This window comes from Salvia splendens, chromosome 10 (genome assembly GCF_004379255.2).
Source record: "Salvia splendens isolate huo1 chromosome 10, SspV2, whole genome shotgun sequence".
Lineage (NCBI taxonomy): Eukaryota > Viridiplantae > Streptophyta > Magnoliopsida > Lamiales > Lamiaceae > Salvia > Salvia splendens.
Window position 1 is genome coordinate 17674195 of NC_056041.1, and position 71144 is coordinate 17745338.

Here is a 71144-nt window from a genome sequence, read left to right on the forward strand (position 1 = left end):
GAAAATTTCTGCATGACATACTCAAATCTATAGAAACATAAACGAGATTATTTTTATAGTATATGATATGAAATAATCAAACCAAAACAATAATGAGCTAGCATTGCAGAAACAAAATAAAATATTTACAAAATTAACATAAGAACACCCATATATACAAATGAAATAGATGTTTATTAAGTTAAGGTGATAAAGTATGATCATAGCAAATAAAATATATTTGAAGAAAGAATAAAGTTGCAGAGAAAATAAAGAGTCAGAGAGAAAATGTGGTCATTTTGCCAAAAGTGGAGACAATTCTATTATTATAAAACATCTCAAAATGGAACTCTATTAACACGAAACGGAGGGACTGTATGAGTTTAAGGGTTTATTGTATCAATTGCAATTCTATGCAAATTTGGCAATGATATAGAATTAAGATGTCAATTGGGATAACTCGTTTGTTCTGGCCTTCTAAGGTCAATCCTATTTGTTATAGTTCGAAACAGTCTAGTTAATTTCTTTTTTCAAACTATAAATTTTAGATTAGCTATTTTTTCCGGTTTGTTCGGACAAACCCAATTTGCATAATAAACACTAAAAATTGATTTTGCTACTAATGTAAAGACATGTGGATTTCAACTTTTGACAACCAATTGATTATTTTTACTGAAATATTATATTAGGAAAAAAAAATTTAAAAATGTAAGATCTGTGATGATATTTGACTTAGTGGACCATATACTATTGGTGAAAAAAAGCAAATTGAATAGAGCATGTCTTATTATTTATGCTTACTCACTCTGGCATCTTTACCATTCTCTTTCAATGGATGTATGGTACATAATATTGTACAAGTACCGGACAAGATTCGAACTGTCTATTTAGGTGGCTACCTTTAATTTAAGACATTAAAATTATTAGAATGGATGGGTAGGTATATATTATGTTGCACAACTATATACAAATACATATACATTGTATTCATAATACAAACACTGTATAATACACACTCTTACTTGCATTGGCCAACAATTGCATGTTCGGCTAAATTTTGAGTTGATATTTTGTCTGCACTAGTTGTTATTTCAGAAAAAAGTTAAAGAAAGAAACGAATTGTATAACACGACAACAATTTATGAGATTGAATAATATTACGGTAAGTAATTCGATGAAAATATTTAAAATTCTATGGAATTTCAGCTGCAGGCCATTCTCGAGTTTGAAATTCCTTGAAAGTAATTTAAATTAGTTATTTCACAATTTTTTTTATACAGGTAGGTTTTAAAGTACGGACGTACTAGCTTTTAAATACAAAAGATAATAGAGAAAATAGAAAATATATATTGTTATTTAACTATATTTATCAGTTTTCTTTTGCGCTGCCCAACCAACTATATTGATTTTCTTTTAGCATCTGTGGCCTACATATAACCACGTTCAATTGCCATATAATTGTTTTTTCTGTCAACTTTTAATCATTTATATTAAAAGTAGATTTTCAAAGTCCATTATTGTAAGTTTTCATGTATCATCTATAGGGAGAGGTGCGAATAAAATCTACTTTAATTATTATTAGAAAGAGAATTAATTCTGTTCTGTGAGAAGTTTATATTTTCTTTAATTTCGTTTTGTTCACACTAAAGTTAAATATCATTATAAATATATATATTTTTTGTAGTTTTCATGATAAAAAAAATACTTTGTGCATTTACCTTACTTTCTATATATATATATATATATATATATATATATATATATATAGGTGTGATCAAATACAAACTCTCTAAAATACAAACTATGTCACCGGAGTGTACAAATTATGTCAACGGACTGTACAAATTCTGTCACCGGGGGTCGATGTCAACGGAGTGTACAAATTATGTCACCGGGGGGATGTACGGAGTGTACAAATTCTGTCGACGGGGGTGTCCAAATTCTGATTTTTCGATGTCAAAATGTTGACATTAGAAAAATCTCTTATATTAACCGTTGATTAATTGTATTAAGTGAGTATGATTAAAGTTTGTATAGTTTGTATTTTAGAGAGTTTGTATTTTATCACACCCCTATATATATATATATATATGTCTGTGTAATGCATTTTAAGATGAGTGTAGCAAGCTGATTGTACAACCATTTTATGTTTGGTCCATCGTCTAAGTGTTTACTAGGTAGAATAAAATGATCATTTAAATAATTGAATTCGTCCATCTCGAAAATTTTGAGTTTGAGTTACATAAAAAATGTGAAAATCAAAATTGACAACCAATTTCCATTTTCCCTATATATAGGCCATGGACCAATTCTTTAATTTTGGTGGGATGACATAAATTATTTATTTATTTATATTGAAAAAGGATGACATATAATTTACTACTTCCAACTCATCAGTTCCGTATGTAGGGTGAGTAAATTAAATAATTTTTTTGTATTTTGTGCGAGGTAAAATATGAAATATCAATGTCGAAAATCCCCCTAAAAATTCCGAAATACAAACAAGAAGAAAATACAGATTAAAAATAAAAAGAACGTGATTTTTTCTAAGTACTCATCGACACATGATATACCTACCCTCTCTGTCAGATTTTCCTCCAAAACATACTTACTATGAATGATCAATTACTAACTTTCTTAAGTTGTTAACAATGTTAACTCATCAATGTAGTGTATTAAAAATGTTAACACGATGATATTGAAATGTCATTATAAACTTAGTTAATATTTTAATACACTGTGTTGACATTGATATTTAAAATGTCAACACGAATTTGTGTTGACATTTTAATGTGATTATGTTGTTGACATTTTAATATGATCATATTAACATTTTTAATACACTAGATTGAAAAGTTAGCAAGTTAATAATTTAAGAAAAATTAGTATAATATTGAAGTATCCTACCAATACACTATGGTATAGTAAATAAATGTGTGAGTGAAAACATCAACGAGAAACTCAAGCCCAAAAAGAGGTCCAAATTGAAGCCCAAATCTATCTTCCTAAAATGAATTGACTTTTTGTTTTATGAATCAAACAACAGTCGGTAATGAAGCGTCTTAACCCTTATCAACGTGTTCGGTTGACAAGATTAAATCTCATGATTAAATATGAATCATGTTTGGTTTATAAGATTGAACCCTTCAACTTAATCCTAGATGGATAGTCTCATGATAATTAGTCATAGCCTCCCCCTCCAACTAAAATAATCCCACAACTTAATCCTAGATGGATAGTCTCATGATATTAGTCATGGCAACAGAACGCTACCAAGCAAATTAAAAAATAAATTACTATAATGACTTTAGTTCTAAATTTTTGTTGGCATGTATAATGTATATATCGAAAAGAGAAAGAGTTGGAGCTTTCAACTCTGATAAGAAACTTTATTATCAATAAAAAATTATTAATTTTAGTGTTATTACTTGGACCTCCATTATCTAAAATGAAAGTTCTTAGACTTATTTATTACAGATAATGTATTTAAATTATGTAGAATGTGTTATTTTTAATGATAAATAATATTTTAGTTTATTTAGAAAAAATTTATTGTTTTCAAAATATGAAATAGAGGGAGTACATGAATATAACTTCGTATCATGCAAAGTTGATAATCTATGAATTGATTGAATCATAGAAAATACCGAACTTGGATTAGAAAAGAAAATGTATTATTAATTCCTTAATTCTGTAATATACTCCAGTAAACTGAAGGACAATTTCAATATATTACACACATATAAATAAATATGTAAATATAAATTGCAAATGATTTTGCAATATCATTGGACAAAAATCTTGATTACAATTTAGGTATTTGTTTCTCATTGGAAATAATCTTATAGGAGGGAATTAAATAATAAAAATAAAAATGTAAAAAATGATTAAAAATTAAAATCAGTAGTTATATTAATTATAAAAAAATGTGCAACTAAGCGCCCCATGTACGCGTGTTGTGCATGTGTATATAAATAAGTGCACTATTACACTGCACTCAAGTCCGATACAATAAGTGCACGATTATTTATGCCCTAATGTCAATGGCTAAATGAAAAACTACTATTCAACAATTTTTATTAAAGAAATGAAAAAAGTCTCCAACTTATTAAAATATATGCGACTATAATTGAGTTAACAGCTGGCAAAATCGTAGCTTGACCTATGATTTAACTCCAATAAATTCGTTTAAATTTAAATAATTGAGTTAGGTCATTTTTCCAAAAAAGAATCAAGAAATCAAACCGTAGCATGGACCAATAGTCTTAAGTTTCCCCTTCAAATAAATGTCATCCACATCATATGGGCTATATGAATATTTCAAAATCTCAGCATAAAAAAAAGAATCATCCAAATTGCAAATTCCACAAATTATAGACCCCCACAATCAAAACTTATTTCCCAAATTAAAAATCCCTAAGTAGTGGGCTACACACACTGAAGGTGGGCTGTGTGGTCACACAATTAAAAATAGATGTGAGGTACTATAATGATAATAAATAAAAAAAATAAAAAATAAATATTGAAACGAAACACGCAGTAATACACGTTGAGAATCACACACCAAACGAATTAGATGGACTGAAAGTCCATATCCATTTCGATTTAATATTTTCGCCCTATCCCAACAATAATAAACCCTTATCTCATATTTGCCGACCCCAAAAACTAGGTCCAATTCCAAGCCCAACCCTCTTTCTCTCTCCTCCCCTCCTTCTCTCTCCTTCCCAAACCCTAGATCTGGTCGCCGGAAATCGCCCCTCCGCCTCCGATTCGGCCGAGAAACCCGAATTTTTGTCTGGGGGTCCGATTCGGAAACTCCTCTTTTCGGTGGTATGAGAATTTTTGTGATCTGTTTATGATTTTTTCTCACCCTAAACTCTGTCATTTTTTCTTCAGTTGACCTTTTTAATATACGTTTCTTAATAATTTTAATAGGTTGTATCGGATTACTTTGTGGCCTTTTTGCTAAATTCTCTTCTTTTATTCTTCCTGATATTTGTTGCTTACGATTCTCTTAATTTTGAGGTTTTTGAATAATTCTGGGCTTGTTTGTTTCATTTTGTCCATCGATCTGCAGGAAAAATTACTAATTTGGTAGAAATATATTCTGTTTTAGAGTTGATTAATATATGTAATGATCCTGATTTGGATCTGGGCTTTTTTGATGATGCTTTTTGAGCCCCATATGTTATTGAAGCATTAGATCTGCTGTTGAAGCATTAGATCTGTTGAAGCTCGTGGTTTTTTTGGTGGTTGAATTGTTATATTTGGACCGTTGACTCTGTCAATTTTGTTGCTTTTGTTGTGTTCATGTTTTGTATGATGAGGTTATTTAGATGAATATTGATACTTGTTGTAGTCACTTTAGATAGAGGACATATCTCATAACTTGTTGTTTGGTTGTCTAAGTGGGCCTGTGGGACCTCGTGAACTTATTACTACATGTTATAGAACAAATTGTTTGAAAAGTATACTTCATTCATTTCTTAATTCTGTGCGCATAGAGATGGCTAAAAATCTTGATTTTTGCCTAAGCCAAGGCCCACTTGTAATCTTGAATATCAGGGCATCGCAGCTCAAGCCTGAAATTTTTTGAGGACCCATTTTATATAGTTAAATCTGTTCTGGAATAGCTTCAGAGTTAGGACCAAACCTTTACATTAGTTGTAATTGTATTCTTGACCATTCCAATGTTTTCGACACATAATATGTGATAACATTATTTTCAAATGACAGGCATTGATGCTTATGGAAAATGTATTGTTTCTCTTTGATGCCTTGGAAGTACTATTTCATCAAAACACTATTGTTAGAATGCAGTTTCTCTTCATTTTCTTTGCTAGAATGTCACTACCTCTTATATGAAAAGTAACACTTAACCTTTAAGCATGATTTCCTTTCTGAACCTTAATGTTCTCGACCAATGTCAATAATCATAGTCGATCTTTAACAACATCACAGCCTAATTAACGCATTGTAATTGTTTGTGATTTGGGGTGGATGGTTAGGATACTGATTTTTGGGTCATCTTTGGTTTTACAGGAACATTTAAATCATATAGCATTCTCTTAAGATGGAGGTGGAAAGCCCTAATGAAATAATGAATAATGAACTTGTCCCAGTAGAAGATACCCAGTCTATGGAGACAGAGATGCAACTCGACCTTTTAGAGCCTGAAGCCAACCATTTGGTAGAGCTGACACCGAACATTGTTGAGCCGCAACCTACTAAACGTAGGAAAAAGAAGTCAGTTGTCTGGGAACATTTCACTATCGAAACAGTGGGTGCTGGATGTAGGAGGGCATACTGTAAGCAATGCAAACAGTCATTTGCCTACAGCACAGGGAATAAGGTAGCTGGGACGAGCCATCTCAAGCGTCACATTGCAAAGGGGACTTGTCCAGTGGTACTGCGTAACCAGGAGAGAAATAACCCCCCTTACAGCGCCCCTCCAAAGATGAGCTCCTTTACTGATACGCCGAAGCGACGCTATCGGACGGCTTCTGTGCCATACCTTTCCTTTGATGCTGATCGCTGCAGACATGAGATTGCTAGGATGATTATCATGCATGACTACCCACTCCACATGGTTGAACACCCTGGTTTCATGGCATTTGTTCAGAATTTACAGCCTCGATTTGATATGGTGAGCTTCAATACTGTACAGGGAGACTGTGTGGCTACTTATCTCCGTGAAAAAGCTAGCATCCAGCGTGTGATTGAGGGGATACCTGGACGGATTTGCCTTACACTGGATTTATGGCCTTCGTCCAGAACTGTCGGATACATGTTTGTAAGTGGACAGTTCATCGACAGTGAGTGGAAGATGCACCGGAAACTTCTCAATGTGATCATGGAGCCTTATCCAGAATCAGCTACTGCTTTCAGCCATTCTGTTGCTGCTTGCCTGTCTGATTGGAATATGGATGGCAAATTATTTTCTGTAACCATTAATCAGCCATTAAATGACACTGCCACAGACAATATGAGAGCTCTGCTATCTGTAAAGAACCCGTTGGTGCTTGACGGCCAATTGCTGGTTGGAAATTGCCTTGCTCGTTCGTTGAGCAAGATTTTCGAAGATGCAGTAATTTCTGTGGACGGCCTTGTCAAGATGATAAGAGACAGTGTCAAGTATGTGAAGACGTCTGAATCTCGCGAGGAGAAGTTCATTGAGCTCAAACAGCAACTTCAAGTGCCTAGCTCCAAGACTCTTGCTATCGATGACCAAACTCGATGGAACACGACTTATGAAATGCTGCTTGCTGCGTGGGAATTGAAGGAAGTATTCTCTTGTCTCGATACCATGGACCCTGATTACAAGGACACCCCGACAGAAGAGAATTGGAAGCAAGTGGAGATACTCTGCACTTACTTGAAACCCCTCTTCGACACAGCTAATCTTCTGACTACAGCAGGTTCTCCAACAACGAACACCTTCTTTCATGAAGCGTGGAAGATTCAGTTGGAACTGGTGCGCGCAGCTTCCAGCGAAGATCCATTTGTTAGTACTCTGACAAAGTCTATGCAAGAGAACTTTGACAAATACTGGAAGAGCAGCTGTTTCATTCTGGCGATAGCTGTGGTCATGGATCCACGGTTCAAGCTGAAACTCGTGGAGTTCAGCTTCTCGAAAATATATGGCGACGATTCTGCCTCGTATGTGAAGATCGTTGATGATGGGATCCACGAGCTGTTCAATGAATACATAGCTCTCCCCCTGCCTCTGACTCCTGCTTACACGGAGGTGGTGAACGGCCAATCCGGGAAGCCCCAGGATCCTCAAGGAGTAGTAAGCAACGGTGTAGGATTGACAGATTTCGACGTCTACATGATGGAGACAACGAGCCAGCTTTCCAAGTCGGAGCTGGACCAGTATCTGGAGGAGTCATTGCTGCCAAGAGTACATGAATTTGATGTGGTGGGGTGGTGGAAGGTGAACAGGATGAAGTATCCAACTCTCTCAAAGATGGCATGTGATATACTTTCTATTCCAGTTTGTACGGTGCCAGCAGGATCTGTGTTTGACACAGTACGGAAGGAAATGGATAGCTACAGGTGCTCGTTGCGGCCGGAGACTGTGGAGGCCCTCATCTGCGCAAAGGATTGGCTTCAGACGGAGACTGGAGAGGCTCCGAAGGCACCGGTGAAGGTAGAAGTCCCAATTTAGTGTATTGTGGTGCTGTAGGTTGAGGCGTTATTTTTCTTGGATGGTTGAAATGAATGATTCTGTCAATGTTGAAACTTAATATTGTACACTACCTAAAAACATGCGTAGATTGATTTTATGTAGCAATGAATGAGATTTGAGTATTTGTATTCCACGGCAATTCAGCAAGTGATTTTCTTCTTATTTAAAGGTAGTGCAATTAGACCTGTCCACGCGGTTTCGGTTTGGAACCGCCGGTTCCGGTTTTGGGAAATATCGAACTGGAACCGAACCGTGTGGTTGTTTCACGGCTTCGGTTCTAAAACCGGCTTCACGGCAAAACACCAATAACTTCGATGCAAAACTGACAACTAATACGTGCCACAACTTTAATTCCAAAACCTATATTCGACACTCATTCGGAATATATGTGACACAATTCAAGATTAAACATCAACTTGATCACAAAATCGAAAGAACAATTTGATCACCAGACTCATCATGATGAATATTTATACATATATAACCGCCGGTTTTCGGACGGTTTATAGCGGTTTAAGTTCGATTTTGTAGTTTTTTTCCTTAACTTTTTTTGCCATGTAGTTTGAAATTATAAATAAATTGGAACAAGAAAATTGATAGTTTAACTTGAAATAAGACGAGTAAGGTGTTTAAAAAAATCAGCATTTAAATAAATAAATAAATAACTAAAAATCGAAAAATAGTGTTTTGTGTAATCAATTTTGAAGATTGCAGTCATTAGCCACCGCCAACCAATCAATTTGAAGACTGTTGATTCATTGACCAATGTTAATTATAGTATTATGATTTATTTAAAGTAATCAATTCTTCTAAGTTTTATTAAACAATGTTGATAAATATTTATTAATAATGGTCCATATGTAAACAAATGTGTTTAATTAATATAATCGGAAATAAATTTGTCATTGAGTCAAATATTCGGTGGCTTTAAGTTATTTTCATTTTATTATCTTTTCTCTTATGTTTTCCAAATCACCATCCCATTTTACCAAATAGTATTATAAAGTTATTTTTGCTGCAAAATTTTGTCTCTTTCCACAAATATTACCAAATCCAAAAATGAAAGTTACTTATAAAAGTATAAAACTAAAAAACCGGATCATTCAACAATGTTTTATTTAATGGAGTATAGTTTTAATATAAGGATTAACTATGTTAAATTTATCATTGTATTGGTTACCCGACGGAACTGTGCCTCGTGTCGGAACCGTGAAACTGCCGGTTAACCGACGGTTCGGAAACGTTCAGAATAGGCGGTTCGGTCGCGGTTTCGGTTCGAAAATTTTGGAACCTGAACCGAACCTCACGGTTTCGGTTCGGAACCGTAATTGCCGGTTACGGTTTCAGTTTTAATCGCCGGTCCGGTAAACCTTGGGCAGGTCTAAGTGCAATGCCGTGAATTTTAAAAGAGCCAAAAGCTGAAAGAAGAAATAAATGTACAGTTTAAGTATTTTGTAGAATATCTTCTATTGTGCAGTTCTAATTTACATATATATTAGTATCACACGCTATGTACGACCTATTTAAATTATAAAATATTATTTGAAATAAGAAATAATATAATTATATGAAGCTAAAATTATAAATGCATTTAATAATAAACATATACAATAATACATTTGGTAAAAATAGTGAAGTATATTAAAACACAGTTGTAAATCTGTGATAAACAAATTTACGAGTTTATTAGTATAATTTGTGTCAAAAAATTGAAATCAAGAATAATTTAATCATATAATGACTCATCCTAGAAGCACACAGTGCACAAAGCATTTTGCTAGGAAATGATATATTTTGTGTGACGGTACGTGCTAAATTGTTGTTGTGTACATACTTACGTAAGTTATATTTGTGCCACATAGATATTACTTAATTTTTAATAAAAAAATTGAATTATCAATATAATAATTGACTATTAATGTGAGATTACGAATATAAATATTATTATTATTATTATTATTTGTTTTCAAATTTAGGTTTCTACTCCTGTTAAATATACTTCAAAAGTAATGTGTTCTTATCAGATAAACCTAATAATAAATGATTTAGAAATGATGTCTGAAATTATCATTAAGTCAATCAAATGAAAATTAGTGAAAATCTTGAAATTAATATGGTAAAAGTAAACAAAGATAAAAATAAACTAACAACGATTGTATCATTAATATGGTAAAAATAGTGTAAATGCAACAACATTTTCTTGCGTCTTGAATGCAAGAAAGAGTGGGAATGTCATGAATTTGTAGCGGTTCCAAAGTAAAAGGTTAGCGGGTGGATGTATTTAATTTTAACCTCGACTTCTTCTGTTTTTCTTTATACTCTAGAGATATTTGAAGGATGTATATGTACAAGTTTTGTTATATTTAAGGATGTATATGTACTAACAAGATTTGTTTTTGCAGAGCGAGTTTTAAAATTGTATGTTAGCCTAGATTTTTGTAAATTTAAATTAGTTAAATGCAATAGAAGTCTGTAACTAAATTAGAAGTCTTACTGTTTTGAAAATGTGCGTCGGGTTAGTAGGAAATTAAAAGATTTAAAAATGTATTTATGAGGATTGATATGCTAGGTGCCGCTATGTACGCACTCGGTGAGCGATTAATGACGTGGCAGACTTATCATCAGTTTTCTCTCACATAGCACCATGTGAGAGAAAAAAAGGAAAAAAAAGATGACGTGGTCGAGACGCTCACATAGCGCTCATTCAAAGCTCCCAGCCTATCATTTCTCTTTAACTAATAACTACGTGTTGCATGCTACTACTATACAAGTGACCCATTGAAAATAGTCTTATAGGAGGGAAATTTAAAAAAATAAAAATGTGCTTAGAAAATAACCATGTATGTGTGTCGTGCATGTGTCCTCATTTAGGCAGAGACGCGAAGGCTCGACATAGACACCCACCCCAGCCTTGCAACGGCGATCATTGCACTGCACCCATGGGCGGACCTATGTGTATTGAGGGAGGGGCTAAAGCCCTCAATAAAATTGATTTTTAAACTTTTTTTCTTGTATAAAATTTTAAAATTTATTCAAGTCTAACGTAAATTATTGAGTAAAAGCCCCTATAAATAATCTAAAACACTCTAAAATATACTTTGAAACAAAATTTAGAAATTTCAGCCATTGGGGATATTTATTTATGCGTCCGCCCCTGATTGCACCCAAGTCCAGTGCGAAAAATGCACGATTGTTGTGCCCTTAATGCCAAATGCTAAATGAAAAACTAGTAATCAACTAATTGAAATGAAAAAAACTCCAACCCATTTAAATAAATGCAACTATAATTGAGTTTAACAGTTGGCAAAACCGTAGCTTCCTATGATTAAATTCGTTTAATTTAAATAATTGAGTTAGGTCATTTTTCCACAAAATAATCAAGAAATCAAATCATAGTCCATCCTAGGGCATGGACCAATAGTAGTAAAGTTTCCTCTTCAAATAAACGTCATTCACGTCATATGGGCTGTATGAATATTTCAAAACCTCACCCCCAAAAGACAATCATCCAAAATGCAAATTCCACAAATTGTAGGCCCCCACAATCAAAACTTTATTTCCCAAATTAAAAATCCCTAAGTAGTGGGCTACACACTGAAGTTGGGCTGTGTGGTCACACAATTAAAAATAGTCATATGATGTGAACTATAATAAATATAAAATTTTAAAAAATAAGTTTTGTAACGAAACACGCAGTAATACACGTTGAGAATCACACAGCAAAGGAATTAGATGGACCTGAAAGTCCATATCCAATGCTGTTTAATATTTTCGCCCTATCCCAACAATAATAAACCCTCCCCTAAAACTAGGTCCAATTCCAAGCCCAATTCTCTTTTCTCTCTCCTTCCCAAACCCTAGATCTGGTCGCCGGAAATTGCCCCTCCGCCTCCGATTCGGCCGATCAACCCGAATTTTCCTCTGGGGGTTCGATTCGGAAACTCCTCTTCTCGCTGGTATGAGAATTTTTGTGTTTTGTTTATGATTTTTTCTCACCCAAAATTCTATCATTTTTTCTTAAGTTGACCTTTTTAATACGTTTCTTAATAATTTTAATAGGTTGTATTGGGTTACTTTGTGGCTTTTTTGCTAAATTCTCTTCTTTTTTTCTTCCTGATATTTGTTGTTTACGATTCTCTTAATTTTGAGGTTTTTGAATAATTCTGGGCTTGTTTGTTTCATTTTGTCTGTCGATCTGCATGAAATATTACTACTCTGTTCTGACTATATTCTGTTTTAGAGTTGATTTATACTAGTAGTATATGTTTTGTTCCTGATTTGGATCTGGGCTTTTCTTGATGATGCTCTTTGAGCCCCATATGTTTTTGAAGCGTTAGATCTGCTGAAACTCGTGATTTTTGGTGGTTTACTTGTTTTGTTCATGTTTCGTATGATGACGTTATTTAGATAAATATTGATACCTTTTGTAGTTACTTTAAATAGAGGAGGACACATCTCATAACTTGTTGTTTGGTTGTCTGAATGGGCCCTGTGGGTCCTTGTGAACTTTTTACTACTACATGTTATAGAACAATGTATTTGAGAATAGGCGAAAAAGCTGGATTTTTGCTTAACCAAGGCCCACTTTTAATCGTGAATATCCGGGCCTCGCGGCTCAAGCCTGAAACTTTTTGAGGACCCATTTTAAATAGTTAAATCTATTCTGGAATGGCTTCAGCTTTAGTTTTAATTGTATTCCAGATCTTATTCCAATGTTTTCGAGACGTGATAAGAGATAACATTATTTTCAAATTACACGCATTGGTGCTTATGGAAAATGTATTGTTTATACTCTTTGATGTCTTGGGAATACTATTTCATGAAAACACTATTGTTAAAATTCAGTTTCTCTTCATTCTCTTTTCTAGAATTTCACTCTCTTATAGGATAAGTAACACTAACCTTTTAGCATGATATTTCTTGCCCAAAATTTTCAGATTGTGAATGAACCTTTTTGTAGTTTAGTGTTTCCTTTCTGAACCTCAATGTTCTCGGCCAGTGTTAGTAACCATGGCCGATCTTTTACAACATCACAGCCTCATTAACACATTGTAATTGTTAGTGATTCGGGGTGGATGATTTTGGTACTGATTTTTGGATCATCTTTGGTTTTTCCAGGAACATTTAAATCATATCGCATTCTCTTAAGATGGAGGTGGAAAGCCCTAATGAAATAATGAATAATGAACTTGTCCTAGTAGAAGATACCCAGTCCATGGAGACAGAGATGCAACTCGACCTTTTAGAGCCTGAAGCCAACCATATGGTAGAGCTGACACCGAACATTGTTGAGCCGCAACCTACTAAACGTAGGAAAAAGAAGTCGGTTGTCTGGGAGCATTTCACTATTGAAACAGTGGGTGCTGGATGTAGGAGGGCATACTGTAAGCAATGCAAACAGTCATTTGCCTACAGCACAGGGAATAAGGTAGCTGGGACGAGCCATCTCAAGCGTCACATTGCAAAGGGGACTTGTCCAGTGGTACTGCGTAACCAGGAGAGAAATAACCAGTCCACCCCTTACAGCGCCCCTCCAAAGATGAGCTCCTTTACTGATACGCCGAAGCGACGCTATCGGACGGCTTCTGTACCATACCTTTCCTTTGATGCTGATCGCTGTAGACATGAGATTGCTAGGATGATTATCATGCATGACTACCCACTCCACATGGTTGAACACCCTGGTTTCATGGCATTTGTTCAGAATTTGCAGCCTCGATTTGATATGGTGAGCTTCAATACTGTACAGGGAGACTGTGTGGCTACTTATCTCCGTGAAAAAGCTAGCATCCAGCGTGTGATTGAGGGGGTACCTGGACGGATTTGCCTTACCTTGGATTTATGGCCTTCGAGCAGAACTGTCGGATACATGTTTGTAAGTGGACAGTTCATAGACAGTGAGTGGAAGATGCACTGGAAACTTCTCAATGTGATCATGGAGCCTTATCCGGAATCAGCTACTGCTTTCAGCCATTCTGTTGCTGCTTGCCTGTCTGATTGGAATATGGATGGAAAGTTATTTTCTGTAACCATTAATCAGCCATTAAACGACGCTGCCACAGACAATATGAGAGCTCTGCTATCTGTAAAGAATCCGTTGGTGCTTGGCGGTCAATTGTTGGTTGGAAATTGCCTTGCTCATTCGTTGAGCAAGATTTTCGAAGATGCAGTTATTTCTGTGGATGGCCTTGTCAAGATGATAAGAGACAGCGTCAAGTATGTGAAGACGTCTGAATCTCGCGAGGAGAAGTTCATCGAGCTCAAACAGCAACTCCAAGTGTCTAGCTCCAAGACTCTTGCTATCGATGACCAAACTCGATGGAGCACGACATATGAAATGCTGCTGGCTGCATGGGAATTGAAGGAAGTATTCTCTTGTCTGGATACTATGGACCCTGATTACAAGGACACCCCGACAGAAGAGAATTGGAAGCAAGTGGAGATACTCTGCACTTACTTGAAACCCCTCTTCGACACGGCTAATCTTCTGACGACAGCTGGTTCTCCAACAACGAACACCTTCTTTCATGAAGCGTGGAAGATTCAGTTGGAACTGGCGCGAGCAGCTTCCAGCGAAGATCCATTTGTTAGTACTCTGACAAAGTCTATGCAAGAGAACTTTGACAAATACTGGAAGAGCAGCTGTTTCATTCTGGCGATTGCTGTGGTTATGGATCCACGGTTCAAGCTGAAACTCGTGGAGTTCAGCTTCTCGAAAATATATGGCGACGATTCTGCCTCGTATGTGAAGATCGTTGATGATGGGATCCACGAGCTGTTCAATGAATACATTGCTCTCCCCCTGCCTCTGACTCCTGCTTACACGGAGGTGGTGAACGGTCAATCCGGGAAGGCCGAGGATCCTCAAGGAATAGTAAGCAACGGTGTAGGATTGACAGATTTCGACGCTTACATTATGGAGACAACGAGTCAGCTTTCCAAGTCGGAGCTGGACCAGTATCTGCAGGAGTCGTTGTTGCCACGAGTTCACGAATTTGACGTGGTGGGGTGGTGGAAGGTGAACAGGATGAAGTATCCAACGCTCTCGAAGATGGCTTGTGATATACTATCGATTCCAGTTTGTACGGTGCCAGCTGCATCTGTGTTCGACACGGTAAGGAAGGAAATGGATAGTTACAGGTGCTCGTTGAGGCCGGAGACGGTGGAGGCCCTCATCTGCGCCAAGGATTGGCTTCAGACGGAGACCGTCGAGGCTCCTGTAGCACCGGTGAAGGTGGAAGTTCCAATTTAGTGTAGTGGTGCTATAGGTAGAGGCGTTATTTTTCTTGAATTGTTGAATTGAATGATTCTATCAGTGTTTAAAACTTATTTTGTACAATACCTCAATACATTCGTAGATTGATTATTGTTATTGTTATAGTTTTGTGTAGGAATGAATGTGATTTGAGTATTTGTTATAATAGATTTGTCTTCGCAATTCTGGTTAAATTGCTAAAAAATTACTACATAAGTTTGTTAAATTCCTGTTAAGTCCGCAAGTTTTAAAAAATATCCAATTTTATCATAATTTTGTCATTTTTATAAACTATTTTATTCGTTTAGATTTGGAGGAAAATTGGAAATTATGTATGGTTAGAGATCAAAGTTCATGATTTTTTGCAAATTTATATTTCGGGGGAGCGATCAATTGTTAACTCACTCTCTAGTTGCTAACTACAACTAATTTGATTTTAGAAATCTAGTAGTCAAAAATTTGTCACGTGTAATTTTTATTTTTATTAATTAAATCGAAAAAGATAAAAAAAACTACCAAATTAGGACTTTGGATGAAAATATCTATACAGGGTTTTGAAAATATCAACACAATACTTTGAGAATGTCAACACATTGCTTTAAGAATGACATTCTACATGTATTATTATGTTGGCATTTGTTACTGTACGGAAAAATTGAAATTTTTTGAATTTTTTTTCAAATTTTTACATCGGAACATATGCAAGTGAGATCTCGTTAGAATCCTTATGAAATTATCTTTAATTTGATACTCCCTCCGTCCGCGAATAGGAGTCTCATTCAATTCCGGCACGGGTTTTATGAAAAGTTAAGAAAAGTGGATGGAAGAAAGTTAGTGGAATAGGAGTCTCACTTGTATATATTAGTTTTAAATGATGTATGAGTGGAATGAGTTAGTGGAATGTGGGGCCTCTTTATCATTTATGGTAATTATGAACCGGGACTCCTATTCGCGGATGGACAAAAATGGAAAAATGGGACTCCTATTTGCGGACGGAGGGAGTATATGTTATGTGAAAAAATAATTTAAATCGAGAAAGTTATATGCATTTTAAAGGTTTGTGATATTTTTCAAAAGTTAGTTACAACTAATTTATTGTAAATTGACTTTAATACCCTTATTGACGTTTTTTGTTGATCATATTGACATTTCGATGATGATGATCTAGGTTCTAGGCCCCTGATTTTGAATATCCAAGAATTATTATTTAATTATAGTTAACAATTAAGTATTAAGTTAGCAATATAACACTCCCCTTTATATATCATTCAAAAAAATGAATATTGTATAAAATTTGGATAAAGTATTTTGGTTTCTAAATCATTTATACGCAATTTCCTCCAAATCCATTTCAAGCAGGATAATTAAAAAATATATCAAAATTATAATATAATAGTAGTATTTTTTAAAGTTTTGGGAATGACCAAGCTTCTTAAATTTTATGAACATTTAGCCCTAAATACCTAATATTTAGTACAGCTTTTTGTTGGAATTTTAAAGATAGTGATTAATGAAAATTAAATTAAATCCTTAAGTTTGGGTGAATAATAAATTATGGATCGAAAAGTTTAATTAGAAAGGTCATAATAGATTAATTTCCCTCCCCAAATTCGATAATCTCTATCACCCACACCAAAGTTCCACCGCCCCCCTTCTCGGCGGCGTTCCACCGTTTTCTTCCGATTGCACCCCAGTCCCGGACTCGATACAAGGAGCGCCTCATTAGAGGAAGTGATTCATTATTTGAAGTTTGATTTGAGCAGAAAACTGATGCTTCAGCATATTTTATTTTGTGAATTGATAAAACTCAAAATCGTAACTTGTGCCAGAAGAGGGGTTATTCTATTTGATCAAGGACATGGACCTCAAGCTGTTCAAGCTGGACATAGATGAGCTCATACATGAATTCACTCAGGTATTTGATTTTAATCAACATTGACAATTGTTCCTCCTCTTCTCGTACATATTTGCTGCTGACGTGATTACTTTGCTGGTTTGGTGTGTAGTGTGAATCGAGTGCTTTTGCTGAATTCAAAAGAGTTTGGCTTTCAAGGAGGTTTTCCTACATATTCGAGTCTGCCCCTTCCACTAATCAAGGTCTCTTTATGCAGTCGCTCTATGCACATTCCATCAGTAAGTTATCAACTACATTGTCTATCTATTGTTTTTCATATTTGAACTATTGATCTTATGATGTTTCTGGTTTCTTGTAAGTTGTAAAATTTGTGAGTGTGTGGAGATTAGGGGTTAAAACTTGTTTTTATCTGATCATAGGTTGTATGAATTCATAATACCAATACATCAAAGAGTATCTAGATGTGTACAAGCTGTCAAAATGTGTGAGTATTGCTCACTTTTCTGTAAGCAAAGAGTGAAATTGGAAAGCTTCAAGGCTAATCTCACTTTTTCTGGCGGGTGCCTTGCTAGGTTTGTATGTTTACAAGGCTTCGTTTTCTGCACGAATTACTATGTGTTGATCATGTAATTCTTTGTTTTCACTTTTATTTCTCCTATTGTAACTGTATAACTGGTGTTCTTCTGATTGCAGGCTACATGGTTTCAGCTGATTCTTTCTTCAACAGATTAGGTGGCCTATTTTGCTTGTACTACCTATTTGAGACACAACTGTTCAAGCCTCCTTATAAAATTTATTTGTCTTTGGGTGAGTATTTCACTTGTTTCTCACCATGGTGTGGTTATGCCATTTGGGTTATAGATTTGATGGGGAATTCTACAATATCCACTAATTTATACTTGAATATCTGTGTTTATGTGGTTGCTGCCAGTTGTTAGATTTTATCGTTATACATGTTTCTTCCCTGCTCTCTGCAGAATATTTATGGCTGAACCATTAGTAACTTTGCAATACAATAAGTCTCTGTCTTGTCCTTCACTATTTTAGTCCAATTAATTACTTCATTGCTTTCTTATTGTTAATGTATATCTAACAGCCCTCTCAAAAGCACAAGCATAAACGAAATACAAGTACATGTTCTTGAGATCTTAGAAGCAGCAAGCACATTTTTCTGGTTGGGGGAATGTATATGCCAATGTTTAGAGCATCCGCAGCGGTGCTCGCTGGGACGGACGGCGTCCGTGCCGCTGGCGCTGCACCGCTATCGCCGCTGCTGCACTCCCGCCGCTGGCACGGCGCTGCTCGATGCATCGAGCACGTCCATGCCGCTGAGCAGGCTGACGTGACGCGTTCTGATTGGCCAACGGCAAAGCCGTTGGCATTTTCGATTTTTCTTTTTCAAAAAAATCAAATTTAATTTAAAAAATCAATTTTAAATAAAAAATATATTTTTTCTCACTTCCCAATAAATTATATCCGTTTTCTCCTCACTTTTAATTTATTTTTCATCTATAAATACCTCCACTTCCACACCAAAAATTTCACACCACACTAGACAATTCTCATCTAAATTCTCTCATCTTCTTTTATCAATTCTCAATCTTTCACTCTTACTCAAAAAAATGTCCGGCTCCGGCGATCACTCCTCCGACTCCCGCGGTTGGAACCACGAATGGTTCGGCTCACAACCATTCCCTAGTCCGGAAATGCAATTTTCGGCCCCTCCTCAAACACAAGGTTCTCAAGTTCCGGGTGGCTACCGGCCTTACCCAGTGGACGACCAAGATGCCCCCGATGGGCGATACGGGTGGACACCCGAACCCAGATCGGGAAGGAGCGGCGGCTCTCAAACCCCTCTTCTTCCTACTCCTACTCCTACTCCTCGTGGTGTCCGCACCTCGTATACTCCGGCAGAAATGGATCAATTATTCAAAGACTATTTGATTATCTCCGAAGATCCGGAGATAGGCACGAACCAAAGCAGGGATAGGTTTTGGTGGCGCGTCTCTCGCCGGTACAATGAAAACCGTCCGGATGGAACCATCGAGCGCAATGAGAGTATGGTGCGCAATGACATATTCAGAGCCAACGAAGAAATCCAAAAGTTTCAGGGGTATTACCTCCAGGAAGAACGGTCGGCGGTGAGCGGCAGGAGCGAGCTCGACATCATCAGTGCCGTCTTGGCGACCTACCAATCCCTAAATTACAAACCGTTCAAGTACCTCAGCGCTTGGCAGGAGGTGCGTGTGTATCCGAAGTATAGGGGAGGCATATCATCCTCCTCCAGCTCCTCCAGCAAACGGTTGAGGTCGGTATCCCTATCCGACGCCGGCGAGGATGAGGTGGCTAGCCAGCTTGCCGGAGCTAACTTGGATAGTCTCGACGCCGGCCCGAGCAGTTCCCAACGCCAGCCGCAAGGAAGGAAGACGGCGACGGCCAACCGCCGTCGCGCAGCGACTCCATCCGCCCCCGCACCCGCTCACTTTGTGCCACCTCAACCCCCCACCAACTCATTGTGGACCCTTTTGGCCCAACTCAATTTGGTCGATAGGTCAAATATGACCCCCGAGCAACTTGATTCACATTTGGCAATGATACGGGGTCTCCGAAGAACATTGGGATAGGGCCAGATGAATAGTCTTCCACGGTGGTATTTTTTAGCCTTTAATTATGTATTTTTTTTTTAGGATTTTAATTATGTAATTTTAAATTTTTAGTATTTTAATTATGTACTTTTTTATTTTTTTGTAATTTGTAATAGTATTTTGGATATTTTTAATGCATTTTAATATTGTTGAAATGTTTTTATTTAAATTGAATAATGGAATGGTGGGACCCATGAGCATGTCTTTGCGGAAGAGCATGAATGTGGGTGGTGTGCTCTTGCCTAAGAGCAGGGAGTAAAAAAGTAATAAAAGTGGGTCCGGACCCACATCTGTGCTCTTTGGCAAGAGCACAGATGGGGATGCTCTTATGTTAACTTATACCGGATGACTTCCGCTAGTATTCATTATCCAAAGACTGTGACTTTGTCCTTGAGAAAAAAGGAGGGCTGGAAGTTGGTTTTGTTTCGATTAGGACTAGACTTTTTGCATTTCTGAATTATTGTGAATTTGATGTTGTTTTGGAAATACTTTGTTATTTATATTATGTGGGAAAGATAATAGATGAAAACTTATCAGTGTTATTCCCCAGATCTTTAAATAATTTTCTTTGACAGAAGAGTTGAAACAGCTCAAGAATCTTGTAATTGAAGCAAAGGCTGGTGGTGTGAATGTAGTTGGTGCTCTAGTGAAGGGTATGCTGGAGAGGAACATGTTTCTTTTTGGATTTGTAGGTGTGGACGAAGGCTCTCCAGCAGAAAGAGTGAATGAAGTAACAGGTGAACATAATGCCCGTATTCAAGCAGCATATAAGATGTAAGCTTCTGTGTTTTCTTCTATCACAACTTGGTTGGCTTACCTGAAAGGTGCAATTTTTACTCATTAGGTTATTTGCTAACTCCCGGCTTGAGCACTTCATCCACATGGACTTGGTGAGTTTCTTCACTTACCTTTTTTGATTGCTTAATTAACTAAACTATCTCTGTTATGATATCTGTGTGTTTAAATCTTTCCACTAGGGCACAGAGCTTGACGTTGATCTTTTCAAAAAAAGATCGTCCGAGTATGCAGCCGCTAAGGAGCTTGCCATCAAAGGTACTTTTAAAATGTTCCCGAGATTCCATTGGTCCTGTCTTATTGACTTGCATCCACACGTCTCCGGAGCATTAGATCACAACATGTGCTATCAACTGCGTTCAAAATGCATCTCTCATTTCACCTTCTAATACGAGCTGTAATATCTTTGTCCTATTGAAGAGGCTAGCCAAGTGGTTGATGTGGAAAGCATAAAGCACATTGCAGAAAACCAGAGGCTGATAGGGGATGTGGTTGAGCAGACTGCTGCTGATTGGAATTCCCAGAAGGAGACGTTGTATCGGCAAACGGGATTCAGTCCTCCTACCAGTGCAGTGCCAACCCAACAAGAAGAGGGAGGAAACAACAAGAAACGGAAAGAAACTTGCGATAGCCTTGCAACACAGGAGGACGATGAGGACTCGGAAGACCCTGATGATTTCTGCAGAGAATTGGAAGAAAGTCTGCTTTCTTAACCATTGGAATAGGACGACCCAAAATTAAGAAGCGACCCAAAATCTCCAATGAGGATTATACACCAGTTTAATTCTTTACATTTTTAATAGTCTTAATACACCAGTTTAATTTCTTTACGTTTTTAATAGCCTTAATGTACAGAATCATTTGTCATAAAGTTAGTAAAATATCCAAATCCAAGTAAAGTATTTGTTCCACAAATTTTTTTAATCTCATGTAAGTTTTCTGTCTATGGAATTCTACAAATTCAAACTCCGTCGCTGAGTTTTCTTTCTCCAAATTCAAACCTTGCAGCTTGAAACATATGTAAGAAGCATGAAATGAATCAACATTTAGTTCAAAAACAATTCAACCAAAATCGCAAATCTTGAATTAAGGACTTGTTGAAGTGATCGTGGTCACCGCATTGAAATTGCAGCTCCCGTATGAGTCGAACGAACGCACACGCTGCCAAGTGCCAACGTGTCTGGCTAGATGCACGGCTACCCCACCATCAGCACCGGTGGTAACATTCGGAAACATTACAAAATACTCTAAAGCAAACTTGTAACATAAAATGAGATAGTATTTCAATGGAACGATCCACTTTGACATTATTGTAGTGTGATTAGAATGAACTCAAGGTACAACAAGCACATGCTGCTGGGGATTCTCAATGGGACATGGTGGGTAGGAAAAGGTACAACACATTGCAGCATCCATACCCATGTCCTAATCTGCCGACCCCCCAATGGAACAACACTATGAATCTTGCAATAAGATGGATGATCATAGCTACATACTAGTTCCTCAAAATCTTGATACAATGATTTCACAACTCAATCTCGATCTTGTGCACCTTCTCATCCTCTCGGGGCATCTCGAGCAGGTTCAACGTAACGAGGCCGGATGCTGTGTCGTATTCAAAGTCTACGACCTCAGAACCCACCTTGCATTTTCTTGGCTTGGTCGAAGAGTAAGCACCGAACCGGCCACATCCCTTGGATTCAATGGAGACAACTGCAACGGCTTCCGAGCTCAAGTTCTCGGCTCTCTCGGCACCCACAATGCTTTCTTCCGCTTGATATCCATTCCCCACATCCGAGAGCTCTGCCCCGGCCTTCACTTCATAGTTCAGCCCTTCTATAGCTCCGCCTCCATTGAACATGTCGATGAGGCCGAACGTGGCAAAGCTGAACCCTGGTGCTAGCGCCTTGATTGGTGTCACGGTGTACACCTCATGCTCGAGGACCTTGAGGGAGACGGGCATGGCCACGTTGTAAGGAAGGACGATGACTTCTCCGACCCTGTAGGAGTAGAGGGCCACGTTGCCATCCCAGTTGGAGTCAGGCGCCACGTCAGAGATGAAGTGGACGTCCCGGCCCCGCACGTAGCCAGTGATCGCCTCGGTTTTGGTCTGGTGGTGGGTGTTCTTCCTCTCAATACTGTTCCACGCCGCACCTTGGCAGTTGTACACGCCTAGAACCCCACTGTGTTTGTTAATGTTCCATATCTTGAGCAGGCTGCACCACCACAACAACAATCCATCAGTAAATCATATTCTCAAGTTTCTTTCACACTTAATAAAAAAAAGTTCAAACTACTGACCTAACACCATCACGAGAAGGGTCTGAAAAGAGGCAATCCTTGGTGGGGCGGCCGGGGAGGCGAGGGCGGAGGATGGAGCCATCTGGCAAGACAAGCTTCCTAAGAAGCTTGAAGTTGTGCTTGCCCGGTGCATCACTGACATAGACAGGTCCACCGCTGATTGCCCTGGCCGAACCATGGTACTCGGCTGCCGGATGCAGAGAGTGGAACATGTCCCAATCCGGCAGCATTATCTCTCCCAAGAACACACTGTTGTATGCAACAGCTGCAATGTGGATGGTGTGTGACACCGGATCACGCGGGTAGAAATCGTCTGACGCTCTCACTATACCTGTCTGCTTCGAGCTGCATCCAAAACACACCATTAGTTAACATTCAAGAATCAATACAACTAAACACGAATTTGAAAATACAACACATACCAGTAAAGAGATTCGAGGTTGTGGCTCATACAGGCAATGATTCCATTATCAGGGAAGTTCCTGGCGACAGAGGCATCAAGAGCATTCTGATACTGCCTTGTGAGCTCGACCCTGCCTCCGAGGCCAGCACCGAGCGTCTCCAAGATGCACTGCACGTCGACCTTGACGCCGTCTATGCCTGCAGCAGCCAAGTAACTATGGAGCTCATTGTAGAACTTGTACACATTCTTGGGGTTCACCAATCCCAATCCCTGCAGAGCAATAGCATCTGTTTTCCACCCTGGCTCGTTCGCAAGAACCCCCTTTGACAGCTGGGGATACTGCATAGCTGATGCGTACTCCTTCATCTCCTCCACCCCGGGCTTAACCCCGCCCCAGTACCCGGTGATGGCGTGCCACACGTACACATACTTGAGCCCGTGCTTCTCCTTTGCGATGCTGACGATGTTCTTGATTCCCGTCGAAGGATCCTCCTTCTTCCTGAACTTGTCATTCTCCTTGATCCCAGTCAGCCTCAAGAGCCCCTGCTCCTCCTTTTCATCTTCCTTCTTGTCGGACCCCACCGATTGCCATCCATCGTCGATGATGACGAACTTGGGAGGGGTTCCACCGGCCTTGAGGCTCTCGAGACCGGCCTCCACCCCCTCCTGCGTGACCTCCTGGTAGAATGCGTCCCACGTGCACCACCCGAAGCAGTCCACGATTCCGGGGAGTTTCTTCTCGTGCCGCAACCGAAAGGTCCCGAGGTGGAGCTTGACTGCCTTGATGGCATCCTCGATCGTGGCGAAAGGATCGGTGCCGCAGCTGATGTAGACGGAGTGAGTGAAGGTGGACCCCACGGTGTCGGAATCGCCGCTCTCGAGGCACAATTCGAGCTCGTCGGCGGCGTTCCCCTGCAGGCAGGCCTTGAATTTTCCTTCGATCAAGGGGAGGAACACGGTGTAGACGATTTTGTTGTCGTTGCCAGCGGCATCGTCGGACTCCAAATGCGAGCCCTCTTTGGTCTCCAGGAGGAGGAATTGAGTCTCCAAGGGGATGTCGCGCCCCTTGTCCCCCATTTTCTGAGCCATCCACCACAGCTTGAACCGGAAGCAGGCTAAGAACCGGACGTCGCGGAGGGTTCCGAGTGAGACGGAGTGGCTGCACTGATCCTGGTCGAAGGCCGCCCCAAGAAACACCCCATCCGCCGCCCCCGCCGCCGCTCCGGAGGTGGCGATCACATTCTCCGGAACGTTTGTGAGAATCGTCCGATCCTTCACCACGAGCTTCCTCTCGGCGATCCGGACTGCTGGCTTGATCGTCATCGCTGGATCCTCGCCGGATTTGCGCCCTAACTCAGTCCCCTGAAGCAAATTCAGCTCAAAATATAAGAGAAAATACAAGCAATTTAAACACTGCGACACGGAAATTGAAGGGGAAGGAGACGTACTCTGTAAGCGAGAACGCGATTGCGTGAGGAAGAAGACGATGGGAGGTTGAGCGGAGATGTATTTTTCGTGTGAAGTAAGCGTGTGAGAGAAGAAGAGGAAGAAGAAGTGAATGGGGCAATGGTGATGAAGAAGGGGGTATTTATAGGTTTTACAGGTATTCTGGAATTGGGAATTGGGATTGAGAGAGAAGAAACCACCATTATTGGCTGTTGCTGGTGGTGTTGTGCGCGCTCTCTCTCTCTCTCTAAGGGGATTGGTGGAAGGCAATCGGACAGTGGGGAAGGAGGGAGCTTCCTCGATTGGGTCGACGCCTCAATGGTAGATCGTCACGCCACGTAGGGATCCACGCCGTGACAGACTATTATTCTAACGACCTAGTTGGCTTTTCGTGACTTAGGAAAAAATGTTTTAGATTGGAATATAAAATGAGTGATGCTAAATGGCCATAAAGAGTTAATTTAGTCCATTTACATATATAAAAAAATTAGAATTACCGATATAAACTTATATGTGTGTGAATGGACTTGTGAGTTGATACTTATCTTTGAATTCCATTACGTAAAACACATTAATATCACGAATTACTATATATGTTGAGCAACAATCAAGAAATGACAGTAGTAATAAGTTGAGCAAAAACTACGAAAGAGCAACACTAACATGTTGAGCAACATATAATGAAGATGATAAAAAAGTAAAACCAAGTAGTATTAAACCAAAAATTTTAAAAAAAATCAATTTTTTTGTTATTTAATTAATTTATGGCCGACCATAACGTGGCCGCATAGTATTATTCATATAAAATTGCCGTCGTACAGATTTTTTTGTTTTCCTGGGGAATGGGTGTTGCAGGTCTAAAATTCCGGTCCATTTTGCGGTCGGTTATTTTGTTTTCAAAAGATAGCTAAGCAAAAAAGGCACAAGAATTAATCTAAACTAATCTAATCTAATCTAAATAATTACTTAAAAAGCAAGTAAAGGAAAAAATTAGTGTATATTCATCAAAAATTCCACAATGAGGTTCAGTTTCTCGTGTTCACAGTTGAATCAAAGTCAAAATATTTTAGCCTAATTTATATACTCCCTCCGTCTCATACTAGATATCATACTTTTTTTTTTAATTTGTTTCACAAAAGATGTCACAATTCCTCTTTTGAAAAAAGTTTCGTCTCAAAACTCTGTGTCATCTCCTAAGTGTGCCATCTTCTTTGGGACGGAGGGAGTATTATTTATATTAAAACCAGTGTTTTAAAAACAGGTCCGGACCGGCCGGTTCGACCGCGAACCGACACCTGGTCCGGTCCGGTTTGGCCCCAAAAACCATTAGTATGTTAGGCCGCCTTGAACCGTCGGAACCAGCCGGTCGGACCGGAAATCAGGAACCGGTTTTTATCTTTAAAATGCGAGACTAGAAGGGATTGAACCCTAGACCTCTAGGTAAGATACCAACATCTCAGTCACTTCACCACATGATCTTGAATGAAATATTGTGAACATTAATTATTGTTATACATTAAATCTATAATTTTTTGTCCACACAAATTAATAATTTGTGTTTAGTTTTATACTTTTAAATGATTGTTAGTTGTGATATGTTTAATTTTAATTATCAGCCACTAAATTTTATTTTTATTAGTATAATATATATATATATATATGAAAAAATAATTTTACCTAAGATTTAATATTATATATTATTAATATAGTTTATTACTGCATATTTACTAAATATTACTCCAAATTTACTAATAATTCAAGTTTAATTTTATGTATTAACTAATAATACTATTACAGTATATATTTATCCAAATTAACTAAAAATTCATGTTTAGTTTTATATATTGTCTATAATATTATTTCACCACATAAATGTTTTTGAGATAATATGAATTTTATCTATTTATATATGTAAAATATATACTTTTTTGGTTACACTAATTACAAATTTATGTATTTAATAATTATTTAAATTTTACCATTCACTTATTTTAAATACTCTTAATATTTAATTTACTTAAAATGTTTAATATATGTTTTTGTTATATGTTACTATTAATTATAATATATTACTCACTAAATTTAATATATTTTGTAAGAGTATATTTAATTTTATATTTACAAGGTAAAACGGTTTGACCAGTAATTGAACCGGTCGGACCGATTAAACCGTGAACCAGTAGCCTCGCCGGTTCACCGGCCGATCCGATTTTTAAAACATTGATTAAAACAAATCTCTTTTGTGAGTAATATGTAAATTTACAAAAGAATCAAAAGTTTCGAATCTAACAACATACACAATTTCTTTCAAATACAAATAAATAGGTTAACTGAAAAAATGTCAAAATTGTGATACTTAATTAACTAACTTTAAAAGTTACAGATTTGATCAGAATTTGACTAAACTTTATGATTTTTCAAGTAATGTGGCCAAATATTTATTATTAATATAGTTTTGGTGTTAATTATTCTTATTTGAAATGTTGTTATAGCTTTTATAAAAATGTGATCTTTAGTATTACCATGACTACTTGAATTTTGGTATATTGAAATTGCGAAGAATATGATGCTATTAATTGCGTGTTTATCTTGTAGCATGGGAGTTTTACTGTATTAGATTTTGTTGATGGATACCATTTTGGTCAATGTTTTAAAAACCGGACCGGCCGGTGAACCGGCGAGACTACTGGTTCACGGTTCAATCAGTCCGACCGGTTCAATTACTGGTCGAACCGTTTTACTTTGCAAATATAAAATTAAATATACTCTTACAAAATATATTAAATTTAGTGAGTAATATATTATAATTAATAGTAACATATAACAAAAACATGTATTAAACATTTTAAGTAAATTAAATATTAAGAGTATTTAAAATAAGTGAATGGTAAAATGTAAATAATTATTAAATACATAAATTTTTAATTAGTGTAACCAAAGAAAGTACATATTTTACATATATAAATAGATAAAATTCATATTATCTCAAAAATATTTATGTGGTGAAATAATATTATAGACAATATATAAAACTAAACATGAATTTTTAGTTAATTTGGATAAATATATACTATAATAGTATTATTAGTTAATACATAAAATTAAACTTGAATTATTAGTAAGTTTGGAGTAACATTTAGTAAATATGTAGTAATAAATTATATTATAATATATATAATATTAAATCTTAGGTAAAATTATTTTTTCATATATATATATATATATATATATAGGGGAGCGTTATTCTCCTTTTCACATCTTAGATCCTTTTTTCTTCTTAATATTACGCGTTAGATCTAAGGCATCAACGGATCAGATTGATTCTATAAAACTGGTTCCGTGTTGCATTATAGAAGGTGGTTGTATGCATTACAGGGTTATTATTGACATTTGACGGAAAAGTAACTGCCACATTTTGGTATCTGCGAATAATGCACCACATGGTCACGAGTAATGCATATAATTGACTATATAATGCACAATATGTGAACTGCAATGCATACGAATAAGATGTACCATGTTATGATATTTGGACACACGTTTCTTGTTTCCCCTAAGGGTTTAATAAGCTTAGGGGCTAGGGTATAGTACGTAGACACGTATGTAATCTTCACATGGCAACGAGTAATGGATATAATTGACTATATAATGCACAATTTGTGAACTGCAATGCATACGAACAAGATGTGCGGTGTTATGATGTTTGACACACGTTTCTTGTTTCCCCTAAGGGTTTAATAAGCTTAGGGGCTAGGGTATAGTACGTACGCATTAATAACAAATTATAAAACGATACGAATAATTCACCAAATTGTCACGAGTAATGGATGTTATTAACTATATAATGCACAATATGTGAACTGCAATGCATACGAATAAGATGTACCATGTTATGATGTTTGACACACGTTTCTTGTTTCCCCTAAGGGTTTAATAAGCTTAGGGGCTAGGGTATAGTACGTAGACATTACTAACAAATTGTTGTTATTGGAATATACGTATGTGCATTATTTGGTTTAGGTAGTGCATTATGTAGCTGTTAATTGTCATTATCTCAGTATATTATGCATTATTAGAGGTATTGTGTATATGGGTTAATCAACGGATTGAAGATTACATACGTGCATTTAGTAATGTCTACGTACTATACCCTAGCCCCTAAGCTTATTAAACCCTTAGGGGAAACAAGAAACGTGTGTCAAACATCATAACATGGTACATCTTATTCGTATGCATTGGAGTTCACATATTGTGCATTATATAGTTAATAACATCCATTACTCGTGACAATTTGGTGAATTATTCGTATCGTTTTATAATTTGTTATTAATGCGTACGTACTATACCCTAGCCCCTAAGCTTATTAAACCCTTAGCGGAAACAAGAAACGTGTGTCAAACATCATAACACAGCACATCTTGTTCGTATGCATTGCAGTTCACAAATTGTGCATTATATAGTCAAATATATCCATTACTCGTTACCATGTGAAGATTACATACATGTCTACGTACTATACCCAAGCCCCTAAGCTTATTAAACCCTTAGGGGAAACAAGAAACGTGTGTCAAACATCATAACACAACACATCTTGTTCGTATGCATTGCCGTTCACATATTGTGCATTATATAGACAATTATATGCATTACTCGTGATCATGTGGTGCATTATTCGTAGCGGTTTCCAGCCATTATTAGATTACTATTGTACCCTCATAATGCACAAAATAGGACAAATAATGCAACACGGGATTAATTACCCAATGTTGATCTTGACCGTCCATTTCTCTAATCTAATGGCTGATATTAAGAAGGAAAAAGGAGAAAATATAGGAAAAGGAGATGAATACATCCCTATATATATATATATATATATATATATATATATATATATATATATATATATATATATAGGATTGTATTCAAATCCTTTTCACCTATTTAATCCAATCTCCTTCTTAATCTCCACCATTTATTTCCAAGATCCTAGGGCCTAAATTATTGGCTTTTACAATTAAATTAAATACAATAAAAAACCGAAAAGGATAAAAGAGGGAATTACTAAATTGTTTGTTATGGTAACTTCCATGATTTTCTCCTTTGAAGATCTTGGCGGTTATCTTCTAAAATCACACCCACCAAACGTGTTTCTCCCCCCTAATCCATCGCCGAACTCTTTCTCTCTCCCTATTCCACGTTGCAATGAAACCATATTGTTGAGTTAAATTATTTAGTGCACCATAGAGTAAGCAGATACACATAATGCACCAAATTGTACTAGATAATGCATGTTATTGACTATATAATGCACGATGTTTGAACCGTAATGTATAAGTTTTCTGAGCCGTTTTGTTTGTTTATGTTATTCAATTTCATGAGTAGTTTAAGATTGGCACTGTTTGCTTGTTTGAGGCACGTTTCAATCATTCCCCAAGGGTTTAACAATTATTGGGGCTAGGGTGTAGTATGGTTTAAGCTACACAACCGTAACTAAAGTCCACGAGTATTAGCCCTTCCTCTATGGTTTAGTTATCAGCGTCGCTAAGGTGGAAGTTTAAACCGATACACATAATGCATCAAATTGTACTAGGTAATGCATGTTATTGACTACAAAATGGACGATTTGTGAACTGCAATGTATATGTTTTCTGATCCGTTTTGTTTGTTTATGTTATACAATTTCATGAATAGTTTAAGATTGGTATTCGTTGCTTGTTTGGTGCACGTTTCACTCATTCCCAAGGGTTTAGCAATCCTTGGGGCTAGGGTGTAGTATGGTTTAAGCAACACAACCGTAACTAAAGTCCACGAGTATCAGTCTGTCCTGTATGGTTTAGTTATCAGCGTCGCTAGGGTAGTAGTTTAAGCCGAAACACATAATGCACCAAATTGTACTAGGTAATGCATGTTATTGACTATATAATGGACGATTTGTGAACTGCAATGTATATGTTTTCTAAACCGTTTTGTTTGTTTATGTTATAAATTTCATGAATAGTTTAAGATTGGCATTCGTTGCTTGTTTGGTGCACGTTTCAATTATTCCCCAAGGGTTTAGCAAAACTTGGGGCTAGGGTGTAGTATGGTTTAAGCAACGCAACCGTAACTACAGTCCACGAGTATCAGTCATTCTTCTATGGTTTAGTTATCAACGTCGCTAGGGTGGTAGTTTAAGCCGATACACATAATGCACCAAATTGTACTAGGTAATGCATGTTATTGACTATATAATGGACGACTTGTGAACTGCAATGTATATGTTTTCTGAACCATTTTGTTTGTTTATGTTATAAAATTTTACGAATAGTTTACGATTGGCACTGGTTGCTTGTTTGGGGCACGTTTCAATTATTCCCCAAGGGTTTAGCAATCCCTGGGGATAGGGTGTAGTATGGTTTAAGCAACGCAACCGTAACTAAGTCCATGAGAATCAGTCCTTACTCTGGGGTTTATTTATCATATCGGCTAGGGGGTAGTATCAATCGATAAATGTAATGTACAAATAATATTGTAAAATGTAATCTATGTAATCAGTGATGTACAATATATGTACTGTAATGTAATTTTTCCTGATATGTTTTTGTTATGATTGTATACAACATTTTAGTTTGCTCAGCACTTCCCTATCAGGGGCCATATCTGAGGCTGTATAGATGGTCGACCTTCCACCACCCTGGTTTCCTATGCTCAGGCTCTTCCTGAGCTGTACTTGTCCCGGTCTCTGCTAATCTCTTCCATAATTTCTGGATAATTCCATCTGGAATTACATCATCGACCACTTCGTCGATGTCCAATCTAAGCTGCTTCACTGCTATCCAACATACAACATCAGAACATGATTATAACGGAAACTATCAATATTGCATTTACATTAGCTAATGCACCATTCACTCATGTACACAAGCAGTAATTGAATGTATAGTACTTGATAAATAATATATAATACTTGCTAAATAATGTACAGAAGCAATCAGATAATGCACAACAAAATATTACATTGCATCAACTAGGTTCATATACACAAGCAGTCAAATAATGCATAATACTTTATAAATAATGTATAAAAATAGATAAATAATGTACACATGCAATCAAATAATGCACAAAGGAATATGACATTCACCTATTCGCCCATATAAACAAGCGGTCACGTAAAACCCAATACTTGATAAATAATGTAAACTATTAGCTAAATAATGTACAGATTCAATAAAATAAAGCACACAGGAATATTGCATTCACCCATTCACCCATGTGCATAAGTAGTCAAATAATACCTATAAATTGATAAATAATGATTAATAATAGTTAAATAATGTATATATTCAATCAAATAATGCACATAGGAATATTCATTCACCCAATCACCCGTATACAGAAGCAGTCAAATAATGGATAATACTTGACGAATAATGTGTAAACAGTGACTAATAATGTACCCAATCAATCAATTAATGCACAAGAAATTACATTCACCTACCACCCTTTTACCAAAAAACCGCCGACGAATGGACCATGGAATACTAAATGATGTACATCAATACCAGAAATTCTACACGCAAATGAAATAGATCCCTCACCTTCAGCAGCGTTGGTTGAGATCTTGAAGGTCGGCCTCTCTTCATCATAATGTATCTGCGAGACGAAACAAATATAAAAAACCGCTAAGATTTCGTCGACAAAATCTGCAACTAAAGCATGGCAAACTAGAAAATAATTTCACACCCAATAATAGGCAGAACCCTAACAAAAAAGTAAAACGAATTTATGATTTCAGCAAATCGAGACCAAGCTGAGTTTGAAAACAGAGATGGTCGCGCACTATTGGAATAATGTTTGGACGGCGAAACGTACAAAAATCGCGCTCTCTCTGTAGATTTCCGGTTGCTTCAGGTGGCGGCTAGGGTTTAGAAAGTGGTGGGAATGTGGGGAGACAATTTGCAGTGATGAATTGAGGGAGTAGATGAAGCTGATAGCAAAATCCCTCTTATAATTCGCACATTCCGTTTTTGGGCGGTTTTGGTACTGTGCATTTACCAATTTACCCATATAATGCACAAAAAGGCCTTAATAATGCAACGACGGGATCATTAGTAAGCTTCTCATCCGGATCGTCCATTCCTCAAATCTAACGGTTCCAATTAAGAAGAAACTTAAATCTAAGAGAGGAAAAGGAGATTAACACTACCCTATATATATATATATATAGGGTAGTGGTAAACTCCTTTTCTCCCCTTAGATTTAAGTTTCTTCGCAATCTCGGTCGTTGGATCAGGAGGATGGACGTTCTTGATTACAATCATATTTATCATCCCGCGCTTCATTATTTGACCAATTTGGTGCATCATGAGGGTGAATTAGTCATTCTATGTAATCAAAACCGCTGAAAACGTATTGTGCGAAATTTAAGCTGGATCTCCCCACTATTTTCCATCGACTCAATACAACATCCATCATCACTCGCATTTACTCACAATCTGTCTCCCGAATCTCTCTCTCGACGCGTCTTCCCAATTTCAAAAGCGTGCAAAAACCCTTGCCGCCGCCACTCAAAATCGCATCGTTTTCTCGGAAATTCACCCTGGGTTGCCTTGATTTCCAATAACCCTTCCTGGTTTGAACAAGATTTTCAACAACAGGTAGGGTTTGGTCGTTTATTTTACGATTTTCAACAATCATTTCCCCAATGCCCGACCGTAATACATCACCCACACCACGATTCAACTGATAACCATTAAACCTCGAGTATGTGTTGTTAAAATTTTGTAGTTTTTTGATTGTTTGCTGTTACGAGCAGATTTTATAATGACTAAAAGAGGAAGACCTTCCAATTCACAACAATCCCAGAAAGAGGGTGAGTTTTCGTTCGGCCGTTGTTCTGTTTCTCTGGTTGACATATTTTAAATTTAATCCTACATGATGTAGTCGAGTTTGTACATTATTTGCATGATTGTGTGCATTAATATAACTGATGTTTCCATTGTTTGTATGTCAGTGGACATTAGTGTTACAAAATAGGCTATATTAGTGTTTTCATTACTTTCATGGATCTTCACATCATTTGATTTTTTTATGCATCAAAATATCTTGTATTATGCATCATTGAACTGGTGTTTTTATTTGTTTAAAAGTACCTGTAATATGAGTGTGTGCATTATTTGTTAAAACATATGCATTATATGACTATATAAATTCATTATATGCAACTGTAGAACATTTTAAAAACTGCGGGTGGTCATTGTGGAGATAGTGGATGCAGAGGTGTATTTGTCATTAATAAAATTAGTTTGTTCGTTAATTTGTATTCTATATATATATATCTTGTATCATACATCATGCCAGTGTTAGGATTGCATTATTTGACTATGTGATTACATTATTTGCTTATGTGATTGCATTATTTGACTATGTTAATGCATTATGTTGATTTCTGTTTTAAATTTTCAAACATTAACTGGAATATGTGTTAGTACATTACATTGTATAGTCTCTGCATTATGTGTACATGGTAAAGCATTATTTTCCTATACGCATGAATTATGTGTACATCTGTTTTGTATAGTCAAAGAGTAAAGGAAGTAATTGGAACATTCTTTTAAATATAAGTATATTTCATTGTAGTATTCACCTAAATGAGTACATTATATCTGTTGCTGGACAATGGAAATTTTTTGGTTGTAATGGTAATGTTCATTTGCTAGATTATTCAAGTTCGCGCAGTATTTGATTAAAATTGTACATTATTGTAGGGAATAGTGTGCATTATTCATTTGTGTATTATTTGCTGTCATTAGTAGATTATTGTAGGTAGTTGTGTACAAATATTTTTGTTGTTTAATTTTCAGTTGTGCATTATTTCCTGCCATTTATACATTGTTGTAGGGAGTGGTGTACATTATGTTTTTTGTATATGCATCGGTTTTATACAACGTCAGTGGTTGAGATAATGTAATATTCATTGGTGCATTATTTGTTTCCTTTTGAACATTATACAGTTAATATTGTGCATTATATAATATACATGCAATACATTATTGATTTTTGGACAGCAGTGAAGCAGCCGAGGGTGGACATTGACGAAGCGGTGTATGGAGCAAGTTTAATTTAGTCCCCAAGGGTTTAGCAATCCCGTGGGCTAGGGTGTACTATGGAGTAAGTAACACAACCGTCGGCAAAGTCCACGAGTTCCAGTCATACCTCTAGGGTTTAGATATCATCAACGTTAGGGAGTAGTTTTAACTAATAGACATTATGTAAAAAAATTCCGTGTAATGTATTTTATTGACCCAGCAATGGACGATATGTGTCCTGTAATGGATATGTTTCAGAGACGTTTTTGTTCTGATTTTATGAGTAGTTTTATCTTATTAACATAATGTGAAAATATTTCAGTGTAATGGATTTTATTTACTCAGTAATGGACGATTTGTGTCCTATAATGTATATGTGTATGAGACGCTTTTGTTCTGATTTGTATGAGTAGTTTTAAAAAATGAAATTTAATTCATGTTGTGGTGCTATAACCTAGCCCATGGGTTGCTAAACCCAAGGGGAATAATTCAAACTCTCTGTCCTTTGTGATGGTTCCGTTTGTGAGTGTGTACCACAACCTAGCCCCATGGATTGCTAAACCCAAAGGGCAAGAATTCAATTTCCTTTCAACATTATTCTCTCCAATCTGTACATTATTCACTGATTCGTGCACATTATTAGATACTATTGGTACATTATTTGTTGTACCAAATCTTAAACACATTAAAAAATAAAATTGAATTCTTGTGGTGGTGCTATACCCTAACCATGTGGGTTGCTAAACCCAAAGGGAAATGATTCAAACTCTCTTCCCTTTGTGATGGTTCCGTTTGTGAGTGGGTACTACAACCTAGCCCCATAGATTCTTAAACCCAAAGGGCATGAATTCAATTTCCTTTCAACATTATTCTCTTCAATCTGTACATTATTCACTGATTCGTGCACATTATTATATACTATTGGTACATTATTTGTTGTACCAAATCTTAAACACATTAAACAATAAAATTGAATTCTTGTGGTGGTGCTATAACCAAGCCCCATGGGTTGCTAAACCCAAGGGGAATGATTCGAACTCTCTTCCCTTTGTGATGGTTCCGTTTGTGAGTGAGTACTACAACCTAGCCCCATAGATTGCTAAACCCAAAGGGCATGAATTCAATTTCCTTTCAACATTATTCTCTTCAATCTGTGCATTATTCAATGATCCGTGCACATTATTAGATACCGTTGGTACATTATATGCTGTAACAAATCTTAATGTGAAAATATTTCAGTGTAATGGATTTTATTTACTCAGTAATGGACGATTTGTGTCCTATAATGTATATGTGTATGAGACGCTTTTGTTCTGATTGTATGAGTAGTTTTAAAAAATGAAATTTAATTCATGTTGTGGTGCTATAACCTAGCCCATGGGTTGCTAAACCCAAGGGGAATAATTCAAACTCTCTGCCCTTTGTGATGGTTCTGTTTGTGAGTGGGTACCACAACCTAGCCCCATGGATTGCTAAACCCAAAGGGCAAGAATTCAATTTCCTTTCAACATTATTCTCTCCAATATGTACATTATTCAATGTTTCGTGCGCATTATTAGATACTATTGGTACATTATTTGTTGTACCAAATCTTAAACGCATTAAAAAATAAAATTGAATTCTTGTGGTGGTGCTATAACCGAGCCCAATGGGTTGCTAAACCCAAGGGGAATGATTCAAACTCTCTTCCCTTTGTGATGGTTCCGTTTGTGAGTGAGTATTACAACCTAGCCCCATAGATTGCCAAACCCAAAGGGCATGATGAATTCAATTTCATTTCAACATTATTCTCTTCAATCTGTACATTATTCACTGATTCGTGTACATTATTAGATACTATTGGTACATTATTTGTTGTACAAAATCTTAAACGCATTAAAAAATAAAATTGAATTCTTGTGGTGGTGCTATAACCTAGCCCCATGGGTTGGTAAACCCAAGGGGATTGATTCAAACTATCTTCCCTTTGTGTTGGTTCCGTTTGTGAGTGAGTACTACAACCTAGCCCCATAGATTGCTAAACCCAAAGGGCATGAATTCAATTTCCTTTCAACATTATTCTCTTCAATATGTGCATTATTCAATGATTCCTGCACATTATTATATACTTTTGGTTCATTATTTGCTGTAATACAATGAAGAAATTAACTAAATTACTTTCTTATTGTTAAAAAAAATGAAACCAATCGAGGAATACTTCCAGAATTCGGGTTTAGGCGAGAAACTACACCACCATACTTGTTCAGCGTAGAAAATCGAGTCAAGTATGTGAGAGAAGAAAGAGAAATTACGAAGGAATACGAAATAAAAACAAACTAAAATACCTTCTTCCCTAATTGAAAACACCAAAACTTATGAAGGAAATCAATAGTAACTTCTCAAAATTATGATAGACGAATGGAATTTGAGTTTTGTGATTTGCAGCAATGTACACCGTGAAAATGGAGGAGAGAATAATTAAATATGGAAAATAAATTAGAAAATATACTTACCAAACTTAATGGAGAGAATTATGGAATTGAAATAACCGCTGCAAAAAAACTCTCCCAAAAATGCCCTTTTCGAATTAATTTAATAATATAAATAATGAAAACAAGCTTAAATTTCGGCCATCAGATCTTGAAAATAGAGGGTCGAGATTGAGAAGGAAATAGAACAAACGATGGGAAAAGGATATGATCACATCCCTATATATATATATATATTATACTAATAGAAATAAAATTTAGTGGCTGTTAATTAAAATTAAACATATGACAACTAACCATCATTTAAAAGTATAAAACTAAACACAAATTATTAATTTGTGTGGACAAAAAATTAAGATTTAATGTATAACAATAATTAATGTTCACAATATTTTATTCAAGATCATGTAGTGGAGTGGCAGAGATGTTGGTATCTTACTTAGAGGTCTAGGGATTAATCCCCTCTAGTTTCATCTTTTAAACAAGCATTTAAAACATAAAAATCGGTTTCCAGTCTGACCGATCGGTTCCGACGGTTCAAGGCAGCCTAATATACTAACGGTTTTTGGGGTCGAACCGGCCTGTCCAGTCTGATTTTTAAAACACTAATATTGGCAATAGGATAAGTTTCAAATTTCAATTGACTATTCCGACATACGTGAAGAATAGTATCCCAAGGAATCTTGATTTTTTTTTTATTACATATGTGGTTGTTAATTACTAAGCTTGAATAAAATAATCTATAGAAATCTAGGCCAACTCGATGTGTCACGAATTTTTGGGACTGGATCACCGTGCTGTGCCTTGAAACGACGCCGCTTTGCCTCTTTCTTCCTGCTTTTTCATTCCTTTTTTTTAAATTACCGTTCCATATTTATTTTGTCTTATACTAGTAATAGTTTAGTGCTTAGGAATTCCTTATAATTAGAATTAAAATAGCAACGCCTTCTTCTTCTTTTTTTTATGTGTATTTTTTCTTCCTTTTTTATATTTCTATTTCTTTAATATTTAAGTTTGTAAATTAGTTATTTTATTATATGTTTGTAACAAATAAACAAAAACTGGTTAATAATACTCCAACCTGCATAATGGAGTAATATTTTTTCAACATAAAAAAACTAAATTAAACCAAATTTGAAAAAAAATTATAATTATGGAATTAAGACTGAAATAATTGGTCAATTCATTAATTAGTTGCTCAAATAAATAATGTATATTTTTTTATTAAACACTTAATTTAATTTAGTTATGTCACTTTGGAGGATATCAAATAAATATTGTAAACATATATAATCATGAGTATTCCAGTTATTGAGAATCGCTGATTAACTATTACTAGTATACTTAATATACATCGATAGGTAATGTAAAAAAAGAAGAAACACATATAACAAAATAACTAATTTACAAATTTAATTACTCCGTATTAAAGAAATAGAAATACTAAAAAGGAAGAAAAGAAACACATAAAAAAAAAGAAAAGAAGGCGGCGTTGTTATTTTAATCCCTAATCTCTAACTATTAGTATAAGACAAAATAATAATTTTGGAACGGTAATTTAAAAAAAGGAATGAAAAAGCAGGAAGAAAGAGGCAAAGCGGCGTCGTTTCAAGGCACAGCACGGTGCGGTGTTTCCTCCCCACTGCAGAGGATCCAGTCCCCGAATTTTGGCCATAATTTAAATCAATAAGATCAACATGGGACACGTGTTAAACACACAATGGTGACATCATTTTCATTACAATTATTGATATAGATTAATGCTGATTGTGTGTCTCCACGTCGACTTGCGGTCCGAGCCAAAAACACGTAGCGATTATCCTCGTAGATATTAATCGACATTTGATTAGGACGTGTTTGTTTGGAATAAAATTTAGGTCAAAATTGGGGATATGTTGCAATCCAAAACAAAATTGAGTTATCAAATGTAGGTGGCAGAGGTGAATTAGCTGTGGGCAAGTGGAAAGTTTTTTCACCGCCATTTGAATATTTTACAAAATTGGTCAAATTAAGATAAGTATTTTAATTTGTAGGTTCATGGTACGTAAAATATTTAAAGTTGTATCGAATCGAGATGATATTTTGTGTGTGATCTAAATTTTCTTTTGAATATTTAAATGTTTTTTTTTGTGATTATACCAAATTTTAATTTAAATTATAATGTATAGATATTTCCAGGTCGAAACCATATAATTTATGTTGGGTAGCTAAATTTCCCACATGCTTTTGGAGTTGAATGCTTTAATTAAGTTATTTTATCGTGGCAGCAAATTATGATTATAAAATCAAATTGGTGGAGCAAAACATAAATTGTATTGCCGCATGATCATATTTTTCTTTTAATTATGCAGACTAATAGACTATCACATCAGTCGTGATCATATTTTTCTTTTCAAAAAGTAAAATTAATATGAATATATAGCTTAAAGGTCATGTTTATCAAACTAATTAACAAACCTTGTAATTAAGATTCTTCTAGAATTAAAAACATGACATTCTAGCTAATTCCACAATCATCATTCTATCTGATAACATCAAATAATTAGATAATTATTAGTCTTGTATATTCATCTAACTTATTGGTTTTGAGCTTTATCACTTAGATCTAATTTTCTTTATATTTTTACTTTTGATAACAAATATACCTTTTAAAGACAGCGTTACAATATTTACAGCAGACTCGAACTCGCGCTGTGTCTCGGACATTACTACTACTATTATGCTAACACATAGATACAATTTTCTTTAAAAATAAATCTTGTATATCATGCATCCGGCAATTTCTTCTATATTCACGGTTTGAGCCTACCTAAAGATAATTATATTTTCTAACCGATTTGCATATTTCATGGTTAAACTTATTTTCCACCAACAAAATTGAGACGAAAAGAAGTTTGACTTATTTTTTTTCTATGTAATCATTGTAATGTTTGCAGATAGACAATTTCAATCGTTAAAATAAGTAAATCGATAAAAAAATATTTTTCGGCTAGGTAGGGATATAATGAAGACTATACCAAAATTGTTAGAATCGTGTATCAAAAAGAATTTCATCATAATCGTTCTCTATTTTTTTTGGTAATAAAAACGGCTAAGGCTAGTAAACAAAACAAACTAACGAGGGTATGAAATGTCTAATCTATCATGAAGCAACCAATTATTGAGAACTAAAGGTTGCGTCTCAAGAACATGAACACCTCTCTGAAAATTATAAGCAAAATGTGACAAAAAATCGACAACAAAAGTTCATTCTCTATGCACATAGTGAATTGTCTCAATCATTCTTTTTGTAAAACATTTTTTATTTGTTTACTTGGAACAATTTTTGGTATCTTATAAATTATTTTTGGAATATTGATCTTAAAAGTCATAGATTTGTACAAATTTTAGAAATGATCTTAAAAATCATAAATTAACTTTAAAACCAGTGTCTCATGGTATTTTGTGCGAAATTAATAACATTAATGATTGGCAGTAGACGTGGAACATTTATCTACATTAGTCAAAATTAAATATTTATGTGGAATTGAAGGTGTACATTTGTCGCATCTCACCCAATGTTTCTTTGACACCATTTTTTGTGATGGTCAAATCTCAATTTTGCAACTTGATAGTAGTATTAAAATTCTAGTGTTAAAGTTTTATTGATCGAAACCTACATTTCTTTAGTGTTACATATCTCCTTTGTACGTGAATATAATATTTTTTTGTAATGATATAATAATTTTTATATCTGATAAGTGATAACACGTCGATATTAATTAATTGGGTTATGTTTGAACGCACACAAACTCTTTCACATCTGATTTCTAATTTTGAAATTTGTCCATATAAAAAAACTAGCTAATTAGATTTACAATCTAAATCAACCCCCCCACCAATTACCTCTGATATTATATATATATGAATAATTTTATGTATTTATAATTTTCCCCATGATATCGATGTATAGAAATGGAAGTGACAAGTAGAGGGGTTGTTTAATTCGAAAGTGATATTGTCCATATCAACTATCAATCATACAATAAAACAATATCATTGGCACTATCATTATCATACAACAAACACCGATATATATTTTTCATTATTTGCAAATAATGACATCATATTTCCAATGGAATGATAATCCAAACAATCATGCATGTGCAAATTTTGGAGTTTTTCAATCATAGTATTACCACTATAATATAGACATGTAATTCATGCTAACAATTATATGGATTCCAGTCTAAATCGTCCAAGTCATTTTTCCTAATCAAGGCACAAAAGACATACATGCACGTGGTGAATGTTGCTATTAATTACAGTACATTATTATAATCCTAATCACTAATATATGAATTTAATTAATTGGGACATTCTTCGTTGAATCTTGGCACTCTAATAGAAGCACGTCGTCGTGAGGGAAGCCCTTTTTCCTCTTCTTTTTTCCCTTGTTTATGAGTTTTATCTTATTTTTTTGACAAATCAATTTTGATTTTGAGTCTGAACTTCTTCTTACATATAGGAGTATTTGTTTTTCTGTTTTATAAATATCAATTTGGTGTCAGTATATACTGATGCTGCTACACTCTTAAAATTGTTGTTTCAAGCGGATATGGGTTGGCAATTGAAACATAAAAATGAATATAAAAAATCCCACATCGGTGTACACAAAGAGCTTAATCCATTATATAAGTCTCATGGGTCTCTCCTCCTATCACCAATTGATTTTAGGATGGAACCAATGTATTTCTATCATGGTATCAGAGCGGGTTGCCGACTGTAGGTTATATTTAACTGACCCAACAATATATCTGGGCTGAAACCGAAAAAAATAACTGACCCAACAGTATAACTGGCCTGAAATTTGGGCTAGTGGTCCAACCGATCAAAAAAAAATTGGGTCGATTGTCCAATTGATCATAAAAAAGTCCAACCCCTCCAAAACCGTAAAGGGTTTAAGGGAGAGTGTTGGCAATTGAAACATAAAAATGAATATAAAAATATCCTACATCTTTGTACACAAAGAGCTTAATCCACTATATAAGTCTCTATATAAGTCTCATGGGTCTCATGGGCTAGGGAGGGGGTTGGCAATTGAAACATAAAAATGAATATAAAAATATCCTACATCGGTGTACACAAAGAGCTTAATCCACTATATAAGTCTCATGGGCCTCTCCTCCTATCACCAATTAATTTTAGGATGGAACCCATGGATTTCTATCAATATGCACTTATGAACCATAAAGAACTAAGTTCAGATATTATTCAAAGGTCAGATAACATATTCAATAATACTTAAAAATTATGTGTGCATTAGTTATAGTGAGTTGATCTCAACAAGTACATTCTATTATGGCATGCACTTTCTACCCTCCCATCATTCCTGAGTGATGCTAGTATTAATTTACTGTTAATAAAGTGCATAATATTACATAAATATTCTAATTTGAATGGAGGTAATAATAAAACACGCATCTTTGCATTGGATTATTTTTCAAATTTATACATTTTTTAGCTATGTAATTACATTGATGCTATGCTTATCTATTAATAGAAATATTTATACTAAAAATAAAACAAACACAGTAGAATGTATGTGCATTACATGGGTGGAACACACTGGGTATTAATAAATTAAGCTTAATTATAGAAAATAATCATTTGTACTAATATCGAAAGCGAATTTGATTGAAGTCATTGGAAAAAAACCAAGCCATGGTTGTATGTTTGATAGGTCGATTGAGATATAATAAGATATGTAACTTCTGATAAGAAACATGGGCTAAAAAATTAATAATAAGTATTTTTGTGTTGATGTTTGGTAAGTGAAATAGTGTTTGAAATTTTGTTAATACTCCTTAGATAAGATGTGAAAAGATAAAATTGCCCTTTGTTATCAATATTATGTATACCATTTTTTTATATTGGAGGTAGGAGATGTAATTGGTGATTTAATCAATTAAATTAATAATTAACTACTCTACTGTTTGTGCAACAAAAAGTAATAGACTTCTAAGATTATGTAAGAGTGGTCTTATACAAAAGATTGTCATATACTAATTAAAAACAGGTAATTGGAAAATGGTATAAATACACGCAACACGGTGCTCAATATTTTGTAAAAATCAACATCTTTATCAAGGTTTTATTTGAGAAATTGTGCGATCAATATGATCATTTGTATACGCGTGTTGCATTGTAATTAGAAAGGCATTTGTATCTTAAAATTTCTTGTACGTTTTAGTATACTCCTACTTTTCAAATTTTGATTTTCCTTGGTTCATAAGAAATATACAACAAAATATGCGCGTAACTGTGTCAAACTTAATTGATCATGTAGGATCAATATTTAAACAACTTAAAGGGATTGGTTTTTATATGTATCTTACGTTTAAATACTATTCATATGTATCACTCTTTAAACAACTTCAAAGAAATATTGGTTTTTATATATGTATCTTATATAGGAGTATTTCTTATTTAAAAACTGCATAAATTTCCCTTGTGGATTAAGTTTTAAGTAGTATACTATTAGTTTGATTATTTTATCACCTTTTTACTGGTGAAAAGCTACCGAAGATTTATAAAGCTTAATTATAATATATGATTTTATAGTATGATATGGACATGTTTATACTCTAATCAAATGAAATTAGAAAATTTATCATCTTATCTTATTAATTACTACGATAAATATATATATGACTAATAATCAAATTACAAAAATACTCCATTAAACAAAGATAAAACGAGAAAAATATCATAATTATGCTCTCAAAATTTAAAACGATAGTATTACATATTAGAGCCGAGAATCATTTAATAAGAAAATGAGGGATAAAATGAGGGATCGAAGCATATACGAAAAATGTCTTAACTTAGAAATAGCAAATAAAATTTCTCATTTGGAGTCGAAGTCTCAAACTTGATGTATTGGATGATTTGAAATCATTCGTAATTTTACTGGAGTATAACACAAAATTTATCAATTTTATAAGCTCCTATAAATCTATCCATTTTTTAAACTTGAAATATTTCATATTTTTACTACTCTATAATGTAACGCGTTCATGTGTGATGAACTTGTTGTGCATTTCATTCGAGACAAAATTCATACCAACGAAATTGAGTTGCGTCACATTCCTTTCCTAAACCAATGAATGACATTCTTAAAAAGCCACACAGATCTATCAATCTTTCATGATATTGCGAATAAGATTGGTGTAATCGCGCAATCTACACTTGAATTGCATATGTTTGTTAGCGAGCATGGTTAAAGAAAATGTAAAGTGCAACGACGAAAGTGATCAAGGAAGCTGATTGTATTTGCTAAAATGTAACCTTTAATGCTAGTAATATACTCCCTCCGTCCCCAAAGAGTATGAACTTTGGGTTCGGCACGAGTTTTAATGCATTATTGGTAAAGTAAGAGAGATAGACAGAGAAAGTTTTTTAAATATTATTAGTGGAGAATGAGTCACAACTCATTAGAGAGAAGAAATTTCCAAAATTGAAATGTTCATATTCTTTGGGGACGGATGAAAAATGAAATAATGCATACTTTTAAGGGATGGAGGGAGTAGAAAGTGTTCCAACTAACAAGAAGGACCACAAGGCTAGCTAGAAGGATATGATGATAAGAGCTAAAAGTTTTAAGATTTTTGTTGATTTGCGTTGTCTTTTAGTTGAGTTTGGTAGAAATTTCTTTAGTATTTGAGGGATTTATTCTAGATGCTTAGTTAAGATAGTATTGTAAGTTCTACAAGTTATAATCATCCACTTTTAGCTATACAACGTAATCATCTTTTATCACATTCAATATATGAAAATTTCCATCTGCATTATAATGGCGGAGGAGGAGGAGAAAGTAGGGGTGAGCCGCGACGGTGGCTGTGCAAAAATATTTTAGATTGGCATAGGAGAAATTGTTAATTATAGTACTAGTTTATATTCCAACATTTTAAATTTATTTCAAATTTTGAAAAATATGAGCTTTATATCTAATCTTCCAAACATTTACCAAATTTATCACCATATTCATCTTCGAGCATTTCATTGGTGATATGGCAAGCCCGAGGCCTATGTGAAATAAGGTATGGTATGCACATTCTTTTTCTTTGAAAAATGACACATGTGAGAATTCGGCATGCTTTGCCACCAATATGACGCCAGATATTGAATTCGGTGATAGATTTAATAAAATTTTAAAATATAGACTAAAGTCCCAAAATAGTCCCTAACATTTGGCGTTTTTTTGATTTTGGTCCAAAACATTATCTTTTGAATTATTCGGTCCTTCACATTTGAAATCGAACCACATTTGGTCCTAAATTGTCGGAATGGTTAAAATTTGACGGAATATAACAGTTAACGCTATTTTAATCAATTTTGACCAGATTAATAGTTATAACTATGTTTTATTAATGGCTAATACCTAATTAACCTAAAACTTAAAAATGTAAAATTTAACCGCGAAAATAAAAAAACAACTTTTTTTCAATATCTAAAATTAATTAACAATGGCAAAAATCCACCCGAATCCATCGGCAAACACTTGTTCATCATCATCTTCTTCTTCATCGGAAAAGGAAACGTTCACGGTGTGGATGAAATCCCTCGTCTGCCACGGAAATGGCTGCACGGTCTTCAACTCCAAAGGCCAAGTCGCTTTCCGTGTTGATAATTATCAGCAGCGATGCAACACAAAGCCTTTCTCATGGATTCCACCGGCAACATCCTCTTTTCTTTAAAAATAAAGGTAATTTTAACCCGAGATTTATATGCTATTAAGGCTGTTTATTTATGTTAATTAATTTTGTAAAATATGTGCTGAGACGATTGAGTTGCGAATTTGCAGAAATTAGGGTTTGGATGGTGGGAGGGCTTCAAATGGAGCGATTCGAATGTTAGGACGGAGAAGGTGTGTTTTCGAGTGAGGAGAGATCAGAGGAGAGGGGTGTGTTGTGTGGTGACTGATGATGGTTGCTGCAATTACACGATTGAAGGGTTTGAGGGGAAATCGAGTTTGAAGATTAGAGATTTTGAGGGAAGGGTTATGGCGAAGGCAACACGAATTTTACATTCCGTCATAACAAATCGAGTTTGACTGTTACATTCCGTCAAATTTTAACCATTCCGTCAATTTAGGACCAAATGTGGTCCGATTTCAAATGTGAGGGACCGAATAATTCAAAAGATAATGTTTTGGACCAAAATCAAAAAAGCCAAATGTTACGGACCATTTTGGGACTTTAGTCTAAAATATACTCCCTCCGTTTCACTATAGTTGAGGCGGAACTTTTCGGCACGAAGTCTAAGAAAGGGATGTTTAGTGGATTAAGTGGGTAGATAATAAAGTAGATGAAGTAGGTGGACTTTTTAAATGTGAATTTCAATTTTGATTTGATTTATTATTTGAACTCAACTTACATAATTCTTTTTTTAAATGATTTACTTATTTGCTAATTATTCACAATAAATATTTAAATTCTGTAAATAAAAAAGAAATAGACATGGAAATTGAATTCTGTAAATTTTCGAGCAATACAATAAAAAAGCACTGAATAATCAAACAAGTTCCTTTTATTCATTCACATTGAAGTAATCAAACAAGTTCCTTAATCAAAGCACGAGGAGTTACACTTTTCAAACACTTAACAAAATTTTTACTCCAAAATGAGGCGCCACTTTTCATTTAAATGTGGCGCCACTTTCTATTCACATTAATAAAAGTCCATTCCCAACCACTGCCATTCCCAACCAAATGGAGTAAATGCTCTCTTTCCAAAAATGGCTTGAATGCTCTATACACAGCCACAGCCACAGCCACAGCCACTGCTCCACCACTGCATTGAATGCTCATAATGGGGCATCAAGAGTACTCCTCAGAATTCAAGAACCAAGTGGTTCAATTCATCATCGGAAGGTGCGTCGGCATTGTTCCTCCTCGCGGCACACTTAAGGAGGCACAACTCAAATTCAAAATCTCCCGTCAAACATGTACACGATGGTGGAATGCTGCAAAGAAACAACAACAAAGAGGACAATCAATGCAATTGGTAAGTCTAAAAAAAGTGAGAACTTACCCCAAAAGGTTGCATCTTGATGTTGAGGTACTCAAGAGTATGCATTTCTCAAAGAGATGCAACCTCTTAAGTGTGGCAGCCGGTTTAGGTTGTTCAAAAGCCACAGTTTGGAGGTGGGTTAAGGCTGGCCTAATTAGGCCACACACATCAGCCATTAAGCCCAGCTTAACAGCTGCAAATAAGTTGTTGAGACTGAGATTCACAGTTGAATCTTTACAGCTAGACAGGATCTTGAACAAGATCAAGTTCAGGAACATGTACAACACCATACACATTGATGAAAAGTGGTTCTACATGACAAAATGAGCTCAAAGATTCTATCTTGCTCCAGGAGAGGAAGAACCTCATAGAACATGTAAAAATAAGCAGTTCATATAAAAAATTATGTTCATGTGTGCAGTGTGTAGGCCCTTGTTTGGTGTTAATGGTGAAGTCTTGTTTGATGGAAAAATTGGAATTTTTCCATTTACCAAACAAGTTCCTGCCAAAAGGTCAAGCAAGAACAGAATGGCATGCACTTTGGAGACAAAACCCATAGAGAGTATCACAAAAGATGTGACCAGGGACAGCTTGATCAACAAGGTAATGTTTGCATCTCTTTAATGCAATTAATTTGTGCACATCAGCCATTACATACTAGTGTATCTACATACTCATGATACACTAGTAAAATCAGCTTTGTAATGTTGTGCAAATGAGGTAATGTTTGCATCTCTGTAATGCAATAAATGTGTGCACATCAGCCATTACATACTAGTGTATCTACATACTCATGATACACTAGTAAAATCAGCTTTGTAATGTTGTGCAAATGATGATATCATGCATGACTACTTGTTGGGAACAGATATTACCTGCCATCAAAGCCAAGTGGCCCGATGGGGCAACTAAAGTTCTCAAGATACAACAAGACAATGCAAGACCACACATCAAAGACAATGATCCAGCTTTCAAAGAAGCTGCACAACAAAGTGGTTTCTCAATATCACTTGTGCAACAACCACCTAACTCACCTGACACTAATGTCAATGATTTGGGTTGGTTCCGAGCAATACAATCACTGCAAACTCAGACTGCATGCAAAAATGTGGATGATTTAGTGAATGCAGTGGTGCAATCATTCAATGAATTACAGCCACAGACTTTGGACAATGTTTTCCTAAGTCTTCATGGATGTTTCATGGAAATCATGAAAGTTCAGGGGCATAACACATACAAACTGCCCCACATGGGGAAAGCACATTTAAGGAGGACTAATCAACTTCCAAAGGATCTAGAAGTTCCAGTGGAGCTGGCTATGCAAGCAATTGCTTACATGCGGGACCAAGGGAGCAACGAGGGATTGGAGCTGATTGCTCAGTCATTAGGATTATGAAGGTATAGTAGAAGCTTTTTTGTTTTTTGGATAGGCTGCCTTTGTACATGAATGATGCATTCAGTGAATACACATGAATGCACATATCATGCTAGTGTTTTGAATAGGCAGTCAATAGGTTGAAATGATGCATTTTGTGTTTGAACAATGTTGTATCTGTGCATAAATCATGGATGCTGTTTATCTAAATGCATGTAACTATCACAACAGCACCATCACCACCAAAATCAACAACACCATCACCACCACAAACAACAGCCCCATCACCACCAAATTCACAACATCAAAACCACCCCATAACCATCACCAACCATTATGCACAACATCAACAGGTCCATCAACAACCAAAGACAAATCACAGATCACACAAACATAACAAAAGATCACATATCAAAACACAAATGACAGCCCACTTACTATAGTCAGCATACACAAAGATCTCACCAACCAAATTACGGATCCAAGCAATTTTCACCGAAGAGTGCCTTCACCTCCCTTTCTGCCTCGGCCTTGTTTCTCTCCCATGCTTCCTTGTCAGCCTCGATGATGACATATCGCCTTACAAACTCTTCATCAGACATTACCGGGCTGTCAGTCACCTCATAGGAGGCGTCGCCTTCACCACTAGCAAGAACTCCGGTCGGGGTGGCGCGGCCTTCACCTCCAGATACGCAACCAGTCGGTGAGGCTTCGTCTTCACCACCAGCAACACCTCCGATAAGGGAGGCGCGGCCTTCACCGCCAGGTACGCCACCAGTCTGGGAGGCGCTGCCTACACCTCCAAATATGCAACCGACCGGAGTTCGGTTGCCGTCGACACCACCAGCAAGGCCTCCGGTTAGGGGAGAGGCCTTCACCGATGTGGGAACGGCCAGAGTCTCGGCGAGTTCGCCGATGTGGGAACGACATATGGACGAGAATAGATGGTGGATTAAGCCTTCATCATCTCGGGCCGATTGTCGAGATCTACGGCGGGAATTGCTCAAAATACGACCTCTCCCCCGGGAACTCGCCGAGATACGACCTCTTCTCCGGGAAGCGGACGAAATCAACCCTCTCCCGCGCGACCCGGCTGGAACGTGGGTGATGCGAGGGTTAATCCATCCCTCGCCATCAGGGTGGTTCAATCGGTCCATTGTGTGTGTCGGCGAAATCAGCGAGGATGAAAGCAGCGGATCTAGGGTTTGAGAATTGGGGAAGAGAGAAGGAGGAGTAGTTTAGATGAGGGAGAGAAAGCAGACGCGTAAATGACCCACACCAAAATAGACGATTTGTTTCTCCATTTAATTACACTAATTAAGTGTCATTAGGGAAGTTAAATAAAATACCTAAATCACCATTAAATCTCCTAATTCTTTCCTTTTTTGGAAACGACTCAACTATGAAGAAACTTCCCGAAATGGTAAAATGACTCAACTATGGCGAAACGGAGGGAGTAATATTTTACAAATGTTAAAATCCTTGAATATAAACTAATAATTTTATAATATAATAATTTTCTTTTGAATACGCAATTTAATATTTAACAGAATGAAGGTGTTGAAAAAGTGTGGAGAAAGAAAGGAAAAAAAGTTAAGTACTATTAATAATCAGTTTTAAAATGATTAGTAAGAAAATAATTAATAACGCAAATGTCTTTTATATAATTTATTTTTTTAGTATTGAAAAGAATAAAAAGAGGATTAAAAAATGTGGATAAAGATAAAAATAAGAAAATAACTACTTTTAATCATCAACCTTAAGAAAAGATTAATCTAGGACTCAAGGTAATAAATCACGCATAGTTACTAATAAATGCTGTTTAAAATTTTAAAATCTGGATAAAGAGAAGAAAATAATGAAAAACAAAAAAAAGGAGGAAGCACTGCGTTTAATTCACCGAAGGCTGCGTTTTGGGAACAGCATTGTATGCTGTGTTTTTCTACAGTTCTACATTCTTCACAATCCCCAATTTCTCCCTCATTGTAGCTCTCTCGGGAGAGGATCCCCTGCTGTGCACAAATCACAGCAGGGCCCTGCTGCCCCATACACCACCATTTTTTATTATTTTTTTTTTATAAAATAAAAATAAAAATTTAATATATTTTAAAATTGTTTATGAGGGGCAGCAGGCCCTGCTGTGATTTGTGCACAGCAGGGGATCCTCTCCCAGCTCTCTCCAAATCGACACATCGCAGCAAAAGCACATTTTCACAGACGTATACACATATATGTGTATGTAATGCTGCTACCTTTTACGACCACATCCGCCTAAATTTGAATCGCTAGGGTTTAGAATACACAGCGCTTACGCATATTTGGGAACGAGTTGAATGTCACTTCAGATTTGGAAGTGAAATTGAAGTTAACAGTGACTTGAGGCTTTCACAAAGCTACGGTTTTCGTCCCGCATTCGTCGATTTACTACAATGGATTCAGTGCCTTCGCCATTGCCACTTGCCGTGAGAGATGGATCGCCGGAAGCGGCGGCGATGGCGGAGTTAGCTAAGGAGGCTGCTTTACTCTTTCAGGCTGGAAACTTTGTGAATTGTTTGAGAGTATTGAATCAATTGTTGCAGAAGAAAGCGGACGATCCCAAGGTAATTTTTGAAACGAATCAACTTCTGCTCCTGAGAATCCAAGTTGGTTTGTTTGAGCATTGCACAACTGCACATACTGCTGGTAAACATGTTGATTAAGTTGATGAAACAAATAACCGTTGCTTAATAACATTATTTTGCTGCTTTCGGAATTCAATAGTGGTCGTGGGATGGATCCAACTATCCCTTTGATGATTGCTGAAAATTAGGCTCACGGTTGGTTTTAGCTTACTAGGGCGTGTGGACTGTTTAGCAGGGACAGACAGTTGGCGTTGTTTGTAATCAAATAATTATGTGAATGGATTTTTGTGTCTCACTCAGATGGTGAACTGCACTAGACCTTTTTCTTGTTCTTGATACTGACATAAAATGTGAACACCTTCGTGATCAAAGTGAATGAGAGGAAATTCTGAATGCAGCAATCTAAACAGAAATGAAATGTTTCACTTCAATTCTAGCTTAACTTGACCCGATGAAGTGATTGTCGGACTAGGATGGGGAAACAGATTTTGCTTGATACCCTGTTGATAGTATTGATTTTCTGTTATCTCCGAGTGTCTAGTCTTTAAGTTTTAGGTGCATTTTAAATTTTAGGTGGGGTGCATTACATTCGCAGTTACTGATGTGTTCTTTCTCTTTACTGTAATTCCTTTCACATTGTAGGTTCTTCATAATATAGCTATTGCCGAAAGCTTTCAAGATGGATTTTCAGATCTTAAAAAGCTTATTGAAGCGCTTCAACAAATCCAGGTTTGTATTTAGTCAATTAATGAAATCTGTGTGTGCCTCTAAATCTCTCTCTCTCCAACACACTCGTGCACATCCACTTATAATGAATTGGATTGGTTTGTCCAGTGGTATTTATATGTATGTCTTTGCCTGTATGGGCATGTTCTGATGATGTATAATGTAATTATCCCATTTTGTTAGCACCCCATAGATGAGTAAAATAAAGATCATGTGACAATCGACAGTGACACCCATTTCATGCCATTTAATTATGGAATGAAATGGCCTGTTGATAACACTGATAACTGATAGCATTGATACTGGGTTATGAGAATTGGCAGTAACCTTTAGTCATATCATTTGATTATGCATGCTAGTAACATGTGGATCCCCTTTTCTGTGTTCTTTAATGTGTCCATAATAAATACTGATGATTCCTTCATAATCATTCAGATATTTTAACTTAAAATATACAGCTATATAAGAAAATAATCTAGAGCTACAATATGGACTATAACATGCAACCTCAGTTCCGTCAAACTAAAGGGGATATATGACAAAGCGTGACTTTTAAATTTGGTTACGTTACATCTTTTGATTGTAAAATCTATATTAACTTTTAAGGTAGTTATATAATATATGCTCACACAAATAAGGAAATTGATATAAACTGCAGCATATATGTATGTGTGAACTATCAATTATTAGGTACACACGTTCACATGCACCCATACTATAAGTAAATGATTGTTCAAATTATCACTTGAATATGGATGTGTGGAAGTGAGTTGGGGCAGGGCAGCGGAAGTTCTATCTTATAGCTTGCTGCTATAACTATGAACCACTTCTGGCCACTTCCATAAAATATTTTTCACTCTCAGGCAACAATTGAAAATGCCACAGGGTCCTAAGTGGGTGGGGAAATGCCTTGTGTATTGCATGGAACAGTTCAGCTCAGGACTCTCTTTTGCCTTGATGTTGTTTTATTAATTCTTTATGCATGTGTGCATACCCATTTTGTATGTAATGTCTGATCCATGTTTCCTCAATTAGAAACAAATGGAACGGCTTGCTCATACATCTGGGGAACACTTAGAGCTTTCTAGTAATGATGGAAGAGCACCTAAAGCTGGCCAGAATGGCACGAATCATGCTTCACTTCAATTTTCTAGTCCACCAGTTGTCTACAATGATGAGTTTGACGCATCAGTGGCCATGTTCAATATAGTATGTCTTACTCCACCGGATATTGCCAGTTCCTTAACTAGGTTGATAATCTTTTTGTCTACATTCTTGCTTACATTTCATGCACATATCTGATTGCAGGCTGTTGTTTGGTATCATCTTCATGAATATGCAAAATCATTTTTGTATTTGGATGCATTATATCAGAATATTGCACCGATTGATGAGGTGACAGCCATACACTATTCACTATTCACATTTAGCGATGCTGGAGTTTATCTGTTGACCTTTACTATGTAATATGCAGGCAACGGCCCTTCGTATATGCTTTTTGTTTTTGGATGTTGCGTTGCTTTCTCAGCATGCGTTGAGATCTGCTGTAAGCCCCCTCCTACGGTGTTGATTTTTTCCCCAAATGCAATAATGAGTATTTTCTTTATTACTGATTACATATTTTAAACTGTCTCGTTAACATTTTTGGAGAAAATTGTCCCTTTTATGACCTTGTTGGCTACATCGGTGTTGTTTTGGCCACCATGTCCATCAAATAGTCCTTAAAAATCTGATATGGAATTGGAACTTACAGAGTGGCTCTTGTTTAACACTACAACAAAAATATGCATTTGATTATGATGGTTTTCAGATGCCTCGATAATTAAATATCAGCTGGCTGCACACCACATTGAATGACTAAAAGGGTTATTCATTCATCACAGATCCAAAAAGCACATCATCACATCGCTTCACATGAGCTAATAAATAAAAAGTTATCTTAAAACAAGCAGCACAGTGATGATAGATCTAGAGATGCCTATGGTTCAAAATTATCTCCGAACATGTCCTGAACCAACCTGTGGTCAATTAGCCAGTTAGTTGTTGACTTGGTTCGATGGCTCAATGTACAAAACTAGTGGTTCAACTGTCTAACATGATCCAAGTATGTTTTGAGGCATGAGCTGCCTGCTTAACATAACAGGTGTTTAAAAATACTGGTAGGTAAACAAGTGGTTTGATACATCAAATTTTATTTTCTAAATTATATGTGCTTGTTTTTCCTTTTCTTTTTCTTTTCTTTTCTTTTCATGTTCATATCTGAAGTAAAGTCTACGCTTTGGGTTTTTTGTTTTTGTGTGTTAATACTTTTTAAGCTTAAATTTCATTTAGTTTGATGTTCCAAAATTTCTAGATCCTAATTTCTTAGAAACTAAAGTTAAAGTTGAACTGGATATATTACACTTTGAAAAATGCAGCTAATAAAGAAAAAAATGCAGCTAAGAAAGAACTCCTGATATAAAATTTATGGATAAACAAAGCGTATGAGAAATAAAATGGGTCACACTGCTGTAACCATCTCCTCAAGGCCCGATCAAGGTTAATGCTAATTATGAAAAGAGAACTGGCGGCTTTAAACCATACTGTCAACTGTTGCCACTCGCCAGTTCATGAACCCCGGGCATGTCAAGCTAGACCATTAGGAATCATTTTAAGGAATGCACATAGCAAGCATTAAATTATGAATAACATTATGATATACATATCTGCAGTGAGGACTATGATGGAACAATCTCAGATTCATACCAGTAGAAAGTTTACTAGTGTTTGTTATGAGACTGTTGATTTTTTATGATATTGGCTTCATACACTGGTATCACTGAACAGTTAAGCTTAACTTTTAAAGACCTTTTTTTCTACCTTATTTTCTGTAGTGTTGTTTTGATGTGTGATTAGATTGAAATTCATTGTTCAGGATGTGATTAGCTACATGGAGAAAGTTTTTTGTGTGAATAGCTTGACCAATCAACCAGAGAACGGAATCTCAGTGCAGCAGCAATCTATGTTAGCATCGAAGTCTCCTTCACTTCCTTCTAATTCAACCACCCCTGATTCTTCTAACCCAGATTCAGTTGTTAATGCAAATATGCTGGAAAATTCTTTATCTATGAATTTATCTGAAGAAGCACTTGAAGATGAGTCATTGCAGTTACTCTCTTCCCTGGAAATAAGTGGACAAAGCCTTCAAAGACTTTCTGGTGTTACGTCTTCTAACGATCATTCAAGAAGCCAAGGGGAGGAGTCCCTTTCTGTTGTTGATTTAAGGCTAAAGGTACATCTTTACAAGGTTCGACTTTTTCTTCTCACAAGGAACCTCAAAGCAGCTAAGCGTGAAGTTAAGATGGCCATGAACTTAGCCCGCGGAAAAGATTATCCCATGGCTCTTTATTTGAAGTCACAGCTTGAATATGCCCGCAAAAATCCTCGCAAGGCAATCAAGCTTTTGATGGCATCGAGTAACCAGTCAGAGATAGGGATGTCAAGCATGTATTACAACAATCTTGGGTGCATCTATTACCAATTGGGGAAGCATCAGACATCAGGTGTATTCTTCTCCAAAGCCCTGAAGAATAGCCCATTCGTACCGAAGGAAAAACCTACAAAACTTTTAAATTTGTCACAGGATAAATCCCATCTGATATTGTACAACTGTGGTATGCTTTCCTTGGCTTGTGGTAGACCTTTCCATGCTGCTCGCTGTTTTCAAAAGGCTAGCATTATCTTTCACAATAGACCTCTTCTGTGGCTGCGAATTTCTGAGTGCTGTCTGATGGCCCTAGAGAAAGGACTGATAAAGTCTGATTCCTCTGCAGACAGATCTGATATCAAAGTTAATGTTATTGGAAAGGGTAAGTGGAAACATGTTGCTTTGAGGTATGGGGTTCCGTCAAACGGCCAGTGCGATGTTGGAATGGTTGATTCGTGGTCAGGAGACCGTAAACAACCTGATCTTTCTCTCTCTCTTGCCTGTCAGTGTCTTGTGAATGCTCTGTATTTGTTGGACTCTTCTGAAGGAAAATATTCTAGATCTAGCTCGGCTCCTAGTACTGAACAGAATGATCCCAGAGAAGCATTTTCTTTTGATATGAATCACAGGAATGTCGGTGGTGGCGATCAAAAGGAATCTGATGTACCATCTGGTTTGAGTCAAGTTAATTCAAATGGTGAAGTTAAAGAACAAAAGGGAAACAATCAGAGTTTATCAATTTACAATTCTATTGTTGACTATGAGAGTATCTGTATGAAAGAAAACCAGATGCTGAAGCAAGCAATATTTGCTGATTTGGCCTATGTGGAGCTGTCACTAGGAAATCCCCTGAAAGCCCTAGCTACAGCAAAGTCTCTTTTGAAAATTCCCGAGTGTTCAAGAATGTACATCTTTTTGGGGACAATGTATGCAGCTGAAGCTCTGTGCCTTCTCAATCGGCCAGAGGAAGCTGCCGCTCTTCTGACACCTTATATTTCTGGTGGGAACAACATTGAGCTTCCATATAGCCGAGAGGACTGTGAAAATTGGACAGCAGATAAATTAATTGATAGTGATGATTCAAATGGAGGTGCGATTACTTCTAATGGTGTCTCAAACCCTGATGAACCCCAGTTACTTTTTTCCAGCCCTGAAGAAGCACGTGGAACTTTTGCTGCGAATTTCGCTGCAAATGTTGCATTGCTGGGAGATTTTGATCTGGCACACCACTTTGTACTGAAGGCATTATCTGATATACCTAACAGTCCACAGGCTATTCTAACCGCGATTTATTTGGATCTAAAACGCGGCAAGACACAGGATGCTCTTGCCAAGTTGAAACATCATGTTGCTGTTAGGTTTCTCCCCAGCAACATTCCGTTAAATGGCTCTTCTTGATGGTCATTAGATCCTTCCAGCCCACACCTGACTCTGAGTTAGCAGGTAGCTAGACGATCCTTTACAGAGAAGGATGTGTAAAGTACATATAGCGCGATCCAGGGAATAAGTTTTTGGGTTCAGTTCTCACTTTTTGTTTGAAAAGTTTTTGCCCTTGGATTTTAGTGAATGGTGTTGTGGATTAATTTTGGTGATTACGATGATCCCTTTGGAAGTTCGAGTTGTAAGTTTTGGTTCGTGGTAGCGTTGATGGAAGTAAAGTCGGGCTAGAATTCAAATGCTATATAGGGCGCAGGGGCTCTCTTGGGGAGCAGCAAGAAAGCAGAATACTCACAATTTTGTTGTAGAGGTAATATTTGCTAGACTCAATGCGTTAACTTATTATGGGTTCGAGCACTAACTTTTTTTGTTGCTAATGAAGGGCTTAAAAGTTCACATGTTAATTTGGATATTTCATCTTTCATGTACAGTTTCAATTTCATAAATGATGTTTCCTTTCCAGGAAATTCAAAAGGTGACAGGGGTGTAATGGTTGAGGTCAATTTTTATTTCGTGAAAACTTAATTAGAAAAAGCATTTTGATGTTGTGTACTTGTGTTAGAGAATATGATTTCGAGTAATGTTAACGAATCGTTTAGGCCCGTTTGAATGCATGTTAGTTAATAAATGAGATAAATTATTTAATTTTATGTGAGTAAATAAACACGAGTTGGTTTTTGATATATTTAATAAATAAAATAATTGTTTAAATTCTATGTTTGGTAGTAAATTAGTTTGTATTTAAGTTTGAATACTAATCGTACTAAAATATTTTTATTAAATCTCAATCAATATGGAAAGGTGAAAGGTGGAAAATTCGAGTGCAGTAAGATAATTTATGTTAATTAATGATTGAATTTTTAATGTAGTTTAATTAACCCAGCATGATTGGATTTTTAATATGGTTTAATTAATCAACCAAATTGCTAATTGGTGGGTAAATTTAACACATTAAAACATAGAAAACAAGAAGTGCTGACATGAGCCAAAAGATAATTTAATTTATACAACAAATATCGTAATATTATTATAGCAACACATGGTATTCGGTTTCCAAGATAAAATAATACCAAGATATAGTCTATGATTGAATTGTGAGATTATTTTAGTCATAGGGGGTTAGCTATGACTAATTATCCCATGACTATCCATCTAGGATTGAGTTGTGGGATTGAATATCATAAACCAAACGCACTATAAATTTAATCCCGGATACAATCTTGCAAACTAAACACCTCCTATGGAATATGCCTTTTATAAGATACTTCTGCAGGTACATCATTATGTATGAGCATGATGTGAATATCTGCATCAACAACAGCAATTTCATACAACTTTCCAGGATAAGGAAAATAAATGAAGAACCATAGATACATGAAAGAACACTTGGGCCTGCTTAATTAGCTCTGGATCCTTATCAGCACCACTTTGAAGAAGCAATTCCGAAGAATCAATAATTCTTAAAAGAAATCTGCAGAGAAGGCAATAAACAACTAATGCGAACACATTGGAAAACAGTGTAAATGGAGGCAATCAAAGACAAAAACTGAACATCCAGTTGGGATACACATAGACAGACCAGGAACATTCGCAGCCTCCACACACACCCAACCCATGCTCTCTGAGTTTCCAATAAATATTCATTTGACATATGATTTTCCTCATCAAAAACTCACTCTTAGTGTACTTATCTTGGTGCAAAGCATGTTTTTTTGTTGCTAGTACAAAACATGTTTAAGCATGACTAAACTATTTTAAAGAAAATCGAATCTGGAGCGCATTACAATGAGATCAATTGATTTAAAAAGATTAAGAAGCAGAAAATAAAAGTGAAAGAGAACTTACGTTGTAAAATCATCCACGAGATCTCTAGATAAAGCAGAAATCAGCCTAGCACACACAAAATAAGTGCCACCAAGAAAAAAGCTGCATCACATTATAAAGACGTGAATATGATCAAGATACATACTTCAACCACAAGAATTCAGACTAATTACACCAACTTAAGCATTAGTATTTGTGGTAAGGACTAATAGGCAAATTATGCTCAGTTCACTATAAGAAACAATGAAACCTTATATACCATCCTCATCTCATATAACAAAACAAATATGTATATTTCATGTAATAGCTCCGACAAATAAGTATACCTCAGTATTGGCTCAAGTGATAGCCTCACTTCCATTTTAATGGAGACAGAAGAATATCCAAGGCTTCTAAGAATCTAAGCACAGAAGCATACCTTCTGTCAATTGAATGAAACAAGATTAAGTTTTATCAGGGGAAAGAGAGTATTGACATTGGTTAGACTAGACCATAAGTCACAAACATGAGAAATGTCCCCCTAACTTCCCGAACATCACATCTGTTGAGAACCATATTATTTGTTTTACCTGTAGATATTTGACTATCATAACTAGAACCAAAAGAGCTATACTGAGTGCCATAAAAGCCCTTGCAACTTTCTTAATCTTCTCAACAGTCTACAAAGAAATATAAGAACAAGAAAGAATGGAACCAAGCAACCTAATTAGATGTTTACAAACTTAAAACTACTTAAGATGCACAGGACCATGAAAGTTGAAAATATGAAAAAATTGGGAAGAAAAAGGATTACTGTTCACACATTACAATTGCATAAGCATTAAGCACATACCTCTTCGTTGATATAAAGATAAGGAGAATTTTTAGAGGCCCACCTCTTCAGCTGGTGCTAGTGCGACACACCTGGCCCTTACCCGTGACATGCTCTGTCTAAATAATTTACCAGAAAATGAAGTGGAGGAAAGGAACTTGAAGTCAGCCCCAACGCATTGCAATCATTCAACCCGGAACAAGAATGCTTTGATAAAGCACTCACTAGATGGACATGAACAGAACTTAACTAGCAACTTGTGGTTTGAAGAGGTAGGTTGTCTTGAAGGTTAGTATATTTTGGCTTTAGCCAAGGACCTTGTAGGAGGGTCGTCAGTTTGTTCTTTCATTTAAGTTTTTATGCAGTACGTCTGACCATTTATTAATACAGTAGTATAAGTGAGTTTTTTATGTGTGTCTACTGTGTTTATTTCCAGTCCTTTTGTTAAACTTAAGCAGGTGGTGGGCAGGAGCCATCCGTTTATAACAGCATATAATATCACTGATGATATGAGGTATCATAATCACAAGAATTACTAAAACATAACATCTTGATATGGCATGTACCATAAATCATGGCATATTACTAAAAATATTTCTGATACATCATGATCCGAAAAAAATATGATGTGCAAATACATATTTATGGATTTGATAAAAATTATCAAAATCACCTGTGATCATTCTCATGTGTTCATTCTCAATCCCCTTCCAGAAACAGGGGGCTTAGGAGGAGACAAAGATCTGATTTCAGGTGCTGAGCTAGGGAAGATGGTGTTGAGCTTATGCATCAAGATGTCAGATCTTGATGGAATCTCATTCAAGAGAAATTGCTGCACAATTGGTTTCTTAAACCACTCAAGAATTGAGTCACCGGGGGCCCTCAACACCACCTTGCTAACCTCAAATGGAGATTCGAGGGAACCAAGCATCTGCGCTATCACTATTCTCATAGTTGGCCCTGTGACTAGTTTAACCCGTCGTGGCACAACACCATAGTACAACATCCGTTTCCTGAACCTGTGGAGCGTGTGCACGACTGCTATAAGAGCTGCCCCGACAGAGAGATTCCTCACGTCCAGGGACCAAGCGATGTGTTGATCAAACACAATCGCTTTAGGAAAAAGCTTCTTCTCATATGCAACTTTCCAGACACAACGAGCACGATTTATCTGCCCCATCAGGACGAGGTAGTTGAGGAGCACATTGACAAAGTACCGGGCAGCTCCTTCCTCCAATTCATAATCAATGCCTTGGAAAAACTCTCTCACGAATGATAAAACTGGTTGTTTCCTCTGTTCTGTCCCAGTGAAGAGCCCGCAGAGGAAAGCATGAGCCTTATGATCTGTAGCACTCAAGATCGACATCAGATGCCTCTCGTTGTGCTCCTCCTGGCATCTAACAAGATGAGCTAGAATCGAGGTGTAAAGTATGAGATCAACCTTAGCAGCAGCGTTTACATATGTTTCAAGTAGAGGCTTGGCAGACTCATACAAGCTATTCTTCATGCATGACTCAAATAGCTGCCTAATGATGAAGTTGTTTGTTCGAATCCCTGATGAGCCCATAAAGCGCAGCCATCTCAATGAAAGATCAACAGAGCCATCTTTTATGAAAACTAGGAGAACATCACTAGCATTCACTTCAACTGAATAACCCATTGCCTTCATCTCAAGCAAGACTTTTGCAGCCACATCCACAAGCTTCTTTTTCGCTAGTAAAGTCAGAAGACCCGTGTAAGTGCTCAGACCTGGCCTCAAGCCCGCATTAGCCATGGAGTTGTACAATTTCATTGCAGCGTCTACTTGTCCAGAAGCCGCATGCATCTCCAATAAGGAGGAGTAGGTTGATGGCGTGGGTAAAAATCCAGCCTTTTCCATGTCTGAGAAAATTGACATTGCAATCTCAAGCTTCCCCGATTTAGCATGAGCCTCAACAATCATAGTGTACAAACCATAGTTAGGCCTAAGCCCCGACCTTTTCATCTCATCCCATAGCTTCAAAGCTGTCTCAAGCTTCCCAGCCTTAACAAACGACTCAATCAAAGAAACAAACATAGCACCAGATGGCCTCAGCCCAAAACCTTGCAATTCCATGTACACCTTCATTGCTGTATCCAACCTTCCTGCCTTCCCCATTGTATCGATCAAACAAACAAATATGCCAGAAGTTGGCCGGTAATTCTTTGCTTTCATTTCCTGGAAGAGGTTGAAAGCAGCATCGAGACGGCCAGACTTTGCAAGACTGGGTATCATCAAATCATAGGTCGAAGCATCCAACAAGCATCCGTCCTTCTCCATGTTTGCATAGATCTCAAACGCCTTATAAGGTAGCCCTTTAGTCAGAAACAGGGTTATAAGTGTATTATATGTCTGAGTATCAAGTTTACAATCCAGCTCCTGAACTTTCTTGAAGCAACAGAAAGTAATCTCCAATTTCTCCGACTTCGCTAGATATTGAAGAACCCTATTATATGCACCAAACGAGGAAACCTCATTCGCACCCAAATTGCTAACCATCTCCTCAAAAACAGACTGAATACCCTCGAAATCCCTACTCAAATTCAACTTATCAAACAGCATAACATAGCATTCATCACTAGGTGAATACCACGGCTGCCTCTTCCCCCAACGGAACAAACTCAACACGGCATCACTATCCTCAATTATCTTCAATGCCTGAGTGATGTGAGTCATATTTGGCAAAAATGGCAGCTTATCTAATTGAGCCTCCATCTCAGGCCCCCATCTCCACCTCTTCACCACCTCAACTATCTTCGCCACAGCTGCAACATTCATGATCGGCTTCCTCACCCCTCCAGCCATCACATGATCATCAATCCTTGGTTCCACGGACCTAATCCCCTTACCAGAGTAAATAACGCTGCCTGATTCATCTAAATAATCAATTTCCTCAGTCCAAACATTTGAATCTTCCCTGCCATTCCTCCCAGAACAATACTCCCTAACTAAACTACGATCAGAAAATGCAGCAATTCTACACAAATATGACTCCGGAAACCTCTTTTTGGTATTTAGGGAGATAATATGCCTTGACTGTCTCAAATTAGAAACAATATTTATCCAATTCAACTTCATTTCCAAGAAGAAAAATGGATTGTTATGGAGAAGTGCCTCGTAGTCAGCTGAATCCTTGCCTACAAACATGTTCTAACATCATTAAATATCTGCATATCATTAACTTTTTCTGAAGAATAAATGATTTTTTGAATGCTTTCACCGATTATGCAGTAACCTAACGTCGTTGTTTAGGTTCGAATATGACTTGGCTACTCTCAGCCAAGTACTTTTGTACATTTTTCTAGTCAATTTTTATTTGGAGAAGTCCCAAAATCGAAAATTTTACAGTCATGAGACAAGTTTGAGCATCACATAATCCAACCCCAATTCATACTCATAATATTTCCCAAATTACGATTCAAGACAAAAATTCTACTCCCCATACAAGTTTGAGCATCACATAAAGCCAATTACTATGTGATAGTAAAACTTTGCCCTAGTTTAATCTTTCAATTTAGTGTTGGATATATAAAAAATGCTTACCAATTTTTGGCAACGGGTGTGAAGCTTCAAGCTTTTAAATAATTCTTTAATGGAGGATGGAGGGCTGAATAGGGGAAGAGAAATAGACGGGATGGTGGTGGAGAAGTCCGGCGCGATTCAAGGCGGAGGAGGCTTTTCTCTTCTCTGTTTTTCTCTAGGTTAACTGCCCACAACTTATTGGGAAAATCGGGTTTCTAGGAGACTTTGCCATTAAAATAACGAAAATGTACTCAATTTGATATCTATTCCATATATGGGAAAAACGCCAATGAAAATGGCATGTCTATAAGTAAAGACGCCAACGGAGTTGGCGTTTCTATACGTAAAGACGCCAATGGAGTTGGCGTTTTACAATGACCTCGTATTTTAATCGTATTTTCTCCAAATACAGCTAACTTAAAACACGCCAATTAGGTTAGCGTATTAAGTGATAACACGCCAACCAAGTTGACGTTTTTAATAGTTAGAGACGCCTATGGAATTGGCGTGATTAAGTTAAAAAACGCCTATTGAATTGGCGTGTTTACTTTGTTGGCGTGTTTCTGTTGAACCATATTTCCCCCATATCTCCCCCAAAATCGCAAACCCTAAACACTTTCCCTCCCCAAAACGCGAAAACCTCCCTAAGGCGGAAAAACGCGAAAACACTTCCCTTGCTCGGGTCGACCCGGTGGTGGATTTAAGCGTGTAGATTTCGATTTTGGCTCATTCTTCCAAACATTAGTCCTCCCAATCGGTTAGTATATATAATTTTTGACTCATTCTTCTAAACATTAGTCTACCAATATGTGATGTATTGTTATGATAGTATATATATTGTAGTGTAATTTATATAATTATTTGATGGATTGTTATGGTATTATATATTATAGTGTAATTAATAGAAATATTTTGACCAATTGTTATGGTATTATATATTGTAGTGTATCTAATTTTTTACCTATATTTGATAGGTTGTTATGATAGTATATATTGTAGTGTACTTAATAGAAATATTTTTTACCAATGTTTGTGTTTTACATTAATGCAGACAGTATGACGTGGTGTGTCAATTTATATTGGGGTGGAAAGATAATTCTCGGACCAGTTATTTCATATGATCCTCCTTTTGCAAAAGAATTCATTATGTTGGATGAAAGTATTTCCTACGGTAAGCTTGTGGAAACAATTTGTGAAAGGATGTGGATAAGCATATTTGACAACAAAGTTCAAATAGTATGGAAACGTCATATATTATATGGAAACGTCGGTGCTCTCAATATTGAAACACGCCAGTTCCATAGGCGTGTTTAATGAAAAATGCCATTACCGAAGGAGTGTTTAACTATCACAAACACGCCAATCTAGTTGGAGTGTTTTAACAAATACTGTATTTTGCTAAAATACGAGGACAACGGTTCTACATTGTAAGACGCCAATGCGGGTGACGTCTTAACTTATAAACACGCCAATGTGGGTGGCGTTTTACCCATATATGGAAGATATAACAAAATGAGTACATTTACGTTATTTTTAACGTAAAGTACCCTATAAACGCGATTTTCTCCAACTTATTTTCCTAATTATTTGGTGTACTTTTAAATATATCCACTTATAAAAAAAATAATTAATCAAAGTATAATGATGAATAGTTATTTATATGGATTACTTAGTTTTGCCTACGCTCCTAAACACACAACATGAATTGGAAAATTGTAATAAGAAAAAAAGCTCCTTTTCTTTCATCATTATTACCAATCTTCTCCATTGCCATTTCTCACCATTTTTCGATTGGATAAAGGAATTTCGTCGGAATTCAACCCCCCCTATATCTGCATCGCATCTCTCATTCGCGCAGCCCATTTTCATCAGATCAAAGGTATATGTATGAAAAAGAGATTTTTTTGGGGATAATTTTGTTCATGTTGTGCAAAAAAGATGATGTTTTTACGTTTGTTTTGATTTCATTTTTATTATTTGTTTGTTTTTGGATTTTTTTGTAGCCATCTCCCTTTTTGTGATGAAAAAATCCAATCAAGTCATGACATAGTACTAGTATTTGACCATTCCTTCCAACTTGTTTAGCTACATACAATTTCCTTGGTGATTTGGAATATGTGAAAATGTGGTAACATGGAATATGCAGAAGATGGCTGAAGAGTCGAAGAATGATCAAGGGGAGGCTGTGACATCTACAGCTACTAAGATTAAGAAGATGAAGAAACACAAAGGAGTCCTATCTAGATTATGGGCAGCAGTTTTTGGCTTAGGCAGCAACGACTTTGAAAAGAGGCTGCGACATATATCCAAGGAAGAGGCTGCTGTGCTTTCCAGAATCGCAAAGCGTTGTCAAACTTCTCGGAGAAGCACTAGGCAATTTATTATACTCTCTGTTATTTTAGAGGTAATTAGCCATATCACACTTGCCTAATATCACTAGTTAGGAATAATACTACATAAACTTCATGACTGTAAATGCTTCTGTTTGAAATGAAAGCAATGCTGCTATTCTCTGCCTCTTGCTCTAAGGCAATGGCGCGATTCATAGAATCGGTTTTTATCCCTTTCCTTTTTTGTACCAGGCAATTGCAGTAGTTTATGCAATAATGACCACGAGATCGTTGGACTTGAACTGGCGTTTAAGGGCATTTCGGGTCTTACCTATGTTTCTGCTGCCAGTATTATTTTTCGTTGCCTACTCAGCGTTTAGAAGCTACACAAAAATGCGTAAGTGCTTTTGAGTCCTCTTTGCGTAACTTGTACTCGAAAGAAGGTTAAAAAATGCTTTAGTGAAGCTTCTCTTGACAAGGAGGCCATTAGTTTGAGCCATTTATGTATGTTGAAAGATTATCTGTATTTTGATGTCTAAATATTCATTGATCTCATTGTTTTGTTTTGTATTTTAAATCATGTTTATAGGTGATGCCAAGGACCACAAAACTTTGGAAAACCTCCAGGCCGAGAGACAGGCGAAAATCAACGAACTGAAAGAAAAAACAAATTACTACACAACTCAACAGCTTATACAGGTAAGGACTGAAAGCTAGCTAGCTTTGTTGTTTAAATTGATAATCCATCAAAGCATGTGTTGGATTAAGTCCATATTATTTTTATCTAAGTTATCACTCCAAAGTTCGATGGAGGTTGTCGACATGATTTATTACAATATTCTTACTTGGAGTCTTCAGTGCAGAGGTATGATCCTGATCCAGCAGCAAAAGCAGCGGCCGCCACTGTACTGGCGTCCAAGTTGGGTGCAGAGACCGGCCTGAAAGTATATCTGGGAGACGATTCCAACCCCACTGCCACAGCCGGAAAGAGCAGTGATGTGGAAGTTGCAGCTGCTATTGGACTACGGAACAGAAAGCAGTCCCACTCACATACCTACAGCATGGAAAGTGGATTCACCGATCATTCTGAAGAAGCCATGCTTACCCTGTCTGGAGTCGAGGGTGTGCGCATGTCTCAGCAGCACGCGATGGTCGTTGAGCATCATCCTCAATCAGGCCTGCACTCACATGACCATGGAGGCTGGATTGCTCGAGTTGCTGCATTGCTCGTGGGAGAGGATCCTACGCAGTCGTACGCTCTTATATGTGGAAACTGCCATATGCACAATGGTGATCAGAATCCCTATTGTTGTGAATTTGCTATATATTATATTGTTGTGAATATGCTATATGTTGTTGTGATCATTGTAGGGCTGGCCAGGAAAGAGGAGTTCTCATACATCACTTACTACTGCCCCCATTGCAATGCCTTGAATAGGCAAAAGGAGGCCGATGATCGTCTCTCTGGTACCATGTCCCCCACTCTAACCTCCAACGACTCGGAAGCTGCACCAAGTGAAGCAGGCTCAACGGCGGATAAGGCCTCGCAGTGCAGTAGCCCAACAGCCGCCCATGCTGAAAGTTGAAGGTGTCCATTTCATTTGTTTGTGTGAGTGGTATGTGTTTACTATCTTAATTCTTCTCCTTTATTCTGCCCACTCTTGAAATCTACATTTTGTTTTTCTTTTACATTATGCTTGCAAATTGCAAATTTGTTTTGTTAAGAGTTTTTGTTAAGTTTGTTTGTGTGATGTTCAATCATCATAGACATGACAGGAAAAACAAGTCCATTTATTGAAATGCACTGAATTGATGGTCTTAGTCTTAGACCAAATATGTCATGCATCCTAATCTTTGACTCGCATAAAGTGATTAATTTCCAGTCTTCTCATAATTAGAAAACAGCACGTAGATGCGGCTAAGTTGTAACGACTTTTCTTTCAGCACTGCATAAACAATCTTCTTTGCTAACTTTTCTGGATGACTACATATGTATCTAAAAAGTTTGTATTACTAAATCTATGCAAATTCAAATAATCAATGTGCATGTTTCAAGTAATAGATTTCATTCATGCTCCAATTATCAAAACGGATTCAATTAATAAAATGTAAAAATGTGAAAAAAGAAAAAAACAAATAGAAATGGATGTCTACGACTAGATTAAAGAATAAAAGTGAGGCAATATTGTCACTTAACCAAATTATCTAGGTGCAATGTAGGGTATATGAAGATATGCCCATCAAGATACAAAATGTGGGCTTTGTGGTTAGATATACACACATAAAATTACAAAATTTGTTCAGTCAGATATCAATGTCTTTCCTTCTTACGAATTTATTATTTAGGAATTGTTGGATTGGTAAATTAATTTGTTAAATTTACTAATTAAAAATATTCGAATCCCTACAATCTTCTGCTGCAATTTCCATTGATGAATTGTTCCTCTTCTCTGCAACATTCATTTTCACAAAAATGTGTTAATTTTTCTTTTTAAAATACAGGCTTCACGATGGGCTCGCTCGGGCCAGTAAAATAACACAAACCAATTGCTTACAATATAACTACCAAACACACGAGTGCCTATTAAGAGCTCTTATCTTATTGTAACATTACTACCAAACGCCCTATGTGTTTAACTAGTTATGATTATTCAATTCTACGAGCATGTTCTTTTTAAGTTTTCGTGTTTTAATCTTCCACATTTGTTTTGTCATTTTTTGTTACAACATACCAAAAAGTTTACCATTTTAGTTCAATTAGATAACCATGCACCTCAATGTGGTTCAACACCTTCAGTACTTCAAGTCTACAATTACATTTGTATTCTCTTTTTTTTAACACCTTCGCGGTGGAGGGTTCGTGGGTCCCTCATCCCTATATTTCAATTTCATGTCAAAAGAACTACAAGCCAAGGCCTCGCCCAAAAGTGGCGCCCCTCTACAAATTCATTACAAGAGTAGTATGCGGCCGGCCCGGACCTCATCATAGTCCTTTCTAAGTTACATTCAAAACTGCATCCTAGGCCAATCTTCTTTCCATTCATTTCGAACTTCATGTCCAGTCCTCTCGTTTCACATTACATAGGCAACAAAATTCACAAAATTCACACAAATTCCAACCGTCCAACTAGTGCCTTTGGAAGGAGAAGCTCGGCATGTTGAGCTGGTCCATTCTTGCCAAGGCCTTAATCATTGTCGGGGCTGTATGATGGTCGAATTCCTGTTGATCGTTTTCGAGGATCCCTCGTTTCGCTGCAAATTCCGCTGCCTTGTTTCCGACGTTGTGACAGTGAGAGTACTTGAAGTCGGTCTCCTTGAGTTTGTTTCGGATGTGTGTGGTGTGGTGCCGCAGATGAGCTGGCCCGGGTTTGTTGTGTTGAATCATGGAGATCACTTCCATAGAATCCAACTCAATCCACACCTTTCGACCCCGTCCTCTGGCCAAGTCAAGACCGAGTAATAAGGCTTGCAGCTTTGCTTCAAGAACCGATGAGGCAGTCACTTTTCTGATAAAGCCTCAGACAATGTTGCTGTTGGAGTCTCGGAGAAGCCCACCCGCCCCTGCATTCGGTTGGTTCCACACTCCCTTGGTGTTGAGCTTGATCCAGACCATATCCGGAGGTATCCACCTGATGGTTTTGATGAGCTTGCGTGGCCTTTCGATCCAGGCGGATGTGTTGAATTCCTCCAAATTGCCGCAGCCTTTCCATTCTTCCCTTCCCAATTTGCCTGCCTTGATCAAGTTTTGTAGGTAGGTCTTGGTTCTATGGAACACATTGTTCGCCGTCATAGTCACTCCTCGATGAATGTGGCTGTTACGGTCAGACCAGATGAACCAAAGAATAAGGCAGGGGATGACCGAGCTAGCGTTTATACTACCATGACTATATACTACCATGACTAACAATTTTTGATATGACATGAAAACTAGACACAAACATACATGAAATTAATGGATTTGGGTCAAACATTATTGGGTTCATGTCCTTATAAGTTTGACTCGTTAGAAACCCGATAATTTTAGGCTTTGGTTGGATTTGGTTCAGGCAAATCCAGTAAAAAAAAATATATTATTATTATTTTTTTAAAAAAATACGTTGCTATCAAATTGATCCAATAGCAGCCCAATCATATGATCAAAATATAGTAGTAACATTTTTTTGGGTTATTTGCCTGTAAATACACGAATTTTCAATATTTTCTGCTTTTTTCCCCGAACTTTTATTTTTGAATGTAAATACATGAACTTTGAATTTTTTTATTTTTCCCCATCAAAAAATTTTAGCAAAATTAAAGCTGATGTGGAGTACACTTAGGATATTACCATCTACGAGGCAAAATGTGGCAAATTAATATAACATGTTATTAGCCTATAAATATACCAACTTTCGATATTTTCTGATTTTTTCCCAAAAATTTCCTTTTTCTAACTTAAATGTATGAATAATGAAAATTCTATATTTTTTTCAATAAACAATACTTACTACAATAAACAATACTTACTAATAATTTTACCCTTTTTTTCTAAATTGTAACTTTAGTTGTTTTATACGATGAATTAATAATTATATTTAACTGTCAAATGTCTTGAAATTTGTATTTCAAATTGCATTTGATTAGAATGATGATTGTTTTCATTTTTATATACTAAAGCTTTATTTTTATAATTTAAATGATTACGTAAAAATTTATATCTATTCATATTTTATTTTGATTATATAATTTTTTTTATTTAAATGATGTGATTTAAATTTTTTTTATTGAAATGGAGTATTATTTTTAAAAAATTCACTCTCCATAAATTTTGATATATATTATAAATTAATATTCACACCTAAATTTAAAAAGTGTTGGGCATTAAATAATTTAGCAAACATTTATTGTTATAAATTTTCAAAGTGTAGGGGAAATTCTAGAAAATCTCAAAGTTTGGGGGAAATTTTAGAAAAAATGAAAGTTTGTGTATTTTTGAGCTTCAATACTCGTCGTTTTTTGCCACGTTGGCACGTTCGACGTACACGTCAGCTTCAATTTATAGAAAAATTATATTTTGGGGAAAAAATCAGAAAAACTGAAAGTTCATGTGTTTGGATTAAAAATAAAAGTTTTGAGAAAAAAATAGAAAATGTTGAAAGTTTTTGTATTTATAGGCAAATAACCATTTTTTTCGTACATCTGTTATCTTTTTGTCTATTAACCATTTTTCGTAACCATGTGATGAAGGGTTTCCCGCGAAACCTGCAGATTGGGCACATAATATAGATTATAAGAGTTGAAATAAAATTTAGCTTTTCATAAAGTGACATATTTTGAATAATATGTCGAAACTTTTGTTGTGAACCGATCGGGAAATATCAGAACATACTGTCACGAAGACTTACCTAAAGAAGAACAGGGCAAGAAAATATGTAATTAGTGCATGATTGATACTCAATTAATAGGTGATTGATACACAATTACATTGTCTAGAAGTGGATTTTTCCCTACCATACATGGATGTAATATGGCCTATATTAAGGCACACCTATTGATGAATCAATACGTAGAAAC

At 36.3% G+C, this 71144-nt stretch overlaps 8 protein-coding genes across 13 annotated transcripts; 6 read left to right on the top strand and 2 right to left on the bottom strand.

Annotated features, from left to right (window-relative positions):
• The first annotated feature begins 4612 nt into the window (after positions 1-4612).
• On the top strand, positions 4613-8295 carry LOC121752263 (zinc finger BED domain-containing protein DAYSLEEPER-like). Its single transcript, XM_042147247.1, has 2 exons — positions 4613-4812; positions 6025-8295. The coding sequence occupies exon 2, from the start codon at positions 6056-6058 to the stop codon at positions 8150-8152; it is 2097 nt and encodes a 698-aa protein (XP_042003181.1). The 5' UTR covers positions 4613-4812; positions 6025-6055; the 3' UTR covers positions 8153-8295.
• A 3618-nt stretch (positions 8296-11913) lies between these two features.
• LOC121753274 (zinc finger BED domain-containing protein DAYSLEEPER-like) lies at positions 11914-15621 on the top strand. The gene is made up of 2 exons (XM_042148507.1): positions 11914-12129; positions 13292-15621. The coding sequence occupies exon 2, from the start codon at positions 13323-13325 to the stop codon at positions 15423-15425; it is 2103 nt and encodes a 700-aa protein (XP_042004441.1). The 5' UTR covers positions 11914-12129; positions 13292-13322; the 3' UTR covers positions 15426-15621.
• Positions 15622-17009: 1388 nt separating this feature from the next.
• On the top strand, positions 17010-21622 carry LOC121753156. Of its 2 annotated transcripts, none has more exons than XM_042148353.1 (7): positions 17010-17343; positions 17435-17561; positions 17977-18090; positions 20504-20702; positions 20773-20818; positions 20906-20981; positions 21144-21622. In XM_042148353.1, exons 1-7 carry the CDS (start codon positions 17287-17289, stop codon positions 21434-21436), a joined length of 912 nt encoding a protein of 303 aa, XP_042004287.1. In that variant the 5' UTR covers positions 17010-17286; the 3' UTR covers positions 21437-21622. The 2 variants fall into 2 exon arrangements, with proteins under 2 accessions (XP_042004287.1, XP_042004288.1); XM_042148354.1 differs by having other exon boundaries at positions 20504-20665; positions 21144-21319.
• A 382-nt stretch (positions 21623-22004) lies between these two features.
• On the bottom strand, positions 22005-25188 carry LOC121752156 (probable galactinol--sucrose galactosyltransferase 6). Its single transcript, XM_042147064.1, has 4 exons — positions 24876-25188; positions 23447-24789; positions 23025-23369; positions 22005-22939 (listed from the first exon to the last, which is right to left on the bottom strand). The coding sequence occupies exons 1-4, from the start codon at positions 25074-25076 to the stop codon at positions 22249-22251; spliced, it is 2580 nt and encodes an 859-aa protein (XP_042002998.1). The 5' UTR covers positions 25077-25188; the 3' UTR covers positions 22005-22248.
• Positions 25189-47262: 22074 nt separating this feature from the next.
• LOC121752706 lies at positions 47263-48859 on the top strand. The gene is made up of 4 exons (XM_042147807.1): positions 47263-47457; positions 47704-47771; positions 47892-48066; positions 48332-48859. The coding sequence occupies exons 1-4, from the start codon at positions 47263-47265 to the stop codon at positions 48857-48859; spliced, it is 966 nt and encodes a 321-aa protein (XP_042003741.1).
• Positions 48860-50987: 2128 nt separating this feature from the next.
• Positions 50988-57654, top strand: LOC121750966 (CCR4-NOT transcription complex subunit 10-like). 2 transcript variants are annotated; one of them, XR_006039959.1, is made up of 7 exons: positions 50988-51438; positions 52102-52188; positions 53221-53394; positions 53494-53580; positions 53660-53731; positions 55100-57398; positions 57552-57654. XR_006039959.1 is itself a non-coding variant. In XM_042145665.1 (6 exons), exons 1-6 carry the CDS (start codon positions 51268-51270, stop codon positions 57047-57049), a joined length of 2541 nt encoding a protein of 846 aa, XP_042001599.1. In that variant the 5' UTR covers positions 50988-51267; the 3' UTR covers positions 57050-57654. The 2 variants fall into 2 exon arrangements, 1 of the variants encoding a protein (XP_042001599.1); XM_042145665.1 differs by having other exon boundaries at positions 55100-57654.
• A 421-nt stretch (positions 57655-58075) lies between these two features.
• LOC121750967 (pentatricopeptide repeat-containing protein At1g79490, mitochondrial-like) lies at positions 58076-63450 on the bottom strand. 4 transcript variants are annotated; one of them, XR_006039962.1, is made up of 6 exons: positions 63286-63450; positions 60397-62879; positions 59788-59842; positions 59239-59333; positions 58934-59014; positions 58076-58559 (listed from the first exon to the last, which is right to left on the bottom strand). XR_006039962.1 is itself a non-coding variant. In XM_042145667.1 (2 exons), the coding sequence occupies exon 2, from the start codon at positions 62818-62820 to the stop codon at positions 60409-60411; it is 2412 nt and encodes an 803-aa protein (XP_042001601.1). In that variant the 5' UTR covers positions 62821-62879; positions 63286-63450; the 3' UTR covers positions 60183-60408. The 4 variants fall into 4 exon arrangements, 1 of the variants encoding a protein (XP_042001601.1); XR_006039961.1 differs by having other exon boundaries at positions 58934-59312; XR_006039960.1 differs by having other exon boundaries at positions 58934-59842.
• Positions 63451-65413: 1963 nt separating this feature from the next.
• LOC121752707 (uncharacterized protein At2g24330-like) lies at positions 65414-67180 on the top strand. Its single transcript, XM_042147808.1, has 5 exons — positions 65414-65668; positions 65847-65991; positions 66184-66293; positions 66458-66884; positions 66966-67180. The coding sequence occupies exons 1-5, from the start codon at positions 65414-65416 to the stop codon at positions 67178-67180; spliced, it is 1152 nt and encodes a 383-aa protein (XP_042003742.1).
• Positions 67181-71144: the final 3964 nt, after the last annotated feature.

Excerpts from the sequence above, each read along its gene's own strand:
- LOC121752263 (XM_042147247.1), top strand. The coding sequence starts at position 6,056 with ATGGAGGTGGAAAGCCCTAATGAAATAATGAATAATGAACTTGTCCCA.
- LOC121750966 (XM_042145665.1), top strand. The coding sequence starts at position 51,268 with ATGGATTCAGTGCCTTCGCCATTGCCACTTGCCGTGAGAGATGGATCG. Across the intron at positions 52,189-53,220 it reads AAGCGCTTCAACAAATCCAG|AAACAAATGGAACGGCTTGC; the intron begins GTTTGTATTTAG and ends TTCCTCAATTAG. Across the intron at positions 53,732-55,099 it reads AGCATGCGTTGAGATCTGCT|GATGTGATTAGCTACATGGA; the intron begins GTAAGCCCCCTC and ends TTCATTGTTCAG.
- LOC121753156 (XM_042148353.1), top strand. The coding sequence starts at position 17,287 with ATGGACCTCAAGCTGTTCAAGCTGGACATAGATGAGCTCATACATGAA. Across the intron at positions 17,344-17,434 it reads TCATACATGAATTCACTCAG|TGTGAATCGAGTGCTTTTGC; the intron begins GTATTTGATTTT and ends TTTGGTGTGTAG. Across the intron at positions 20,819-20,905 it reads ACTTCATCCACATGGACTTG|GGCACAGAGCTTGACGTTGA; the intron begins GTGAGTTTCTTC and ends TCTTTCCACTAG.
- LOC121750967 (XM_042145667.1), bottom strand. The coding sequence starts at position 62,820 with ATGAAGTTGAATTGGATAAATATTGTTTCTAATTTGAGACAGTCAAGG.
- LOC121752707 (XM_042147808.1), top strand. The coding sequence starts at position 65,414 with ATGGCTGAAGAGTCGAAGAATGATCAAGGGGAGGCTGTGACATCTACA. Across the intron at positions 65,669-65,846 it reads TACTCTCTGTTATTTTAGAG|GCAATTGCAGTAGTTTATGC; the intron begins GTAATTAGCCAT and ends TTTTTGTACCAG. Across the intron at positions 65,992-66,183 it reads TAGAAGCTACACAAAAATGC|GTGATGCCAAGGACCACAAA; the intron begins GTAAGTGCTTTT and ends TCATGTTTATAG.
- LOC121752706 (XM_042147807.1), top strand. The coding sequence starts at position 47,263 with ATGGGGCATCAAGAGTACTCCTCAGAATTCAAGAACCAAGTGGTTCAA. Across the intron at positions 47,458-47,703 it reads GAGGACAATCAATGCAATTG|CTAGACAGGATCTTGAACAA; the intron begins GTAAGTCTAAAA and ends GAATCTTTACAG. Across the intron at positions 48,067-48,331 it reads GGGACAGCTTGATCAACAAG|ATATTACCTGCCATCAAAGC; the intron begins GTAATGTTTGCA and ends TGTTGGGAACAG.
- LOC121753274 (XM_042148507.1), top strand. The coding sequence starts at position 13,323 with ATGGAGGTGGAAAGCCCTAATGAAATAATGAATAATGAACTTGTCCTA.
- LOC121752156 (XM_042147064.1), bottom strand. The coding sequence starts at position 25,076 with ATGGTGGTTTCTTCTCTCTCAATCCCAATTCCCAATTCCAGAATACCT. Across the intron at positions 24,790-24,875 it reads ATCGCGTTCTCGCTTACAGA|GGGACTGAGTTAGGGCGCAA; the intron begins GTACGTCTCCTT and ends AATTTGCTTCAG. Across the intron at positions 22,940-23,024 it reads CCTTCTCGTGATGGTGTTAG|CCTGCTCAAGATATGGAACA; the intron begins GTCAGTAGTTTG and ends GTGGTGGTGCAG.